The sequence below is a fragment of the Micromys minutus genome (genome assembly GCF_963924665.1).
Source record: "Micromys minutus genome assembly, chromosome: 6".
Classification (NCBI taxonomy): domain Eukaryota; kingdom Metazoa; phylum Chordata; class Mammalia; order Rodentia; family Muridae; genus Micromys; species Micromys minutus.
In genome coordinates this window covers 58,523,271-58,595,359 of record NC_137975.1, presented here as the reverse complement: position 1 = coordinate 58,595,359, position 72,089 = coordinate 58,523,271, and the positions used below count along the sequence as shown (strand labels likewise).

Genomic DNA, 72,089 nt, shown 5'->3' with positions numbered 1-72,089 from the left:
ATGAATAGAATAGGACACAAACAACCTAAGGATCCAGGTGGTAAGCAGATAAACCAAATGAAGCATTAAAACCTTAGAAACCAGACAGTGTGACGAGCTAAGTACAAGTACAAACCAAATGCACAGTGAAGGGTCTGTCACCAAGGCATACTCAGGGATAGATTAGAAGAGACATTAATTTACCTTCAGAGAGTAGGGCCTTGAAAGGATGACTGTGTTCTATCTTGGGGCTAAGTGTCTCTTAAAATAGCCCCACTCAATCATTGGATTTCACTTGCCAAAAACATATATTGTCTACTAATGATATCTACAGTCCTCTTACTTCACAGGCTTGACAAGGGACATATTAATATACCACAGATTCCATAGTTTAGAAGCCATGTAAAAACTGACTTTCATATTGTAGGTACTGTGGAAAAAAATTCTATCCTGAATTAGTCTGTTAATTGATCCAATTTTCCAGTTCATTTCAAGAGCAGCCAGCAGGCCCCTTTGCAAATTCTTTGAATTGGGTTTGAAAAAGTTTCCTCAAACACTCTGGAATTTAAAATCAGTAACCATCATGAGTTATGAAATTATAACAGCTGCAGCTGCAGCTTCACAGAATTCTGAGATTTCATCAACTCATAACTTAATAGTTAATATAGAAATATGAAAATTCTATACAAGATCAGTCCTGGGATACAGCATTCTAATTTTTGGAGGGAGTTGTAACTTTTTCTAACTACCTCATTTTGTCCTTTTAGGTTATAGGATAATTATATGTGCATATTCAGAACTTGAGCTATTGCAGTCAATAATACAATAATGAATGAATAATTTATGTCAGGAATATAGTAAAAATAAATATATATAGTAAATGTTAATATCTATGATATGTATGTATGCATATATTAACATGTATACATGTATTAACTATATACATATATGTATCTTACATAATAAATAGGATTAAATACAGAAATTATAGCAATTGATGATCTCTATATAAACCAAAAATAACCACCAAAGTGATAACTAGTTAATAAGTTAGTGATGAAGACAGAATGAGACTGCCATATTCTTTCCTTATCCAATATACTTTGTTCCTGATATTTGTTTACCTAGGGACTATTGTAACCAGTATGATACTGTAGGAGAAAAGGGAAACAAAATGTCGGATTTGAAAAGTATTTAGAAAGGGAAAATATCTCCTTTGACTAAATCATTTACACTATTGGTTTTACCTTGCTTCACTTTTTTAAGTCAGGGTATTATATATACTAAGATAGTGTTGAAGTTACATAGTTGATGACCTCCTCCTAAGACAAATGACCCTCTTCCTATGTTTTATACCCATGCAACACCACCTCTTTTTATGTAGTCTAGACACAGACCCCAGGACTGTGTGCAATATAGACAAACACTCTGAGAACAAAGTTTCATTCTCACCCTTTAGTTATAGGTTTTATTTCTCAGAAAATTTTGGCAGTGATTATTATATAAATGATATGTGTCTGTGGAAACCAGTCATTCATCCAATTCAATGCTATTTTATTATTAAATTCTGAACCAAAATGTGGAGATATTGGAATCTTCTTCTGAGCCTCACTTGAGTATTGTGGTTATTTAGAGACCTCCATGTGCCTAAATGTTTTCTTTTCCCTTTGCCTTGCCTTACAGACTCCACGGGTGACCAGCAGGAAGACCATCTGTGAGCCAGGAAGTTAATGTCAGCTAGATGTCAAGATGACATCCCACATAGATGTAGGAAAGAAATCCAACCTCATACCAAAGCTAATCAAGGCTTTCACTACTTCTTTGGTTAATAGATTATATGCTTTTTATAGGATGATATCAGTAACTGAGCTAGTCGCTGTAAATAGAGAAAGTGTGAAAAATACAATTAGCCATGAACTCAGGAAGCATGTTGCTGACAACAATGACCTTATGGCTTGATATAAGCTTTTAAAATTTCTGCATTTTGTCTAGAAGGAAAGTATTGAAGAATTCTGACTTTCAAATTGATGGAAACTTTATATTCTTTTAAGATGTAATCTGATATCATTATGTTTTCCTCATAGAGAGAATTAATCCATTTAGCTGAACTTCTTCAAAAGTAAAGGCTAAACTCTTTTAAATTGCTGTGTCTGTGAGAAAAATATAACCTAATTATATATTCTAAAATTGCATAATATTTGTATCCAAATACCTATTCAGGTTTTCACAGGGGAAGTTGTGATCAATAGGAAAGTAGAGCAATATCCCATCCTAATTGGACATTTGAATAAGGAAGCACATCACAGATACTGAAACACCTCCCATGGAGGTAACTTGTCCAATGGATCATTCTTAATGATCCCTAGAGTCAACTACATCATGTGTTAATGGGTTTTATATGAATATTTTATTTCTATGTGCAGCTTAAAATGATTGTCCTTGTTGGCCAAATGCCAGTTGAGCACTCTGCTATCTACAAAACAGCTGACACATGAAACTAAGGGTTTGGTGAGTGACAAGAAAGGAAAGTTTACTCATCATATGGTGAATCCAGGCCACCAGTCAAAACAAGCAGACCACCTGGTCTTCTGGCTTATGTAATGACCAAGTTTTAGAAGCAACAGAAGGACATTTTGTGACTGTATCTTGTCTAAGTTTAAAGTTCTTCTTCTCTCTTTTTTTTTTTTTTTTTTTTGTTTCTTTAAATGTTTCCCCTATGGCTTGCCATTATTATTTCCTATTTAAAAATTCCTAGATTTAAACTTACTAATAATTTTCTATGCCTGAATCCCAGAGGTGTTTAGCCTATTGTTTCTGTGGCCCCAGAGGCCATTATAATTCATGAGTCAGGACTTGTTAAAAATTTGTTTTAAGTTTGGTTCCAATTCCAAAATATAGTATTTTGTCTGCAATTAATACTACATCTATCTGGTCACAGAGATGCTACCAACAATCTCAGTTCTCTCTTTCTCCATCCTTTCCACACTTAATCCCTCCTGTGCTTCTCCTTATTCCATCTTCAACACAGTTACTTCCCTCCACCTAAACCCAGTGTATATTTTATCTCTGTTTCTCAATGAGATTCAAGCATCCTCCCTTAGGTCCTTCTGGTTATTTAGCTTCTTTGGGCCAGTGGATTATAGTATGAACTATATGGCTATTATCCACTGATAAGTGACTAAATACCGTGCATATCCTTTGGGTCTGGGTTACCTTACTCAGAATATTTTCTAATTCTATTCATTTGCCACAGATTTCATGATATCCTTGTTTTTAAAACCTGAGTATTATTCTTTTTTGTAATGTATCAAGTTTTTTCATTATCCATTCTTCAGATGAGGAACATCTAAGGATGTTTCCAGTTTCTGACTAGTATTGACTAAAGCTTCTATAAACATAGTTAAGCAAGTATTTTTGTGGAATGGTTGAGCATCTTTTGGGAACATACCGAGGAGTGGTATAGTTGAATCTCAAGATAGAACTATTCCCAATTTTATGAAAAACACTTTTGAGTGTGATCTCAAAAGTGGCTGTAAAAGTTTTCATTCCCACCAACAATGTCAGAGTGTTCCTCTTGCTCCACATCCTCACTAGCATGGGCTGCCATTTGTATTTTTTAACTTAGTCATTTTGTTGGGTATAGGATAGAAACTCAGAAACATCTCTTAAAATTTTTCTCAGCCATTAGAGATGGCATTGTACTCATTTTTAATTGGGTTATTTGAGGTTATTGGTAGGTTGTGGAAATGGGGGCACTGAAGGAGCCAGAGGTGTCAAGGTTACTATAAGAAAGCCTACAAAGTCAACTAATTTGGACCCAAGGGTACATAGAGACTGAACCTACAATGATAAAACATGCAGGCAATAGACCAAGTTCCCCTACCCATGTGTACAGTTTCGTCTCTATTTGGGACCCATAACAACTGGAAGAGTCTCTGACTCTGTTGCCTGCCTTTGCATCCCTTTCCCCTTGACTGGCCTGCCTTGTCTAGGCTCAATAGGAGAGGTGTCTAGTCCTTCTGCAACTTTCTATGCCTCAATAAGAGTATTCTCCTTCTCTGAGGAGAAAAGAAGGAGAGAATGAGGGGAGAAGAGGTGAATGGCAGGTACTAGGAGGAGGGCAAGCTTTAATTGAGGATATAAAAGACAAAAATTATTTAATTAAAAATCTACATGCATATTTAGTGAAACCAGTTCTCTTCCTTTTACAAAATTATGGAAAACTCTCGAAAAACAGAAACAAACAAAAAAGTCACTGCAAAGTTTCTCTTTATTATTATTATTTATCCATTTTAGGTTGTAATTTTAGTAAGGGTCATCTCACTGTTCCTGTTATCTTCTTGTTCCTGTTGAATATCTTATGATTCATGATTAGACCATTTGCACAGCTCTTGAGCCACTGAAATAGCTATGATGCTTGTGTCAGGAGCCATCTAAAACTATACAAACCTTTGGATATTTATAACATTGAGGCATGCATGCAAATGTTTCCAGGCAGCCTGCAGAGTAGATTAAGGGTGGTTATTTTGAGGATGTTAATATCTTCAAAATGTAATTGGCAAACAACACAGTGGCCTGTAAAGATGTGGGATTTATGCACAACTGCACACATTGATTCATGAACAAAGTGAGGCTTAAGTTGGCACGGGATTCAGAAGAAGCTTACCTGTGGCAAAGTGGTCAGATCTGGAATAGTATCCTCATGCAATTTTTCTGTGATTTTTGCCAATTGACCATAGATGAAGACTGTTAAGTAGCAAAGACCTTGGAATGCTTGCTCTGGTATCTCAAGAAAAATATAACAAAGGGATGTAAGTGGCTAAATAGCAATATTAAAGCAGCCAATGGATAATTGAACTCATCCTTTTTATTAAAAAATAAAATGATAAAATACATTTTGAAACAATTAGAGAACTTTATTTATTGGATATAATATACAGGCAGGATCATTCAATTTTGAGTGTGACTATATGTTTTTGTCTAATATTTGAGGGTTGGGATATGAAGTTTTCTTCCCTTATTAAACTAAAATTAGTTGTAAATGTTAAGATAAATATATATTATCTTTATGATAGGCAGAAATTTTAGGTGCTAGATCCCATAATTTTTTTTTAATTTACCGAAGTGATTTCCAAAATAAGTAAGGGGATTTGACAATGTATGCTTGACCTGAAACTGACAATATTTAAATTATTTTACAGAGTATTAATTATCTTATTCTTTCAAAAACCTTTACAATTCCTTCCAATAGGTTAATTAAACATTATTTGGAGAGAAGTGTAGTGCTCAGATGATAAGTCTTATATACTTAAAACCCATGAGAAATGACAAAACTGGCCCATAATATCCAGAGATTCCATCACACTTAATGAGGTTTGTTGTTTGTTTGACGGGTCTGAGAACAATAAGTATACTTACTTAAAATTTGCATTGTTCTGAAATTTTCTAAAATAGTTTTTCTTTTCACATCCTCCTATTTTCTGATGGCATGTTGACTTTTTTACCTTTGTTCTGTTCTCAAATTGTATTTAGAATATTCAGAATTGTTAATTTTTTTCTTTACTAAGGTCATCCCATGGGACCATTCCATCATACAACTGGAAAAAGAATCCCTCATCTGCCATCCTTTAAAATTCTCTTATGTGATAATGCCACCAGGCTAGAAAAATGTCCCAGTGACATGTTGAAGGGAAACACAATTCAAATTTTCTCATTGTTTCTTACTACGTTACAGAAAACAAAATTTTCCAGTAGAAAAGTAGTCAAAGAGGGTGTCATTGTAGTGTCATTGCAACAAATATGGAAATCAGGTGACTTTGACTTAAGTCAAACCCTATGGCTGTCATTCCTGGATGTATGAACTTGACTCTGTAGTTCAAAATCTCTGAACACTATTTCTTTAAAAGGAAATTGGAAAAATGTATTCCTCATTTGTAAATTGGCTTAAGGACTAAATTGAATGTGAAAATGTAAGTAACAGATCTAGCATTGTGCCTGATTGTTAAATATTAATTTATCATTAAATATTAACTCATCTCCATCTTTAAACCATTCCTAATTATATCTAATATAGAACAAGATAGTTCTTTAAATATTAATGGTGTTAAATGCTGAATTTTCTGTATTCTGGAAGACACGCTGAATGTCTAGCACCTTCCCTTTTCTTCTTCCCTGGAGAACATCTAGAGGATGCTACTCTCCTTCTAAGGAATATAACAAGGAGGTCTGAAGCCGGAACCCACAGTTTCCTCAAACTGTCTAACTGGTGAGAATTGTATAAACCAATGACATGACCAGGTGATAAAGGAAAAGCTTCTATTGCAGACGTGAGAAATCTATCAGCTGGCGCTTCTGAGAGACTCCAAGAAGAGAGAAAAAGTAGATTAAACATTGCCAGCAGAAAGGAACCTGTTCATGAGAGAATGAGGAGCAGAGAGAGAAAGGGGGGGTTGCAGAAGGAGAGCAAACACAACTGCAAGTGCAGGGTGGTAAGGAGAATTAGTAGCTGTGGGAAGCGAGGCTCCTGAACTGGAGGCAGGTCACAGTAGGAGAGGAGTTGAGAAGAGCGAGGATGGTAGCATGCACTTGAAATGTGCCACAGGTATTTGTGATACCAAGGGAGTCTAGAGGTCAGCACACACTTTGGCATGCTAAAAGGTACCATATAAAGACACTTGTCCTGTCTGCCTTTTAGAATTTGAGGAATTGAAATTTTCTTTGGACCTAACAGTAGAAATATGCATAAAGAGAAATTGCTGACTCCGAATCCCCCATAGTGTTTGCTTCAACATCATGTATAGTAAAAACTAGAAAAAATACGAGGAAGACTCACAGGGCCAGAGCATACAAATGCCATGCATATTGAGAATCACTCATAAGTTTAGCACTTTAGTTAGAATCTTCCCTAGTTCATATATGAAGTAGGTCTAGTAATATCTACCCTGGTTACATGGAAGGGCTGGTGGGGAAGCATTTTTTTTTTCAAAGTGACTTCAGCTTGAAGTAAATTATTACATAGACACATCATACAACCTTAACACATTGTAGCTATATCCTTATGATACACGTATGCTTCTTAAGAAAAAGCTATAAATACAAACATAAAAAGACACAAAAAAAGAAAAGAATTAAACACACCAATTGGTGTCTTAATGGATCCCAGAGTTGGAACGGGGGACATTTCTGCTGAGTGTATTACAATAGGATGCTGTGATCATCTATTTTTGAGTACCATTCCATCACTAATGCAGTTAGGTATGAACAGAAAGAGTTATCTCCTTGAGTTGTAGATTTTGTAAACACTCTTTGAGCAATGCCCAATAGGAACAGGATGAGGAATGAGATTAATTAGTAAGAGAAAAAGAGTGATCTGACTCAAAACTGATGCTTACTACAACTTAAAGAGTGAGGTAAGATCTTCAACTCGGAAAGTATGACCTTTGAACCTTAGAAATTGTTTGGTAAGTGTCATATGAGTGAATGTTTTGCTCCCACAATCGTCCATTGAAGGTACAATTTTTCTCAATATGGTATGGCATCATGATTAAATGAAGCGTTTTATTTGTTTATTTGTCAATATAAATTAACAGAATTTGTTCTTTCTTTAGGAAAATAGGAACAATGAAACTTGTCCCCCTTTAAATGAATACAGAATGTTTTCAAAACTTTGAATACCTTTGGTTTCATTATGTTGATTTTAATGTTTCCAAGTAACCAGCAAGTTTATTTAGAATATTTCTTAAACATAACTTTTAAAATGTTTTGCCATATATCAGCCATGGTTGCCTTGCCTCTGCAAGCTCAGAGCCCGCATTTGTCTCTCACATTTGAGCAGAACTGGAAGGCTTGTAAGTGCTCACATCTGCATCAGGTCTGTAGTCTATTGTCCTACCATGCTTTCAGCCTCAGTGACCTTGGATGGCTGTACAATGTCTCAGCCTTCAAGTCACCAAACAGAAAAGCTGGAACTGAGTAGCTCAATTTTTTTTTCTCCATAGTGCTTTTTTCTCACATGGGGATGGAATCTTACCTAGAATATAAGCCTGTTTAGAAACATGACAGGTATTCTGCCTCAGGATTCTCTGATTAAGTTCCTCTGCTTGCCACTGAATGCTAATTATGTTATCATTCATACTCTATGTCTATTGTCAAGACATGTCAAACCAAAGCATATTAACAGAGCCCCGGAGATTGGCAGACAATTTCATGGGGGTAAATGAGAAGATGATACCGTTTTAGGCCTTGGGTTAATGTAGAAGGGAGCTGAATGATATACTTAGTGCCTGGGTATACTGAGGCATTAAGAAACAGTAAAGGGGAAGTTAGAAACAGTGGGTGAGGGGAAGTGAGAATCAGTGGGTGATGAGATTCAGAGAAGGGTAGGAGGAGAACAAAGGTCAGCTTCAGTCTTGAAGGAGATTACCACAGAGACATTTCAGACATGTGCATAAAAGATGATAAAAGTGCTAAATGTAAAACTCAATAAACTGAAGACTTAAAAATGATTTCGTGTGTGCATGCTGAAATAATAAAAGAAATATGTCGGGATTTCTGCTGAAAGTGCTTTGTCCCCAAGGATGTGATGTAGAATGAACAGAAAAGGCTAATCACACTTCAGCCAAGTCATGGTAGTTTCAGTTTAGTGGCCAAGGAATTCTACTTATTATAATTACAGGGAGTATGATCTGGAGAAGATGGTTCCATTTCTGCATACAAATGTGGCAAACAGATCTCAGGCCTCCCAGAGCATCTCAGATCCCATAATAATAGAACACAGAAGGACACATCTTTGTCTGAACAGAACACCTACATCTACCTAGCTAGCAGAAGGACACACAGGCAATGTCCTCCTCACTCACAGATCCTACTGCTTAACGAAATTCTCTTCACCAGCAGCACTAAGCACTCAGCTCCCTTTATACCACCTTGGAAAACAGAAAATAATGGCATTGCATCAAGTCGGCCTCTGAGAATCTTATCTTCTACTGAAGCTGCTCTAGATATGGTGATAAAGGTAGTCCCCAAACTTTAAACTCAATTGGATTACCAGTCAACTCTTATTTTCTAGGACTTGAACATTCAAATTTAAAAATTGTGCTGACCATGGGTGTAACCCAGGATGTATTCACATGGATGGAAACCCTGATACCAGGAGCAGGAAAAATGCCAAGTCAAACTTACAAGTAAACAATCTGTGCTCAGGATGGGTGGTGCGTGTCTGTTATTTCAGTATTCTGGAAACAGCACAGGGATCTTAGCTTGTTTTCAGCCTGGATTGTGCAATGAGATTCTGTATCACAAGGTGCAAAAGAAAATAATAAGAAGGGGATGGAGGAAGTAGGGAATGGAGGGAGAGTGGGAGGGAGAGATGGAAAAATAAAGGGAAAGAGAGAGAGAAATGGAAGGAAAAGAAAAGTCTGTCTCAAGGTGAGACAAATCTTATCAAGACTTCTGCCATTTTCCTGGAGTGTTTGTGCTGCTTGGATATTGCTATTTAATATTTACATTATCTCTGAGTATAGGATTTTATTTTGAGAATTGATGATAAGAAAAACTTTGAACAGTCGAAAGTCAAATTCACACTGATAACAGTAAACCAAATTACCATTTGGTAGACAGATAAGCAATACAATGATGATTTAAATATGGTTTGCTGAAATGAAAAATCATATCGTTTTTAAGGCTGTCAGCATATTACAAGAAGATAGGATAAAGTAAATATTACTTTTCATGGCCTAGTTGAGTAATTTGGAAACAAGAGATGTGAATAAAATATGACTACAATTTTCAATTCCACTTTACTTGATGTGAGAGACAGAAATACGAAGACATCAAATAAAAAGACTATTTCTTGAAAACTTCACCACTAATAGGATCATCAGATTCTTAGAAAAAATGTACTTAAATTTCAATTCAGCAGCACTCAGTTATGAACCTTTTAAGTCAAGGATCTCTTAGCACAAATGGCATTACTGATTTGACACATCAAGTGACTGGAACATCTACAGACATTCTAAAGTCAGAGAAGGTGAATGGATTGCGTACCCTTTGAAGCTGACTGACTAGATCCAGGGAAGAATTTACAGGGACCAGTAGAATAGCATAGACCTGTTTAAAAGCAATTTGGTAGATAGAAAAATGGTTTATTGGCTATAAATACTTGCCTTGAGCATAATAACCTGAATTTAATCCCCAAGATACATGAGGTAGAAAGAGAAAACTAATTACCAAAAGATGTCCACACATGCACATGGCAAGTGAACACACACACATAATATACAAACTCATTCACTCACACACACACACACACACACACACACACACACACACACACACACATGCACAAACACACACATACAGAGAGTTGGGGAGAGGAGAGGGGAAAAAGAATAAAAATAATAAAATCTATGGCTTCTGTTAAAATCTGGACAATCTTGTCCTATAAAAAGAATTTCTCAGTATACAATAGCCACTTTAAATAAATTTTTGTGGCTCTTCTTTATGTCTTTTAGAAGAATTATGATGTAAATCATGCAGTTGTTCTGTCTTCAGCCATAAAATATATAGCTTCTGTTAGGCTCTGGACAATCTTGTCCTATAAAAATGATTTTTAAGCATACAATGGGTACTTTAAAGAAATTTCTGTGGGTCTTATTTCTGGTCTTTTAGAAGAATTATGATGGAAATCATGCAGTTGTTCTGTCTTGAGCACTCTTTGTTGGTATATGATGATCTGTGTGGATCTTTTTGTTTGCTTGGTTGGTTGGATTCATTTGGTTATGGTTTTGTTTTGTTTTGTTTTGTTTTCGTTTTTAAAGAAGTTTGGTATGATTCTTGCTTTAACAAAGTCTCACCTAGTTAGAAAGATAGACAAATAAATAGAATAAAAACTGTAACCCACTATCCCAGCTGCTGATGACAATGCAATCCAGGAGACAAAGAGACTCTGAGAATAAAAAGGCAGCTTCCTGGGAGTGTAGCTGAAGAGTACAGATAGAAGCTGGTCAAGTAGTGAAGGTGTGGCGAATAACTTAAGGCAATTCCAAATGAGAAGCAAGGGTCACATTGTGGGTATGCCAGGCTAACCAGTGCAATCATAACAGTAAGCTCAGACTGAGTCTCTTGGTAAAAAGCACATGCTAAATGAGCTATAGTAATCACAGTCTGAATACGTCTTGGGTTTTATTGATTCTGCAGCTCATCCATTATTGAGAGCCAGTAAAAGTGAACATGCTTTACAAAGGATGAACTTGTGATTTCCTTTTTCTTCAGAGAGACCATTTGAGAGCATATACATCATGCCCTAAGGGAAGAATTAGAGGATTCTGATCAACTCTGTAGATGACAGATTCATGCTCATATCTACAGAGTAACATGTTGAGGACAGGTCCAGTGAAACTGGACAAAGAAGATACAGAGCAAAGGACATATTATTTAACTCCTTTAATATACATCAGTCTTACCTACAACCAGGGAATGCTGACATCTAACTTACACATGATTTTACTCAGAGGATGTGGAATGCAATTCAAGTGGACAGTCACAGAACGTGACACACTCTTAACTTCCTGATGATGGTAGGCTCTCGACGGAGTAGTTACTAGAGTGTTGGACTAATCTTTACCATCTTAGTGAAGTTAATTTGGGTGTCATCTCTTGAGGTCTCTAGTGAATTATACCTAGTATTGAGATCACCATCAGAATTATCAACTTTATAAAAAAAGTGAACCATGAATGATAGCAACCTACTGAGAATATAATGAGATAATACTGTCATTAATGCACCTGCCATGCAACTGTGAAAACTCCAGTTCAGAACTTTAGCTCCCACATACAAAACAAACACTAGAATAACTATAACCCCAGAGAAGGAGGGTGGAGGTGACAAGGTAATCCCTCAAGCTCTCTGGCCAGCAAGTGCAGCCAATTGGTAACTGCTACATTCAGTGAGTTGCTATATCTCAACAGACAAGGTGGATAATAAGGAAACTCCTGATGTTGATTTATAGCCTAAATACACAGAAACATACATGCTCTCTCTATCCCCACCTCCCCCAATACAATACACACAAACACAGGCACTTAAATATAGACTCTCCATACATGTATACAAACACACATAAAATAAGAAAGATTCACCATATGATTAGCCACCATAAAAATCTTAAATGTGTGTGTGTGTGTGTGTGTGTGTGTGTGTGTGTGAGAGAGAGAGAGAGAGAGAGAGAGAGAGAGAGAGAGAGAGAGAGAGAGAGAGAGAGAGAGATGCATAAAAAGAATATCTTATTAGTTTTGATATATGGACATATTGATGTGAATTCATGAACATGCACTTCCTAGATCCCTAGAAAGTTGTTTATGGGTCACTCAGTATTTTTGGTTTTCTTTTTCAATTTATGTGTCTGAGCATGGAATAGGTTTGGGGATGTCCAGCTCACCCTTTCTCTGTCCATTATGGACTGATTTTTTCTATTTTTTCCCCATTATGGGATAAAATGACTACTGCTGAGCTTGCTCCCCACAGCAGGCTTATTTCTGATGTCTATGAATTCAATATTAGTTCCATGCTGTGGCAAGAGCTCTTGAAGATGTGAGACCTGGATCCCATTTTGGATCGCCAGATCTAAGACCGTACAGATATTTTTATTAAATTATATAAGAAAATAGAAATGGTAAGTTTAGTAAATACAAGTTTTTTTATTAATAAAAAAATATTTTTTTCTTTTTCTAGAATGAAGTATAGTAATTCATAGTATTCGTTAGGGGAAATAAAACCTAACCTAGAATCTTTTGAACAGACTCCTTTTCTCATCTCTCCTCTTCTCTCCTCTTCTCATTCTTTTTGTGTGAACATATGTGTGAATGTATGCCTATATACATGTGAATGGGTGTGCAGGCAGTTATATTCATAGATTTGTGTGAAAGTCAGAGGTCAACGTCAAGTATTTTTTGTAGTTGTACTCTATATATTATTTTCCTGAGGCAGGGTCATCCACAGAGACCCAAGTTTGCTAATTGGCTAAACTGGTTATATGGTAAGCCCCAAGAATGGATGCTCCCATCTCTGCCTATGTAGTGCTGGGATTGCAGGCACATGCCATTTCACTTTGCTATTTAGATCAATGTCAGAGATCAGAACTGAGGCTTTTGTGCTTGAGAACAAAGTGCATTATTGACAGAATCTTCTCTCCAGCTCTCTAGTGGTGTGTGTTGTGAACTGTGCATGGATAGTTTACTCAAATAACAAGATTGGCTAGCCCAAACTCACTTATTTATCTGGAAATATAAAGGTCAGGGTAGGTCCAGAAATCAATAGCTCAGTGGTCAAATACCTGCCAACTACAGATGAACCCCTAAACTCAATCCTTAGCGAGGAAGACTTACACAAAACTCCAAGAGACCCCAAAACAGATAAAAATCCTTAATTTATTGAGACAACAGAAAAGATTTTCTGGTGGGTTTCTATATTACGTTGTTGTTATTGTTGCTCTTTTATGTATTAGACATTTATTAGAGATAGAACCTCACATATTTCAGATCATACTCAACTTTGATGTTTATCCAAGAATTATTTTACATTTCTGATCCTCCTGTCTTCCTCTCCCAGAAAATGGGATTGCAAGCATGTGCTAACATGCCCTGCCCTGTGTATGTAATCCTGTACTTTGTGTATACCAGGCAAGCATTTGACTAACTGACCTACATCTCCCCAGCCTTGTGTTTCCTTTGTTTTAGGCCTTTCTTTACTGGGACTCATAATTCCTATTAGAATATCATCAAATCATTAATAATCCAAGAGCTAAGATTATAGCCTTGAGGGAATTTTTGGTATTCACAGATCACTATGCTTTAATCTATACCCAACAAGAAATCTGATTCCATGTTACGTTCTGTCCTACATGTACTTCATGCTTCTGGTAACTAGTGGTATTTCTATGCATGCTATCAGACCTCTAAAAGAATTAAGTACTGACAAAATTATTCATATAATGTTATGCCAAAATGCCTAATGCTTTTAAAAATCTGTAAATGTACTTCAATTTAAAAAAAAAATAAAGTGGTAAAGAATATTAAAACAAGAATATCATTTTGTAAAGTTGTTTTAAACACAATTTGTGGGTGATTCTGTGTCAGGCACAGTGATACATTCAGGTACCAAAACTATTAATAAACACGAGTGCTCTCCCTTTAGAGCTCATAGTCTGGGCTGTAGAAAAATAAGACTTGTGCTGTATGTGGGGTGCATAACATTCTTGTATTTGAGAATCTGTCAGTTCATTTGACTTTAAGACTATTGTAAAGAAACCACAGGCACTTGACCGTTCCTATGAAATACTGTGGACAGATAGTAGTAGGTGACAAGTAGTAGGTGACATTTCTTACTCCCGATGGGAGCTAGAAAAAGCTAAGGCAATCTCCATAACAGGTGACAACTGGCACAGCCAGCTCAGCATAAACTTCAAGGTAACTCAAATCAGATCTGTGCTTCCTTTGAAGCTTAGAAACTAAAAGACATGAATGAAAAAGACAACGGCTTTGTTAAAAAGATTTTGCGTAAACACATTTTGTGAAAATTTAAATTAAAAGAGAGGCAACAGATTCCAGTTTAGGATATTGTGGCTTCCTCAGTACTCTCAAATGGATGAGTTGAAATCTGAAACAGCAAATCAGAAAGCAAATTTAGCTTTTCTAATATTTGGTCAAATAGGTCTACTCAATTTGTAGCATATAGGATGTTAATTCGCAGATTACCTGTGATTCTTTTCCTATTACTGATAAAATTCAAGACTTTCTATATACCAGGTAGGTGACCAAACTGCATGTCTTGTCCCGATTTGTTTATCCGTTTTCTTAGAAGGCAATGATTATACATAATGGGTTCTATTGTAACATTTCCACATAGCCACAATGGAATTGATAACCCGAACTCTCATTACTGTCTTTTTTACCACCTCACTCCTAACGGTCCTCTCCTGCTATATGGGCAGTTTCCTTTCTGTTGGGGACACAAAGGTTCTTGTACCCACAGAGCACTGTCAGTGGGACCAGGAATGTTAATCACACAGAGTTTTCTCCTCAAAGAAGGGAACACCTGCCCCCCACCAGAAGGTTGGAAGGTATACTGTTAACAACCATTTGGCCTTTTTGTTATTCTGCAGGCTGACCTCATCTACCATGTGCTACAGAGACAGACCTCATTTAAATCTCTCAGAATGTTTAATCTCAGACTCTTTCCCTAGACCTTTATCTTTAGCTCCCGGTTGATAGAACCCACCCTTAAGGGAGATTTCATGTGCATGTTTAACCAGCTAAAGTCTATGTTTTCAGTAAGAGATGATAATGGGTTCTAGGTCTTTTAGCTATAGGAAACTACCCTCATGATCACACATACTTTGTAAAGGAGTTTCGAGATAGTCACACCTTTACCTTTATTGTGTACCTGGAATTGGAATGATTGTTGCCTGGAAACGTTCCCAGATTGCACTGTGTTTTAAATATGTTGACAATTAACCACCTGACATTAGGATCCCCAACTCTGATCCAGGTTGAAAAGTCAACCCCAGCATTTTCACCTGCAGGGTCAGCTCCCCTTTCGATTTTTAGATCTCATTTTACTGTGTGTGTGTGTGCATGCACCTGTGCATGTGTGTGAGCAAAAGGGTTTGTGTGTGTGTGTGTATGTGTGTGTGTGTGTGTGTGCGTGTGTCCTTTTCATTGAGTTTAATTATGGTTATTTACTCTTAATATTGCACTGCTGTTAGAATTCATAGAAAATTAATGACATTCCATACAAGAACCACCTAAAAGACAGAAATAGAAGTTTAGTGGATAAAGATGAAGAATGATTTCTATGTCAGCTTTATGACTGCTAGTAGCATCGTAGGTTTCTACGTACAACCTAAAAGATGAAAGATTTAATCTTCCAACCTCAGGAAACCTGAACAATACTGAGTCTCCCCTCATAAATGACAACCTGGGTAACTCTCACAGAGGACAACTTGAGTCTCCCATCACAGAGGACACGCCTGGTCTGCCCTCACAGAGGACAACCTGGGTTGGTCCTCACAGTGTAGCCTGTGTCTCCTATGGAGGTTATATCTAGTTGCTTTCTTGGTCTTTAAACGATAAAAGCTTTCTGATGTGCTCCTTTCTAACTGTAGTGTTTATACATACATAAATATATTACTAATAGGTTTGGAATGATATACTTATATATGGCCTATTAGATTCCATCATATTGTGCATGTAAAAAAAATACAACACTTAATATAAAGTGATTTTAAAGAAAGAAAGCAGAGAAAGAAAAAAGAAAGAAGTAAAGAAGGAGGGAAGGAATGAATGAAAGAAGGAAGGAAGGGATGGAGGAAGGAAGGAAGGAAGAAAGAAAGTTAAACATTTAAGGTATCTATCTAGCTCTCAGCCCCAGATATTGTCTGAGCATCACTAAGATTCAGTGGGGTTCTAAGGATGAGGGTGAGGGTTGATATAACGGCAATATTTTCAGGAGAACATAAGTTACGAGAACCATGACTGATTGTATGTGACAGAGTTTAGAGTTTCATCTGGGAGAAAAAACAAACAGCCTTAATAGCTACTGAAGAAAGAAAAAAATCTCAGACACAACTTCCACTGTGTATGACAAAAAAACTCCAAGAGATTCAAGTGAAATATCTGAAGGCTATAAAAGTAAATATATCTGAGGGGAAATCTATGTGATTTTATCCCTGTTATAACAAAAACAAAGACTAGCATATTTGAAATTATAAATAAATTACAAAGCCAAAACCAAATTTTAATGAAAACAAGCTAACAAGTTTTGATAAACCAACTTATAGAATTAAAACCTAAAAATATAAGTGATAACAAGTTTAAATATTGTGGGAATACAGAGGGGTGAGGAGATTGGTATATAAAGGAGGGTCAACCCAAACTAAATGTATATTAAATAGCCATATATTATATATATATATATACACACACACACACCTCTCTCTCTATATATATATATATATATATGTGTGTGTGTGTGTGTGTGTGTGTGTGTGTGTGTGTGTGTGTGTGCATATTTTACACTTAAGAACATTTACTTGATTGACGGGATCAAATACATGGCCCAACAAAGTTGCTATACTTTTTTAAAACAAGTGTCTTGAAGGTGGGAAGAAAAATAGACAGAAAAAGTTGACATGTGAATCAAAGGGCAAAATTCTGTGAATGACACAACCTAAGTGAGGAGCTAGGATAATGGCTGTGTAGTCAAGAACTTGATGGGCAAGAATGAGGTCTCCAATTCAAATCCCAGGAACTCACATTTAAAGTACTGAGCATTGTCTTGTAAAGCTATAACTCCAGGCCATTAACATGGGAAAGATGTAGCTCTGTACATGTACCTGCATATACATGTATACATGAATACACACACTTAAGAAGAGCTGAAGGGATAAGACCCTTCTAGAAGATGATGTCCCAGGCTAAGTGCATACTGATTAAAAAAAGACAAAAAACATAGGAAGGACAAAAAGTGAGAACAAAGTTTATGAAAAAACTTTAATTGTACTAAAATAGCTTATTCTAAAATCATTTCTTGTGTGTGCCATATATTAAATACAGTAATTATAGTTACTCCTCATTAAATTTGGTACTGAGAACAAAATAGAGAAACATCAAACTTCAACTTCTAGAAAAGAAAATTATAACTGTAAACTGAAATTTTCCTGAACCTCATCCCATTCAATCAATAGAAGACTTAGGTGTATCTGGTAATTATAATAAGAGAAGCCAAAAAACTTTGCAAAGACAGAAGGCTATAAGGCTATTATGCAAATGAGACACTTGTTATCCTCTGCCAAAAATTATAATAGCCAGTGTTTTACATCAACAAGAAGTACCAAAGAAGTAGAAGTTATAAATATGCTTATTTAGTAAGTGATAATTAAGATATTAATATTGTTCACATACTTAGAGAGTTTAATTTTTCATATTTTAATATGAAGTTATCTACAGAGAAATACAAGGGAGTACACACAAGAAACAAAGGGCCAAGCTACATAGAAGTACTCTCTAAACCAGCATTTTAATATATTTTCTTGTGAAATATTAACTCAAAATTTTTATGTCAATAAATAAATTGAAAAACTGGATCAAACAAATAGGATCAGGTTTCTTTTCCTTTATTAATTCTTTGAGGATTTCATATAATATATTTTGATCACACTCACTACCACCATAACTTCAACCATAATCATCCCAACATCTTTCCATCTTTTCTTTTCCAACCTACTCTTTTCCCTCTCCATCAAGTACAATCTATGTTGCCCAGCTGGTCTTGGAAGTGGGGCTTGTTCTGGCATGTGGTCAGCCTACCAATATATCACATTATTAATGACCCTCTCCCCGAAGCTATCGAATAATAAATACATTGGAAAAATATTGCATCAAGATAACCCACCAGGCACACGTGTTACAATGAGCGGATACACTGAATGATAGCGTAAAAGAACCTCACGTTTAATTCCCAGCACCACATACATGGGGATTGGTGATGTACTGAAGAAGCAGAAAGAGGAGTTGAAGGCCATCCTCAACTACATATGAGACCCTATATTAAAATATCAGGAAAAAAAATTGAAAAGAAACTAAAGTGTGCAATCCTTGGTGAAAATGATAAAAATGTTTGGCTTCATTCGCAAAATAATATTAATTTTTTTCTCCAATGCTATGTAGTAGACTATTCACTCAATGTGTCTTTGGACAGTAGTCAACCCTACAAAGCCAGGGAATCCATCTGAGGTTAATGTCTTGAGGAAAAAAGGCTGTATCTTACATTGTGCTTATTCACTCACAAATTCACTGAGTGTTTTAAAGTTAGAAATGAAAAAGATTAAGTTAGAATTACATACATAAACTCTACATTCAGTTTTTTACAGTGAGCATGATTTGAAGAAAGGGTAAGAAACTCACAGCTATATATTGGTATATAGACAAACATCTTAAAATCATATATACATTTTTAGGAAAAAATAGCCTGATTGCTTACAAGAAATTCAAAAATAACAAAATAAACAAAAAAAAACGGGAAACCTGCCTTCATGCTATGTGCTCAAGTTCAGTTCATAGATATATTGAGTCCAAGGGACAAACAGAATGTAAGCTCACTCTCCAAACAAGGGTTGAAACGCTTAATCTGGAACCTAGGCTCTGTCACTGCTGAGTCATAGACATGCCTACATGTGTGAGCATCTTATGGCATCTGTGTGAAATGTCAATTGTTTCACAACTGTTCCTCAGTAACATCTGTACCATCATCCACTTCCTGTACATGGGAACAAATATCCACTGGAAATATGTTTAAAAAATAGTTTATGAAACTGTTCCTCACTGATCTTGTCTCAAGCATGGGCTACCATGAATTCTAGAAAGGCAATCTTTTACCAAGCTATACCTTCTGGTCAAAAAAAAAAAAAATTCTAAAATAGATATGTCTGCTTTAAAATCTTATCAAAAAAGTTTGTTGAATGTGAGATGAATTTTAAAGACATTCTCTTCTGTTGCCTTCAGTTGTGTGAAATAGAATATATGAGTGTGTCTGGATGATCGGTGTTGAGGCATCATGTTAGCAATTTTGTCAACATGGTTAAAAAAATTGGAGAATAAGACATCAGTGTGAAATAATAGTTGTTTTTCTTCTGAAATATGAAGTTTATGCAGAAAAAGATAATTAATGCATTTTGTTTTACTTTTTGAGTCTTCCCCATTGTATATTCTGAAGTGTTCACCAAGTTAGTAAGTGAATTAATAGATGAATCAGTGATGAAGAAAAAAAGTCTCAGACACCATGGTTGATCTGGTGATGTAAAATATAAATCTCTTTATTGGAAGGCAGTGACTTCCTTAGCCTTCGAACATCCCATTTCCTCCTCAGCATACATGTAGGCTGGGAACAACATTGTCCAAAGGCCTTCCAGAGAAGCTAAACAAGTCTACATTAACCAAATCAAATGCTTCCTGCTTCCTTTACCTGTACCTTAAGTGTGAGAGAGAAACAGCACCAAAGTTAATGGATGTCCACGGAGTTTACCCCTCATCAAATTAGTCCATGTCTTTATTACCTTGCTACATCAAAACACACCTTGGTAAACTGCCATAAATTATGTTGAAGAATGTGTATGCTTTCAGAGGCCCCACACTGACACTGGGACCTTTTTTTGTGGGCATTCACTATCTAATTCATTGGGGCATTGTCTCTCACTGGAACACAAAATTCTGAAATGGATTTTCTAGCTAGCTTGCTGATGTTAGGTCCCCTCTTCTCCACTGTGCACTCACATGGTTTCTGGGGATTAGAACTTCATCCCCCACTCTTTCCCTGAAAGATCTTTACCTGCTGAGCTAACTGTGGAGCCACAGCATTGCCAAATTTCAGCAGAAAATGATTTTGTTTAAAGAAACCTTTGTGCTCTAAATTATTCTGATCAAAGCCTCAACGATCTTCAGGAATGGGAGAGACTTAACCAATAAAAAATAACAGGGATTGTGTGATACATTTTAGATCCCATATTAAAATTAATAATAGCAGAATACACAGAGAATTTTGAAAACACAGCAAAGCCCAAAATAATATATTATCCAAATTGGCAACAACAGTGAACATTTAGACTTCTAGAGAGAAGAATAAAAGTCCTCACAATGCCTGAAAGCTAGACATTTCTTTTAACGAAAAATGGCTTTCTCCATGGTTGTCTTTGCCCCAGAATAATATATAGCAGGTATCCATTTTAAAGTTCAAGTTCTCACTCTTCTGTTCTGTGTCATTACCTCTTTATACCATTGCTTTCTTGTGTCTTTTCAGTGTTTGCTTTGACTAACATAATACAGTTATGACTCATTCTGACATTAGATCAAGCTGCAGGCGTCTATACCTGTGTCATTATAAAGGTGACTCACATATTTAAGCAAGCTGTGTGAACACTGCTCAACATTTCCTAATATGTACATGTCTCAATTCTATGAATACAATAAACCCTAAGAAACTAGCATTTCTGAATGAACAATCTTACTACACCCATATCAACTTTGGACTGAGAATATAACAATTTCAAGTAGTAGCACTTTTTCCTACTGTCTCCCAAGTTCAAAACTCCAATGTTATATTAATTAAAGCTGACTTTTGAAACTCCTTGCATTTATGCATTTTTGTGAGTTTAGCACATTTTAAGATCACTTACAAGAAAGAATTTTCATCTCATAAGTGATAATGGATTTGAATTATTAATTTTTATTTGTTATTGATTTTTTCAGTAAATAAAAAAATTTTAAAAATAAAATTTCAAAATTTATACTTTATTTGTGTAAATATTCTTTGCACTTGTTTTTCCATTTTTCATAATTCTAAGTTTATAACAGTTATTATATATAGTATAAAATAGATATATTTTAAATATTTTCTTTGTATGATTAAATAAAATCCTCAGAAATCAGAGAAAGGGTCAGAGACTCTTACTAACAAGATAGTAATTTAAATAAATTCTATACATTTGGTAGTATTATTTTTAATGTGTTTTCTCACAAAATGTAATCCTTTAAACTTGTGTTTAAATATAGGACATAGTTTGTAAGAACAAAACTAATGATTATATTTATCAGGAAAATTCTTATTGAGCTAGTCGTGGTTTATTATAAAAGTTAGCATCTTTTGTTGATATTTAAACGAATTTAGTATCTTTCATCTAGCAACAACCATAATGTTGTAAATAAAACAGTAAAACTAGAGGTGTCTGCTAGACATGTTACATCGATAATTGGGAAAAATATTCAAATAGTATTTTTTTCTTAATCGTTTAAAAAATATACAAATATTTGCTACAACAAGTGTTAGGAGAGACAGAGGCCTGGTGAGAAGGTGTTCCGAGTAGCCAGGGGGCAGAGAGATTTCTGCCACGCTCAAGGAAAGTGCACCCCTGCAATGCTTGTTCCAGGGAACCAGGAACCCAGAATTAGGTCCTCTGTTACCAGCCAGGGGCTTTTGGGTGCAGAAGAGGCGCTCAGACCATCCACCATCAGGAACAGCAGAGATCCAGGGACACAAGCCTGGCAAGAAAGCAGTCCCAGTAACCAGGGGGCAGAGAGATCTATGCCCAGCACGTGGAAAGTGCGCCCCTGCACTGTTTGATCCAGGGACCAGGAACCTGGCATTGGGCCCTCTGCTCCAAGCCTGTGGCTTCAGGGTGCAGAACAGGGCTGGGACAATCCACCACCAGGAACAGCGGAGATCCAGGGACATAGACCAGGTACAAGGGAAAGGCAAGGACCAATCACTGACAACAAGATAGCAAAAGGAAAGCTAAAGAACGTACCCCAGGGAAACCAAGACAACCTGGCAACACTAGAACCAGCTTTCCTATCACAACAAACAGCAGAAAGTCTAACACTCCAGAAAAAGAAGACTCAGACCCAAAATCTTACCTCAAGATGATGATAAAGATCGTTAAACAAGAATGGGAGAAAAAGCGTACAGAATTAGAAGCTTTTAAAGATAAAACAAGAAAAACACTCAAAGAACTCAAAGAACTAGAGGAAAACAGAACCAACGAGATGAAGGAATGGAAGAAGGAATTTAAAACCGAATGAACACAATAAAGAAAACACAAAAAGAGAGAACCCTAGAGGTAGAAAACCTAAAAAAGAAATCAGGAGTCACAGATGCAAGCATCTCCAACAGACTAGATGAGATGGAAGAGAGAATCTTGGGGGCCGAAGAAAAAATTAAAAACATAGACAAAACAGTCAGAGAAGATGCAAAAACCAAAAAGCTCCTAACACAAAATGTCCAGGAGATCCAGGACACAATGAGAAGAACAAACCTAAGGATAATAGGAATAGAAGAGAAAGAAGAATATCAACTAAGAGGCACAGTAAATATCTTCAACAAAATTGTAGAAGAAAACTTCCCTACCCTTAAGAATGAGATGACCATGAGTATAAAAGACGCATACAGAACTCCAAATAGGTTGGACGAGAAAAGAAATTCTTCCTGACACATAATAGTCAAAACACAAAGTGCCCAAAGCAAAGAAAGAATACTAAAAGCAGTAAGGGAAAAAGGTCATGTAACATATAAAGGGAGACCAATCAGAATCACACCTGATTTCTCAACAGAGACTCTGAAAGCTAGAAGATCCTGGACAGACATCATACAGACACTAAGAGAGCACAAGTGTTAGCCCAAGCTGCTATATCCAGCAACACTCTCAGTCACCATAGATGGAGAGACCAAGATATTCAAGGACAAAACTAAATTTCCACAATATCTGACCACAAACCCAGCACTACAATGAATTGTAAGTGAAAAACTTAATACAATGTAGAGAATTACATCCTAGTAAAAACAAGAAAACTCCAAAGCAAGAAAACCAAAAGAAAAAAGACAAAAAGGCACAATTCAACCTACAAAAGCAATAATAGCAGGAAACAGCAACCACTATTCCTTGATATTTGTTAGTATACGTGGACTCAACTGTTCATTAAAAAGATATAGGCATTTAGACTGGATACATAAACAAAACCCAACATTTTGCTGCATGCAGGAAACTCATCTCAGAGACAAAGACAGACACTATCTCAGAGTAAAAGGGTGGGAAAAAAACTTCCAAGCAAATGGTCCCAAGAAGCAAGCTGGAGTGGCCATTCTATATTGAATAAAGTAAATTTTCAACCAAAAGTTATAAAAAAACATAAGGAAGGACACTTTTTACTCATTACAGGGGAACTCTGTGAGGAGTAACTCTCAATCCTTAACATATATGCTCTAAATACACAAGCACTCATATTCATAAAAGACACCCCACTAAAGCTCAAAAACTACATTTAACCCCACACAATAATAGTGGGAGACCTTAGTACCCCACTCTCACCAATGGACAGATCATGGAAACATAAACTGAACAAAGAAACTGTAAAATTAGCAGAGAGTATGAATCAAATGGAATTAATAGATATCTACAGAACATATCATCCTAAAATAAAAGAATAAACCTTCTTCTCAATACTTCACAGCACCTTCTCAAAATTGACCACAAAATTGGCCACAAAACGAGTTTCAATAGATATAAGAAGATTGAAATACTCCTATGCATCCTTTCTGATCACCATGGTCTAAGGAAGAGATAAAAACATCACTATTTGCAGATGACATATAGTGTACCTTAGCAACCCCACAAATTTCACCAGAGAACTCCTACAGGTGATAAATAAGTTCAGAAAAGTGGCTGGATATAAAATAACTCAAACAAATCAGTAGCCTTCCTATATTCAAAGGGAAAACATGTAGAGAAAGAAATTAGGGAAAAAATACCCTTCGCAATGATCACAAAAACTATGAAATTCCTTGGCGTGACTAACTAGGCAAGTGAAGGACCTGTATGACAAGAAGAAAATTGAGGAAGATTTCAGAAAATGGAAAGATCTTCCATGCTCATGAATTGGAAGGATCAACATTTTAAACGTGGTCATCTTACCAAAAGCAATATACAGATTCAATGCAGTCCCCATCAAAATTCCAACCAAATCCTTCATTGAATTGGAAAGAGCTATGTGCAATTTAATCTGGAATAACAAAAGAACTAGAAAAGCGAAATCCATCCTCAACAACAAAAAAACATCTGTGGGAATCACTATCCCTGACCTCAAGTTATAGTACAAGGCAATTGTGCTAAAAACTGCATGGTACTGGTACAGATATAGGCACGTGGATCAATGGAATGGAATAGAAGATCCAGAAAAGAGCCCTCACATATATGGTCACTTGACTTTTGACAAAGGAGCTGTAAAGAATCAGTGGGAAAATGACAGCCTATTCAACAAATGGTGTTGGTCCAACTGGCACTCAGCATGCAGAAGAATGAAAATAGACACTTTCTTATCTCCTAGTACAAAGCTCAAGTGCAAGTGGATCAAAGATCTCTACATTAAACCAAATACACTGAAACTATTAGATGAGAAATTAGGGAAAATCTTAGATCACATAGGCACAGGAGTAAATTTCCTGAACAGAACATGAATGGCTAGTGCTCTAAGGTCAAAGATTGACAAATGTGACTTAATTAGAATGCAAAGTTTCTGTAAGGCTAAGGACACTGGCAAGAAAACAAAACAGCAACCAACAGAGTGGGAAAAGATCTTTACCAACCCCAGATCACATAGAGGCCCAATATCCATGGTATACAAATAACTCAAAAAGCTAGACACCAGAGAATCAAACAACCCTATTAAAAATGGGGTACAGAGCTAAACAAAAAGTTCTCAATTGAGGAATATGGAATGGCTGAGAAACATCTAAGGAAGTGCTCTACATCCTTAGCCATCAGAGAAATGCAAATGACAAAAAATCCCTGAGATTCCACTTCACACCATTCAGATTGGCCAAGATCCAAAACTCAGATGCCAGCAGATGCTGGTTTGGAGGAGGAGAAAGAGGAACACTTGTCCACTGTTGGTAGGGTTGTAAACTGGTACAAAAACTCTGGAAATCAATCTGGCAATTCCTCAGAAAATTGGACATAGTACTACCTGAAGATCCAGTTATTCCACTTCTGGGCATATACCCCAGAGACACACAAATATACAACAAAGACACATGCACCACAATGTTCATAGAAGCTCTATTTATAATAGTCAGAAGCTAAAAAGAACCCAGATGTCCTTCAGTAGATGAATGGATACAAAAATTGTGGTACATTTGCACAATGGAGTACTACTCAGCTTTCAAAAACAATGACTTAACGTAATTCTTAAGAAAATGGATGCATCTAGAGAATATAATCCTGAGTGAGATAACCCATTTACAAATTAACAGACTTAATATGCTGTCACTGATAATGGGATATTAACCCCAGAAAGATCTGAACACCCCAGAAAGAACTCACAGAATGTGTGAAGTTCAAGAAAAGAAAAAAAAGAAAAGAAAAGAAAAGAAGGGAAAAGAAAAAACGATTATGCTTAATCTTTACACAACAAGAAAACTTTGACTAATTTTGGGGTATATCCTGTTTTACATGTACTTTATGCTCATTGTAACTAGTAAGACCTTAATGCACACTATCAAACCTTTGGAAAAAGAAAGCCAAGCACTGACAAAAATGTATAATTTTATGCAAAATGCTTAAAATTTGTACATTTTTCTTTGTTTTTTAAAATAAAGTTGTTCAAAAAAAAAACCATGGCATTTAAAAAAAGAAAAGAAACATAAAGTTATATATACAAAAAAAAAAAAATAAAACAAAAAAACAAGTGTTAGCTGTCACTTGTCTGCAGAAAGCAGGTGGTGATAAACATGGGTCTATGAGAAGCTTTCAAAGGGAAGCTAAAAAATATGAACCTAACCTAGAAATTTAGTAATAAAGTTTAATGTAAAACTCTTTATAGAAGTTTAAAAGGATAAAATATTCTCAACATATAAAATGCAAAGCAATAAATGTCCTGAACAATACTTGCTTTCAGTTATATTGCTAATATAAAGATATAGAAGTATATAATATAATATACTGTTTTTATAGTCTATATGGTATACTGTATTATAAATACATAATATATATAATATAACTATACAGTAAATTTAGATGTAAAGTTTTCACACACAACTCAAAAATGGTATATAATATTTTCCTATGAACAGTGTTATTATTTACATGTCAATAACCTTAAATTCTGAATGGATCCATTTTATTGCTACATAGAGTACCTAAATTCTGTTCTCTATTTCAAATGAGCCTGCTTTTATTTCATAGTTTTGGAAGTCTGGAGGCATAGCAGCAATGTGGCTCTGAGAAGTGTCCTCTGTGCCCATCACGTGACAAGGGACATCATGATAGTAGCATATGTGAGGAGAAACTGTAAGCTGGGTGGGTCATACTCACATTCTTTAAAACACCATCTATTTTCAGATATAATGCACTCCCAGGAGACCCAACACATTCCATAAGACCATCAATACTCCATTAATGAGTGTTAAGCTCAGTGATTTAACCTTCCTCAGAATACTATCTTCTAAATGTAGTACAAGCTTAACTACATAAGATTAGAAACCAAGACATCAAGCTATGAATTGACTTAATTTTTTCTCTCTCTCTCTTTCTCTCTCTCTCTCTCTCTCTCTCTCTCTCTCTCTCTCTCTCTCTCTCTCTCTCTCTCTCTCTCTCTGTGAAACAGAATCTTCTACATGGCAGGCTGACCTCAAACTAGCTATACAGGTTAATGATAACCTCATGACTTTACTTCCAGTTCATCATCACACCTAGTATGCACAATGCCAAAGCTTGACCAAAGGTCTCTGTTATGTTCTAGGCACTCTAACAACTGACCTACCACTCCAACCCCAAATTTCCATTTTAATTATGATAGTAGAGTTTGTATATGAAAACACAATGGGAGATAGAGATCAGGGTCAGCTAATCTCAGACATTTTCTGGATGTTTTGCACCTCAAAGATTGAGTTGACTTCCCGGTACCTCCTCATAAACATGACAAGTTTTAAGAAAATAAATCCTTACCATATCTAAGGTAACTATAATTCCCCAACAATAATAGCTAATATAGTAAGTTCTTCCAAGAATTTTCTATAATTTGGAGGTAAAATTACTAGACTTAGTCCCTAGACCATAAGTATCGCAATCATCATCAAAACAGCAGAGGGACCTGAATTATGCATTCAAGAAAGTCTAGCTCTGCAGAATGCAGAATGACTAAGACTCAAGATCCAGAAAGTCATCTGCTTCTCTCAATGAGTTTAAGTAGGGGGAACAGGACCCTAAGGGTCAGCAGAAAAAATAAAAACAGAAAACATTAGGAGTGCTTGGCTTTTTTATTTTAAAGGTTTGATACTGTGCATTATGATCTTACTAGTTACAATGAGCATAAAGTACATGTAAAACAGGATGTAAACTGGAATTAGTCAAAGTTTTCTTGGTGTGTAAGGATTAAGCATAATGGTTTTTTCTTTTCTTTCTTTCTTTTTTTTTTTCCTTGAACTTCACACAGTCTTTGACTTGTTTCTGGGGTGTTCAGAGCTTTCTGGGGTTAGTATCCAATTAGCAGTGACTGCATATTATGTCTGTTCTTTTGTGACTGGGCTATCTCACTCAGGATGATATTCTCTAGATGCATCCACTTTCTTAAGAATTTCATAAGGTCATTGTTTCTGAAAGCTGAGTAGTACTCCATTGTGTAAATGTACCACAATTTTTGTATCCATTCATCTACTGAAGGACATCTGGGTTCTTTCCAGCTTCTGGCTATTATAAATAGAGCTGCTATGAACATTGTGGTACATGTATCTTTGTTGTATGCTGGAGCATCTCTGGGGTAAATGCCCAGAAGTGGAATAACTGGGTCTTCAGGTAGTACTATGTCCATTTTTCTGAGGAATCGCCAGACTAATTTCAAGAGTGGTATATATTCCTAAACTTTCATGCAAAGATGCTTAAAATTGTACATTTATCTTTGTTTTTTGTTTTTTAAAATAAAGTTGTTCAATTAAAATAAAAAGAGAACATTGGGAGGTTGGAGGTGGAGGGATCCCTCTAGAATGTACCAGAGACCTAGGAGGTCAAATATTCTTGGCACTCAAAGGAAGGGACATTAGGTGAAATGCCCTACAGTGGGCAGAGAAAACTTGTAGAACTCCCCTCCAGTAGAAAGACAGGGCATCAAGTATAGGGATGGGGTTGCCATCCCACAGTCAGAAACTCTGACCCAGAGTTGTTCCTGTCTGAAAGAACTGCAAGGACAAAATAGAGAAGAGCCTGAAGAAAAGGAGGTCCATTGACAGGCCCAAATTGGGATCCAGATTAAGGGGAGTCTTCAAGGCCTGACACTTGATGATATGGTGTGCTCACAAAAAGGGGCCTATCACAACTATGTGCTGAAAGACCCAACAAGCAGCTGAAAGAGTCAGATGCAGATATTTACACCCAACTAATAGAAGCTGGTGACCCCTGTGGTTGAATTAGAGAAAGGCTAGAAGAAACTGTGGTGGAGGGCAACGCTTTAGGAGGACGAGCAATCCCAAGTAACCTGAATCCCTGAGATCTCTCAGGCATTGAGCTACCAAGAAGGCAGCATATACCAGCTGATATGAGGCCTCCAACACATATATAGCAGAGGACTGCTGGGTCTGAACTCACTCAGAGAAGATGCACCTAGCTCTAAAGAGACATGTGGCCCCAGGGAGTAGAGAGGTCTCCGTGGATAGGGAACATCCTCTTGGAAACAGAGGGAAAGGGTATGGGATGTGAAACAGTCAGAGGGTGGACAAGTCAGTACTATAAAAATGATTAAAGAATAAGTTATTTTTTAAGTTCCCAGGTTAAACATTTCCATGTTACAGTTTGTTTTACAAGTTCTTTATACTCATTGTAACTAGTAAAATTTCAATACATACTATTAAACCTTTAAAAAGATTAAATACTGACAAAAATATATTTATATAGTTTTATGCAAAAATGCTTTTAAAAATCTGTTCATTTATCTCTGTTTTTTAAAATAACTTTGTTTAAATAAAAAATACTCATAGGAGGAAAATATAAATTTTTCATTGTGAAATATAGAGAAAATGTTACTTGATGCTGACTTCAAGGACTGTAAAATATCTAAGAGCTCTAGGATAAACAGGTCTCTATTTGTATTCTGTCATGAGAGACTCCCTATTAGTGACCCCAGCACACCAGCTATGAAGGCCACCGGTATATATACTCGTATAGAACATTCACCTACTATCTTTTGTGATACTTTGACAATTGGTGGAATTTCTCAGCAAGCTGGCATCTCAGCTCCTGCTAGAAGATCAGATTTAGCTGTCCTGAAAATGACTAAGGATTCTCTTGCCCTCACCCCTCTAGAAAAAAAAGTCTGTATATAGTCTTACCTTTGAAACTATATCTTTCCAATTCTGAGACAATTATTTCACAAATTTTGGCCCATAATATGTCACCATAATTTTAGGCTTTCTTCCTTTAATGTTACAAACTTTTAAAAAATGTTTCTTTGGCAAAAACCCCGAGACTCTATAGCAGATCGCCCTGAAGACAATGCACAAGTTTGTAGAGAATATATCGATATTGATGATTTAGTAAAAAAAAAAATTAAGCAAAACTACAAACCTCACTCATTTTATTTAGCTCTGCCATTTGGTAATTACTTGTACTGTATTTAGAAATGTAGAAAGAGTAAAATAGTAAAATTCTGCAGTGATTAGGACCTGTAATCATAGCATTGAGTTAAATACCATGCCATAGACTAGCCTGTGTGAACTTGGCAGCAGATTACTGTCTATTTATATGTGAATGACGTATATTGACTCATAGAGACAAGTATTGATGTAATCAAATTTATTATCATTAGCTATTATTTTCCCATGCATATCTGTAAATGAGTAAAAATATCATAATCCTCTAGGTCACAGAGAAGTCAGTAAAAGGACTGAGAATGAATTCACAACTGTGTAAAGCCCATAAGAGACAAATGGAACAGAGCAAATTTACCATTCCTAACACTTAAGGATCTTAAAAGGTTAATTTTATACAAATAATCTCACTCATACATTTCTTATATTGTTGAATGAATTAGTGAATCTTGAGCAGGATACTAGCAAATTGTAAATATATCACATAAAGGCATAGTGCACAGCATTACATAAGGACAGTCTTTCTCCCTCTCCCTCTCCTTCTCTCCCTCCCTCTCCCTCTCCCTCTCCCTGACCCTCTCCCTCTCTCTCCCTCTCCCTCTCCATGGCCCTCTCCTTCTCCCTCATCCTCTCCCTCCCTTCCCCCATCTCTCTCTCACCCTCTCTCTCTCTCTCTCTCTCTCTCTCTCTCTCTCTCTCTCTCTCTCTCTCTCTCTCTCTCTCTCTCTCTCACACACACACACACACATATGCACACACACAGAAACACACACACACAAACACTCTCAACACAGACCCCACATATACACACACAAACCACCACACTCTCCCCCCCACACACACACATTCATTCTACCAGCTCCATGAAACACTTTGCAGGGGTGGGCCTATATTCTATGTGCTTTCAGGATGGACCGATGTCACAGAAGAGATGGAGATGTAGGACTCCAGGGCAGGTAGAATCATATGAAGTTCCAGTGTGAGAGGTGAGCACAAAGGTTTAAGTTGATACTTGATTTCGAAATTCACACTCCTTCCACTTCAGCAATGATATGCCAGGGTGGTACACTTCAGGCCTGTGTCCCTTTCTTTCTCTTGAATCATTAATAGCCAAAATGGCTCATAGTTCAAGGTACTGGCTCTGGAGAATAAAGAAAGTGTTTAAAGTCATGGCCCAGGTTCAATACTGAAATTTATTATCACTTCAGAAATAAAGTGATTTTTAAGGCACCTTGCATCTTGTTTAGTAGACTTCATGGGTTTTCTTGTTCTATTTAGAATATGAAATAAATATTTATACACATTTCAGACTTTATGTGGAATCAAGCTGTATGGTGAAGTTTCCTGCAGTGACTTTAAGTTATTCAAATGCTTATAAACTTCTTGTTATTTCCAAACAGAACTCTGTTTAAAGGAATGCGACTAATGAGTGGCAAAACAAACAAAACGAAAAAGATGAAATTGTTTCTGGAGCTATTACATTCCCTAGACAACAAATATAGAACTTAATTATATTGCATATTATAAAAACTTGCTTGGTGAGTACACTAATATAAAACTCAATACAACATATATTGTTTAAAAATCTTTTATATAAATATGTAAATTACTAACCGTCAAAGACATTAATAATAACTCCTCTATATGAGTGACAGCCAATTAAACTTATAAATCTTAATAATATATAAAAGCAGTAAACTAAAAGAGAATTATTCTGAGTGGAGTTACATAATGCATTACTTAATTTTGTTATTCAAAACTAGCATTTTAATTTCAGTAAGTATAAAAATTATGGCTGAAGTGTGTTGTGTTATTTGGTTCACACTACCTATGTGAGACCCAGCAGGTATTTTATATTTAAAGCATATCTCAGGATTACCTGGATCTTAGCAACTCGAAGCTGTGGCTTCTCTATAGAATAGCTCAGACCTATTTTATAATTAGGATTCATTTCAGGTTTGGGAGGATTCATCACCTCTATATGCTGTACTTGGACCTCACTCATTGCTTACAAATGTTGACCCAGGTAATATCTCTGTGAATGAAAAAAATAACTGAGTCATTAAGTCAATTAGGCCAGGAAATATTTTCCAAGTGCATCAGTCGTTTAAAGCCACTTTTAATGGTAACACAAAGTGACATTGTCTCTTGATTGTATTAATAATTTAGAGACAATGCAAAGATTTTCCCTCAAGACTAGTTTGAAAACCCTATTTGACACGTGTTTTTTTAAATATGGAAGACATATCTCAGGCATGATAACAAAACAAATTTAGTTTACTTCTGTAGTCATATATCACATAATCATATTTGCACCAATGACAAACTCTTATGTAATAGTGTCTCCACAGAATTATGATGAAGTGAAAAATTCTTCCATCTAATGACATGGTCCCCATGTAACCTCACACTGTGAAGCATTACTGGATTTTTTTGTAATTACACTGGGGTAAAATTACTAGTACACCCTTCTAGTTATACAATAGCATAACACATATAATTATCCGCAGAAAGTAATGCTTGAGAATAATAATCTCTTGTTAGTGTTCTGTGAATTTCCAGTGCTATCATTGAAGTCATTATTATTGAATGTGCTCCTACTTATAAAAATGTTTTGTTATGCTGAAGGGTATTTTAACCCATCTACTGTTTATTGAGTCTCTTTATTGAGTAATTGACCTACAGCATCAGAGCTATGTAAGTACACCTAGTAATGTTTACACAGTGACAGAATCATCTAATGATGCATTTCTTAGAACACATCTCGCTACAAATGATGTATAAGTCTGCTTAGGTAATTGCAGATTTTATTGTGATTTCTATCCTGTGTAATAGAAGGTATATTTTTAAACATATCCCATATAATATATTATATTAATGTAATAACCCATTAATATATTCTGATAATAGTAATACTGTGATCAATATTAATTACAAAGTTAATTTGAAGGTCTATATCACAATGGTATTTTGAAGACAATATAATTACTGGGAAAAGGACTGAAATGAATGCTTCCTTGTGCTCATTAATGAAAATCAATACTGCGTTCTGATAGAACTCCCAAGCAACCTTTAGTTTGGTCTATATGAATTTTTGCTTATGAATGTTTGTAATATCTCCAAGAAGAACATACCCTAGACACATCCATGACTGGGTTTTCATAAAAGAAAAACGTTTTTACTCCTCAGGCATGTTTTCCTTGTAGGCATTTAATGATAGTAAAATAAAGTTAATAGCAGCTCTTAGAAGATATTTCATTAAGTAGATAGAAAGGATAATAACAATTTAAAGGTACCTAGTCTTTTACAACCCTGCAAGTAACAAGACACTGTTTTTTTTTTAGATATAAAAACTTATTTGATGAGGTATTCAAGAAATGTTATTAGGCAGGTGTAGTTCTTATGTTCTCTCCATAGTTTTGGAGAATCAGTTCCTATTGTAAAATTTTATCTTTAGTGAGCAAATTGCATACTCTTTCTGAGATATTTAATATCATTTCATGGACATATTTACAGTTAGGATTTAGCTGGTCTATGTAGCTAAAATGAACAAATATCATCTGAAAGTTTATGTTAAGAGGTGAAGATTTTTTTAAGCATCTTAACTGAAGGTATTTCTCTAGGGAAAAGCCCCAATTATTATTGAAGTGTCTTGCTCCATTTTTTGAAAGATCACAGATCTGTGATCTGAAAAGATAGAGGCAAAAGAAAATTGAAATGCAACCAGTCATTTAAAAATAATGTGCCTTCTAGGGAATCATAAAAGATTGAGGAATGAAAGCAGGCAAACGCCATACCTTGTCAACTAATAGGAATATAGGTTTTTTTTTTTTTTTTTTTTTTTTTTTTTTTTTTTTTTGCCTTTAAGGAAAATCTTAGCACTAGCTCTATATTTGTTGGGTTTAGATCTCAGACAATTAATAATTCCTAGGCACCTAAGACAGGGATGGTCTTAACAGCATGTTACCTTTGAAGTTGAGAATATTAGTTGGAATTTCTTGGTATGAATATACCCTGTTGGTCTGCTGCCAATATTTATGAGTGATGTTTTATATTGCTATATATAAAACCTCATATATTAACACTGAGCCATGTCCTGTGTGACAGATTGAGAGGCTTGGAACATTTGTACCCTAACAATTTTTGAAGGATAAAAATCCACCATCCATTAAATTCCATTCACCCTTGTTGAGAAAAAAACACTGGACGTATTTTACACAATACATGTCAACTTTGAGGGTTGTTTTTATGAAAATGGAGCATAAGTTTTCAGTGGTTGATTATTCACTTCAGGTTCCAAGTTTAAATAGTTAGAAATTAGCACTCAAAATCAACTCACAGCCTGACAAGTCCTATCTCTGTTAAAGCACTAAAACTGAGAAAAATGTAGTCATAATTCATGGATTAGTCTTTAAGTAATAACAATAAATTTATGGTTCACTCATATACATTTCAGTAAGTGACTATATATCCTAGGTTCTGAACAATAAACGGGAAGCATTGTCTTATTTTACACACAAAAACAATCTCTTTTATGTCTGACTTCATAAAATATAGCTGAATTCTCTGAATTCATCTACCTATGCTATGTCTGAAGCCCTTTTGCAGTTCAGTATATTAATAAATTTAACATGTGAGTCACACTTTAAGCGCATATTTATACAGTTTAATACAGCCTGTCTTCCCATATTCTTTATTCTTTCACTTTAGTCATACATACACAAACACACACATACACACACACACACACACACACACACACACACACACACACACACAAGAGTGTATGCATGCAAACCTCTGTATATTATAGAATCCTCTAATACAGATTAAAGAGACTCACAGGATCATTGTTCTCCCCCCACCCCTCTCTCCATAAACACAAACATAGGATGTAGTAACATTCAAAAGAGTAGGGGCTGTGATCAGGCTGTTAAGAAAAAAGAACGAAGATATAGTAACATTCTTATTCTGTCCCAAACCACAGAATTAAAGGAAGTTATTGCTATAGGTATGCAAATTTGCTTTAAAACCTGTTACTTTATACTTAATACAACTTAAGCACAATTTTTACTTTGTAGCATTACTTTTTCTTTTTTAGATATTTTCTTTTTTTACATTTTACAGTTATCTCCTTTCCCAGGTTCCTCTCCACAAACACCCTATCCTATCCCCCCTCCCCCTGCATCTGTGAAAATGTTCCCTCAGCAGAGCATTCTTGCCTCCCTGCCCTTGCATTGCCCTACAATGGGGCATCAAGCCTTCACAGGACCAAGGGCCTCCCCTCTTTTTGCAGCCATCCTTTGCTCCATGTGCAGCTGGAACCATGGGTCTTTCTATGTGTACTCTTTGAATGGTGGTTTAGTCCCTGGGAGCTCTGGGCACCTGGATGGTTGATATTTTTGTTCTTCCTATGGGGTTGCAAACCCCTTCAGCTCCTGCAGTCCTTACTCTTTTTTTTTTTTTTTTTTGTTTTGTAAATATATATATTTTTTTGTTTTCTTTATTTCTTGGACTTCATACAGTCTGTGAGTTGTTTCTGGGGGAGTGCAAGCCTCTGGGGTTAGCATCCCACTATCAGTGACTGCATATTATGTCTGTTTTTTGTGACTGGGTTATCTCACTCAGATTGATATTCTCTAGATGCAGCCATTTTCTTAAGAATTTGGTTAAGTCACTGTTTCTGGTAGCTCAGTAGTATTCCATTGTATAAATGTACCACAATTTTTGTATCCATTCATTTTCTGAAGGACATTTGGATTCTTTCCAGCTTCTGGCTATTATAAATAGAGCCGCTATGAACATTGTGGTGCATATATCTTTGCTGTGTATTAAAGTGTCTCTGGGGTATATGCCCAGAAGTGGAATAGCTGGGTCTTCAGGTAGTACTATATCCAATTGTCTGAGGTATCGCCAGACTGATTTCCAGAGTGGTTGTATTAGTTTGCAACTCCAACAACAGTGGAGAAGTGTTCCTCTTTCTCCGCAGCCTCGCCAGCATCTGCTGTCATCTGAGTTTTGGATCTTGGCCAATCTGACTGGTGTGAGGTGGAATCTCAGGGTTGTTTTGATTTGCATTTCCCTGATGGCTAAGGATGTGGAGCACTTCCTCAGATGTTTCTCGGCCATTCGGTGTTCCTCAACTGAGAATGTTTTGTTTAGCTCGGTACTCCATTTTTAATAGTGTTATTTGATTCTCTGGTGTCTAGCTTTTTGAGTTCCTTGTATACCTTGGATATTGGGCCTCTATCTGATGTGGTGTTGGTAAATATCTTTTCCCATTCTGTTGGTTGCCGTTTTGTTTTCTTGTGCCTATGTGTTCTAAGGTTTTCCCTACTGTCTCATCTAATAGTTTCAGTGTATCTGGTTTAATGTGGAGATCTTTGATCCACTTACACTTGAGCTTTGTACAAGGAGATAAGAAAGGGTCTATTTTCATTCTTTTGCATGCTGAGTGCCAGTTGGACCAGCACCATTTGTTGAATAGGCTGTCCTTTTTCCATTAAATGTTTACTGCTCCTTTGTCAAAAATCAGGTGACCATATACATGAGGTCTCATTTCTGGATCTTCTATTCTATTCCATTGATACACATGCCTATTTCTGTACCAGTACCATGCAGTTTTCAGCACAATTGCCTTGTAATATAGCATATAGCTTGAGGAAAGGGACAGTGATTCCCGCAGATGTTTTTTTTTTTTTTTTTTTTTTTTTTTTTTGTTGTTGTTGTTGAGGATAGATTTAGCTATTCTAGGTCTTTTGTTATTCCATATGAAATTGCACATTGATCTTTCCAATTCCATGAAGAACTGGGTTGGAATTTTGATGGGGATTGCATTGAATCTGTAGATTGCTTTTGGTAGGATGGCCATTTTTAAGATGTTGACCTTTCCAATCAATGAGCATGGGAGATCTTTCAATTTTCTGAGATCCTCCTAAATTTCTTTCTTTAGAGGTTTGAAGTTCTTATCCTACAGGTCCTTCACTTGCTTAGTTAGAGTCACACCAAGGTATTTCAAAGTTTTTGTGACGATTGTGAAGGGTACCTTTTCCCTAATTTCTTTCTCCACGTTTTTCCTTTGAGTATAGGAAGGCTACTGATTTGTTCCAGTTAATTTTGTATCCAGCCACTTTGCTGAACTTGTTTATCAGCTGTAGAAGTTCTCTGGTGGAATTTTTGGGGTCACTCAAGTACACTATCATGTCATCGGCAAAGAGTGATATTTTTATCTCTTTCTTTCCGATTTGTATCCCCTTGATCTCCTTTTGCTGTCTAATAGCTCCAGCCAGGACTTCAAGTACTATGTTGAATAGGTAGGGAGAGGGGGCAGCCTTGTCGAGTCCCTGATTTTAGTGGGATTGCTTCAAGTTTCCCACCATTAAGTTTGATGTTGGCTGTTGGTTTGCTGTATATTGCTTTTATTATGTTTAGGTAAGGACTTTGGATTCCTGTTATTTCAAGGATTTTTAACATGAAGGGGTGTTGGATTTTGTCAAATGCTTTCTCAGCATCTAGTGAGATGACCATGTGATTTTTATCTTTTAGTTTGTTTATATGGTGGATTACATTGATGGATTTCCTTATATTAAACCATCCCTGCATCCCAGGGATGAAGCCTACTTGGTCATGATGAATGATCGTTTTAATGTGTTCTGGGATTCGGTTTGCAAGGATTTTGTTGAGTATTTTTGCATTATGTTCATAAGTGAGATTGGTCTGAAGTTCTCTTTCCTTGGAGGGTCTTTCTGTGGTTTAGGTACGAGGGTTATTGTAGCCTCAAAAAATGAGTTAGGTAGTATTCCATCTGATTCTATCTTTTGGAATAGTTTGGAGAGTATTGGTGTTATATCCCCAATAAACTTGTGATAATATTCTGCATTGAACCTGTCTGGACCTGAGCTTTTTTTGGTTGGGAGACTTTTGATGACTTCTTCTATTTCTTTAGGTGTTATAGGGTTATTTAGATGGTTTACTTGGTCCTGGTTTAACTTTGGGATCTTGTATCTGCCTAGGAATTTATTCATTTCCTCCAGATTTTCCAATTGTGGTGTATAAGTTTTTGTAGTAGGATCTGATGATTTCTTGAATTTCCTCAGTTTCAGTTGTTATGTCCCCACTTTCCTTTCTGATGTTGCTAATTTGTATACTCTCTCTTTGCCCTCTAGTTAGTCTTGCTAGGGGGGTTTATCAATCTTGTTGATTTTCTCAAAGAACCAACTTTTGGTTTTGTTGATTTTTTCAATGGTTCTTTTTGATTCTATTTGGTCGATTTCTGCCCTAATTTTGATTAATTCTTGCCGTCTACTCTTTTTGGGTATATCTGCTTCCTTCTGTTCTAGGGCTTTTAGGTGTGCTGTAAGGTTTCTGATGTAAGCTCTCTCCGGTTTCTTTTTGGGAGCACTTAGGGCTATGAGTTTTCCTCTCAGTACTGCTTTCATTGAATCCCATAGGTTTGGGTATGTTGTGTTTTCGTTTTCGTTGAATTCTAGAAAATCCTTAATTTCTTTTTTTATTTCTTCTTTTACCCTGCTATCATTTAATAGAGCATTGTTTAGTTTCTATGTGTATGTGGGCTTTTTGTTGTCATTGTTGTTGTTAAAGACCAGCCGTAGACCATGGTGATCTGAGAGGATGCATGGGAGCATTTCAATCTTCTTTTATTGATTGAGGCTCGCTTTTTGTCCAATTTTGTGGTCAATTTTCAAGAAGGTGCCATGGGGTGGTAAGAAGAAGGTGTATTCTTTTACTTTAGGATACTATGTTTTGTATATATCTATTAATTCTAGTTGGTTCAAAGTCTCTACTAGTTTTGCAGTGCCTTTGTTCAGTTTCTGTTTCCATGATCTGTCCATTGTTGAGAGTGGGGTATTAAAGTCTCCCACTATTATTGTGTGGGGTGAAATGTATTTTTTGAGCTTTAGTAGGATTTCTTTTATGAATGGGGGTGCTTTTTTATTTGGAGCATATAGGTTAAGGATTGAGAGCTTCTCCTGACAGGTTTCCCCGGTAATGAGTAAAAAGTGTCCTTCCTTATCTTTTTTGATAACTTTTGGTTGGAAATTTACTTTATTCGATATTAGAATAGCCACTCCAGCTTCCTTCTTGGAGCTGTTTGCTTGGAAGTTTTTTTCCCACACTTTAACTCTGAAATAGTGTCTGTCTTTGTCTCTGAGATGAGTTTCCTGTATACAGCAAAAGGCTGGATTTTGTTTATGTATCCAGTCTGATAGCCTATGTCTCTTTATTGGGGAGTTGAGTCCATTTATGTTAATAGATATCAAGGAACAGTTGGTTCTGTTTCCTGCCATTATTGCTTCTGTGGGTTGAGTTGTGTCTGTGTCTTTTTCTTTTTTTAGTTTTCTTGTTTAGGAGTTTTCTTGTTTTGACTAGGCTGTATTTTCCCTCATAGTATTGGGTTTTCCACCTATAATTCGTTGTAGTGCTGGGTTTGTGGTCAGATATTGTGTAAATTTTGATTTGTCTTGAAATATCTTCATCTCTCCATCGATGGTGATTGATAGTTTTGCTAGGTATAGCAGCTTGGGCTGGCACTTTTGTTCTCTTAGGGTGTGCATGATGTCTGTCCAGGCTCTTCTAGCTCTCATAGTCTCTGTTGAGAAATCGGGTGTGAGTCTGATTGGCCTGCGATTATATGTTACCTGACCTTTTTCCCTTACTGCTTTTAGTATTCTTTCTTTGCTTTGGGCACTTGGTGTTTTGACTATTATGTGTCGGGAGGTATTTCTTTTCTGGTCCAACCTATTTGGAGTTCTGAAGGCTTCTTTTATGCTCGTGGTCATCTCATTCTTGAGGGTAGAGAAGTTTTCTTCTACGATTTTGTGGAAGATATTTACTGTGCCTCTTAGTTGATACTCTTCTCCCTCTTCTATTCCTATTATCCTTAGGTTCGGTCTTCTCATTGTGTCCTGGATTTCCTGGATATTTTGGGTTAGGAGCTTTTTGTTTTTTGCATCTTCTCTGGCTGTTTTGTCTATGTTTACTATGTTGTCTTCTGCCCCTGAGATTCTCTCTTTGATCTCTTGTAATCTATTGGAAATGCTTGCTTCTGTGATTCCTGATTTCTTTTTTAGGTGTTCTACCTCTAGGGTTATCTCTTTTTCTGTTTTCTTTATTGTATCAATTTCTGTTTTAAATTCCCTCTTCCATTCCTTCATCTCTTTGATTCTGTTTTCCTCTAGTTCTTTGAGTTCTTTGAGTGTTTTTCTTGTTTCCTCTTTAAAAGCTTCTGAATCTTTTTGCTTTTCCTCCCGTTCTTGTTTAAGTATCTCTATCAGCATCTTGAGGTATGATTTCAGGTCTGTGTCTTCCTTTTCTGTAGTGTTTGTAATTCCGATGTTTGCTGTTATGGGAGATCTGGGTTCTGGTGTTGCCAGGTTGTCTTGGTTTCCTTGGGATATACTCTTTCGCTTTCCTCTTGCCATTTTGTTGTCAGTGATATGTTCTTGCCTTTCCCTTATATCTGGTCTGTGTCCCTGGATCTCCACTGGTCCAGGTGGCAGATGGGTGGAGCCCTGTTCTATGCCTCAGAGTTGCCGGGTGGGAACAGAAGTTCCAAAGTTCTATTCCTGGTCGCTGGATCAAACAAGGCGGGGCAGGGCAAGGCAGGGGGTGCACTTTCCGTGTGCACTCCGCAGAGATCTTTCTCCTCTCTGGCAGCCCAGGACTCCCACCCACCAGTTGCTCAGCCTCTACTAGCCGCCGTTCTGGGTGGCAGATGGGCCAGGCTCCGCTCTGTGTCCTGAAGTCGCCTCCAGGTGGAAACAGAAGTTCCTAAGTTCTGTTCCAGGTCACTGGATCGGGCAGGACAGGGCAGGTCAAGGCAGGAGGTGCACTTTCTGTGTGCACTCCGCAGAGATCCCTCCACTCCCCAGCAGCCTAGGTCCCCCACTTACCAGTTGTTCAGCCTTTACGAGTTGCCGTTCCGGGTGGCAGATGGGCCAGGCTCCGTTCTGTGTCCTGAAGTCCTGCAGTCCTTACTCTTATAGTGCCTTGCAGTGATGGACTTTTCCCCACCCCTGGAATTGAAATTTTTCTTTGCTTATATTTTAGGGCCCTTTGCTCACATCTCAGCCTTTAATGCCAACTTCTCTTTTATGACACTTCCTTATAGAACACCCTCGGTTTTATTTTTTTAATCTTGTTACTAGAGAAAAAGTCTTCTGTTTTGTTCTGTAAAACAATAGAAGTGATCACATTTTTTAAAAAATCCAAATTCAAAACTTAGAAGCAAAATCACTTTTCTCGATGCAGTCATGGATTTTTTTTATTTCTTGGAAATAATCCCAGTAAGGTTGAGTTTAAACAAGTGTTGTTAAGCTGCAGTTAAAGTGGGCAGTGTTGAGTACATTTGCATGTGGCAGCGTCAAGTTCATACACTTTCTAAATTACCTCCATTTGGTCTCATAGTGCAATCACATAGGCATGGCAAAGTGTATTTAAGACATAGCTCAGGTGTCATAGCTACAGCAGTGGCGACTTCAAATCCAGAAATGTCTATGCAGGTGCATTGCATGTACAAATGGTATAGACAATGTACTCATGAATTCACTGCAGCTGGAGTTATCTATACAAAACTTGCACAACATTGGGCCCATCAACATTTCATTATGCACTGGGAGGGGCCGGGAATCCACACCTTTAAAACAAATTACAGTTTTATGGATTCTCTCAGGATTTCACATCACAGGTTCCAATTCTATTCACTTCTCAGTTCTTCCATGTCTGCCCACCCTGTGATTCTGCCCTCAACACACACACACACACACACACACACACACACACACACACACACACTCACTCACTCACTCACACACACAAATGGATATAAAAGCTTAAAAAGTTCAATTTGTGTTATCCATATACTCAGTGATGCACAGGTAAACTCTCAGTAGATAGCCCCTTAAATAGAGCTGTCTTATACCTCCTGCGTACCACCAGAGGCCATCCACTGTGGAGACCTACACTTCAGCATCCAATAACACTTAAGTGTTCTCTTTGAGATAAGGATGATTCAGCTCAAGACAGATGCTCAGAAACCCAGTCTGAGGCTGTGAAATCCGGTCTCAAGAACTTCCAAGTGCCTACATTCAAATCAAAATATGAAAACCACGTTTGGGAATGGAGAGAGGGCTCAGCTGTTAAGAGTACTTGAGGCTGCAGTTAAGGAGCTGGGTTTGACTCCCAGCACCCACATTAAGTAGCTCACAGTCACCTGCAACTTCCTCTCTAGGAGACATAACACCATTGGTATTCTGGGCAGGGGTACAATCATGGGCTCTAATTAAACTTAAGTAGGCACATGCAAAACACATGAATAAATATAAGTAAATACATATTTTTAAAATAAGAGTTCTCCAGTGGCTTCCTGTCCAGCCTATTAATTTGGCAAGATGGGGTAGTAGGATGGGGGCAAATGTCACAAAGGTCTTTCATGGTGCCTCACTCTCAATCATGTATCTGCAGTCACAGTTTTGACAGCAAAAGTAGCTCTTCTCAGTCAGAGGCAAACCTTCTCCTGAGAGGTACTTGGGAAGTAGATATTGGGGAGGATAGCTGGTGTTATCCACAGACAGGTAGCCCTTGCTTCTGTAAACCCAGAATGAAAATGACTAAAAACTGTAAGTGTATGAAACTGTCGAACAACTAAAAATAAAAGAAAGGTGAAACTCACAAATGGTAGAACGTTGTAAACAGGGGTATTTCAAAACTTTAGTGATAACAATTGATACATGCTCTCCAGAATAAAAGCTGTCCTATCAAAGATGTTTGCTAGCATTCCTTGGGTCAGGGTCTGTAAGTGAGATAGCCACTTCCACGGTATGTAGCTGGACACAGGACTCCATCTTTGACTCAAAATCCTTGCATGTTATAAGTTTCTGTTCCAAATTTCCTCATTTCTCAGCCAACTCCTCTTCCAAAGACATCTAATTATTACTATGTGTTTTTGCCAAGACTAAATTCCTCTGCATCCTACTCTCACAAACAGCACAGAAATATAAATCTGCATTTTTCTATTTGGTAGATGTCAATTTGGGTGATTTCCCTGAGAAAGGAAGCACCTGTGTCAGAGAGTTCTTTTTCATTTCTCTCATACTGTTGCTGCCTTTTTTTTCTGTCAGCCATGTCTCTCGACGTATCTTTTAAATGTGGTGTCCACAAATAGTTACTGACTTGTCCCCTCTTTTAAAATCTGATTTACCTCGAACTTTCCATTCATTAAGTACTTATTCCTATTATCACTTCATACTTTTAATTTTAATAAAATTTATGACACAGATACTTTTTGTCTACAAAAAAAAAAAAAAAATACTGTGGGCTACAGTGCATTCAAGAAGGGTTCTATCCACCCCTAACCGGTTAGATAACTCGAAAACATACATAAAAACAAATGCACATGAGTATTCGCATATCTTCCATTTTTTAGCTCTGAAATCTTTATAATGGATCACCTGAGGCTGCTTAGTGGATAACAACCTACCACAAAGACCTGAGTTCAGTCCACAAAGAAGGGGAAAGCTGCCTCTGACCTGCTTACAAGTACCTTGCTGTGTACCCCTAACAAAAGCAAACACAAAATTAAATTAAATGTAATAATTAAAAACAACTCTTAGTCTTGATCCTATTACTTCATAAATTAATAGGCAGTACAAGTCACATATTTATGACTGTTATTGAGAATTATGCTAGGGAATGTGCTTCCTCCTGGAAACTGACAATAAATTACTACTAGAGATTTTTATTTAGTTCATGAAAACACTTCTTTTCTTTTTCATAAATTGCAGTGAAACCACATAATTATAAACTAGAAGAATATCTATGTGAATATCAGTTATCATGCACACTAATATAAATACATGAGTAGCATTAATAAAATTCCTTTATACAATAAATATTCTTATTGTCATTCTTAAGGTTATAATAATGATATAACAGTAATTGCAATATATTGATTATGATGGGTAGAGAAAAAGGACATAAACAGAATAGAAAGTACCAACAAATTTCATTTGTGTCACATAATTTTTTTTATTGCTTCTTTTTTTCATGTTTAGTTGTCTAAAAAACTATTGGTACAGCCCCCAGGCATGTACTTACAGCGAAAAGAGATCAAAAAGCATCCTCTTTTTTTAATGAAGGCTTTCTGATTCAGTTCTGAAACTGCAGTTAACTATAAGAGACTAAATTCTACCAATCGAGTTGATAATTTAAAATATGTGTTTGTTAGAATGTGTAAGAACATGGAACTCTAGATATTGCTTTAGTCTGTGAGGTGTTTCTCAGGAACAAATAGATAAATACATGTGTGTTTTATTTTATAGACTTGAGGGGCTGAGAGAGCTTTCTAATGCAATTTCCTCAACATAAAATCAATTTCTTTTCACAAGAACCCTAAGTCTGTACAAATCAAAACTACTGACAGGCAGGCTTTTAGAGATTCATGTGTTCGTGCTGTTCATCTCTATGCTCTACTTGTCATAAGACTAGTGAACCTCTAAACTTATTATGTGAAGTTGTCGTTCACATCAGATATCCCAGATATACATGTTTGAGCTCTCCAAGCTATGTATAGAATTTCATTCCTTTATTTTGAAATAAAAGCTATAGTGTTATAAGAAACCCGAGACTCATGGCATGTTCTAACCTTCTTCCCCTCTGGAATAGTAAAGTCTACTCATGACTCTAGCTCTACAAAAAGCTGAGACTCAATTTCACACATTGAAATATTACTTTAATTCTACTCACCTCGTACAAAGCCAAGTTTCCACATCTCGCTCACTCTTCTACACTTTCCACTCTTTCCTCTTTTATCTTTCCTTGTTCCCTCCCCATTGTTCTTCCCCCATTATCCTCTTTCTCTTTTTTGACAAACTTCAAACCCTATGTATCTTGTTTTTTTTTTTAAAACTGTGTTATAAACATTCTGTTATGTGATAGATGTGGTCTATAGTATAATTTGATGCATGTATCACATTCTTCCCTGCATTTTATTGCAGTTAACATTCTTTGATATTAAGCCTACCTTTGAATTTTGAAAGGCAAAGATTTTGAAAATATTTACATAAATGAATAGAACTGATAATAAAGATTATTTTTATTCATAGTCCTTGCTACATCATACTTAAATGTTCTAATTTTGGCATATCTACGTTTCCTTTTATCAAGCAGAACATTTAGAAAATCCTTGAATGTAAAACAATGACATGTTTCAGCTAATGTGTTAAAACTCTCTTGTTTCATCATTATTTCATGACTTTGCTTTGTGGCTATGCAGACATACTTAGGAAACAAAATGGAGTATTATTGATAATATTTTCATTATGACCTGCTCATGAATATGCAAATGATGAACAATGATTTCTGGATTTTTCCAGGCAATTCTTGTTATTATTTATCTCCAAATTTTATAGAATAAATAGTTTATCCCCAATCTGTCAAAACACAGAATACAAAAGATGATATTAATGTCCTTGAAATAGAGAATTAAATAAAAATAACAACAAAGTAATAGCTATGATAACAAGCTAACATTGAGTTTTTCCCATAATCCTCAAACTCTTAAGCTACATGCCAAAAGTACAGCCATTAAAACCCTGAAACACCAAAGGCCCTAAAGTCTAAAATCCTAGAATACTGAAAATAAAACACCAAAACCAACAAACATTTTTTTTTTAATTTTATAGCTAAAGGAAACCTAAAGTCATGGAGCAACTCCTTGTTCCAGCTGTACATGTAGCAGAGGACAACCTTATCTGGCATCAATGAATGGGGAGGCCCTTGGACCTGTGAAGGCTTAATGAATTCCCAAGTGTAAGGGAATGCCAGGGAGGTGAAGTAGGAGTGGTAGAGTGGGTGGGGAATACCCTCATAGAAGCAGGGGAGGAGGATGAAATAGGGGATTTGCGAAGGGAAAAATGAAAAATGGAATAACATTCAAAATGCAAATATATAAAATAGCCAATAAAAAGATGAAAATATGTTAGTATGATATTTTAAGTTTTTATTAGATACTCTCTGTATTTACATTTGAAATGGTATCCCCTTTGCCCACCCTGCTCCCATCTCCCCTCCCCCTCTACTTGTCTTTACAAAGGTGCACTAACTCTCAATAACCCTGTCCAACTCAGTGCCTGGGCATTCCCCTATACTGGGAAAAACGTTCCCTCACTGGACCAAAGGCCTCTTCTCACACTGATGGCAGACACTGCTATTCTCCACTGCATATGCACCTGGAGCCATGGGCCTCTCAATGTGTGCTCAATGGTTGGTGTTCTAGTGCATGGGAGCTGCGGAGGATTTGGTTGGTTCACAGTGTTGTTCTTTCCATGAAGCCACAACCCTCTTCAGCTCCTTTATCCCCCACACACCAGCAGCCTCCCCGGGATCCCTGTCCTCAATATGATGGTTAGTTGCAAACATGCTCAGTTGCATGACTCTGGCAGAGTCCCTGAAACAACATCCCTATCTGGTTCCTGTCAGCAAAATCCTTCCAGAATCAGCTACAGTGCTTGCGCCAGGTAGCTGCACATGGGTCGGATCCCCAGGTGAGGCATCCCCTGAGAGATTCCCCTCTTCAGTCTCTGCTCTTCCACTTGATCCTATACCTCCTCCCATGAGCAGTAGCCAACATCAAACTAAACAGTGAGAAACTTGAAGCAATCCCACTAAAATCAGGGACTAGACAAGGCTGCCCACTCTCCCCCTACCTATTCAATATAGTACTAGAAGTCCTGGCCAGAGCAATTAAACAACAAGAGGAAGTCAAAGGGATACAATTCAGAGAGGAAGAAGTCAAAATATTACTATTTGCTGATGACATAATAATATACTTAAGTGACCCCAAAAATTCCACCAGAGACCTTTTAGAATTTTCTGTAACAATATGAAATGTGTGACCCTAACTAAGCAAGTGAAAGATCTGTATGACAAGAACTTCAAATCTCTGAAGAGAGAAATTGAAGAAAATCTCAGAACTTAATGTGATTTTTTAAAAGGATATTCATTGCAAAAGCACATAAAAACACATAAAATACTTACTAGGCAATTTTGCAGAATAAAAATAATATTTTTCGGCGAGAAAGCACTGCGCCGAGGCTCGAGCGGCCGTCGCCATTTTGTAGGGTTTTCTCTGATGCGGGACCCGCCGCCACCGCTGGCACCACCCGGAGGCTTTTATCAGGATGGTGAAGCTGTTCATCAGAAATCTGCCCCAGGAGGCCACAGAGCAGGAGATCCGCTCACTCTTCCAGCAGTACGGGAAGGTGCTGGAATGTGACATCATTAAGAACTGTGGCTTTGTGCACATAGAGGACAAGATGGCCGCTGAGGATGCCATACGCAACCTGCGCCACTACAAGCTGCACGGAGTGAACATGAATGTGGAAGCCAGCAAGAATAAGAGCAAAGCTTCAACCAAGTTACATGTGGGCAACATCAGCCCCACTTGTACCAACCAAGAGCTTCGGGCCAAGTTTGAGGAGTATGGCCCTGTCATCGAATGTGACATCGTGAAAGATTATGCCTTTGTACACGTGGAGCAGGCAGAGGATGCGGTGAAGGCCATCAGGGGCCTTGACAACACAGAGTTTCAAGGTGAACTGTTCTGGGGCTTGGGTGGCAGCTCAAGGCAGAGGCAAGAACACAAGACCATGAGGCTGTGCAAGTGGCTTCTACCATTCTTTTAATTGAAAAGAATAGATAATGTTTACTACTCGAGCATAATTTATTCTTAGGGAAATAAACATTTTCTATTGTGTTTGCCAAGATGTTTCTCCACAACTGTGTGAGTTCCTTTCTTTGGTCTTCATTAACTTGAGCGCTGTCAGAAGTCTGAGTTGCCTAGGCAGATAAGTAGCTAGTGTGAGAAAGGATAGAGGTTACGACTTCGGTTCTGTTTTGTTGTGTTTTACACCCTGCTGCTTTCAACGGTGGATGATGGTAGTAAAGAGGAAAAAGGGTATCTAGAGGGAGCACTGTAAGAGAACCTATGGTGAGTCTAGTTGGGTCAATGTGTACCTTTGGGATGTTCAAAATTGTTCAGTATGTGGACTAGAAGCAAAGCCAGGAAACATGTTATTGGTTCTTCTGCTCCATCTAATTTTTTTTTCTTTAGAAATTGGATAGGAATGATGGTCTTGCTTCTGGAGAAATTCCAGCGAGGACATTATAGAGCTTACTGTATTGTTTCTATTGACCATTAAGTGTGTATGTATTATCACCAATACCATAGGAGCTTGTCTGAAAATACTTGAATCATGTTACTGTAGTAATCACTAGTTATATATGACTACTAAATTTAAATTTATTGAATTAAATTCTCAAATTAGATTTTCCCAGTGTGGGCACATCTCAAGAATGCAAGAGTCATATGAGGGAATGCCTACTGTGTTAGGAAACAGGTCTAACCCACACTGCAGCAAGTTCATTGGCTAACATGGTTCTGTGTGGTACTGGCATTCAAGGCTACTCTCTAGTTCCTAAGTCAACATCTTTTTGTGCCCTAAAAGTTAAATATACAAAGGTCCTCTGCTAAACCTAGAAAATGATGAAATGGTGGGAAAAGGGAAACTTAATGAGAAAAGTGTAACTATGCAAATGGTGAAGCTAACTGGAGGCTCACTGTCATGTACTTACTTCACTAATACCCAGGCCTCTAGTTATCGAAAACTTAGGGTAAAAGTTGTAGCTAATTCCTGTCCTTAACCAGCAAGTTGACAATTGTACTCACTATGCTTTTCCTCTTACAAACTAATGATCTTTCATGTGCCTCATGAAAGGATGATAGTAAGGTATTAAGTGCCTTTCGACAATAAAAGCAATGTTTAATGACAGTTGAGTGCTATTTGCAACCATGATTGTTTCTACTCTGGTTAGGAAAGTACTTAAAATATGACAGGGCTGGAGAGATGGCTCAGTTGTTAAGAGCTGGCTGCTCTTCCAGAGGTCCTGAGTTCAATTCCCAGCATCCACATGGTGGCTCACAACCATCTGTAATGAGATCCAGTGTCCTCTTCTATCTAAAGAGTAACAGTGTACTCACATTCATAAACAAATCTTTAACAAAAAAAAAAAAAAGCAAAAATGTGACAGTTAAACTTTGTTTTTCATTTATATTTTTCTTTTATTTTGGAACAACACTAGCACACTTCAACTCTCAAAACAATTATTTTCACTTGATGTGGAAGGAGGTCATGAATGGACAGGGGAGAATAAGGAAGGAGTTCCTCTCCCAACCCCCTCAGTTTTGGGGTCATCCAAGGGCTCCACACATACTAGGCAAGTGCTCTACCATGAGTTCTGTGTGTTCCCATCCCTGAAGAGGGTAGCAAAATTTTAAAAAGTACTAAATCTGCAGATAAATTCTCAATGTATACTATTATATGCCCTTATTTTTAAGGGAAATGGGGGTTAAGAGGATGAGTACATGGGATTTTGTTTGCTTGTATTTTGGTGCTGACTATTGGACCCAGGATCTTGAACATGGCTGTGTACACAGTACGAGTTATGCTTCTTTTCCCTTGTATTTGCTTAATAGATATAATTACATAACAAACAGGGAACTGAATAACGCAACGGACATATTTTTATTATATAAAATCACTTCGATAGAAAGTACAGACAATAAACTGAGTTGAAAAAGAAGAAAAAATAATAATATTTTTCCAATCCTAACTATTTAATATTCACAAATAATAGCTTCATGACTGTCAGTTCTAAGAATGGCTTAATACTTCATAAACAAGGATACAAGAGTGCATTACTCAGAGTATTATTCCTAACTTCAGATACAAAAAATATGATAAACAAATTATATCTTTTGATATAGCTGATCATAAACTTAATGGTTCTATACCATGTATGCAAACTTAAAACTTGGAGATATGCTCTCTAAGGTATCAGGAGATTAGGCATATCCTAGAGTTTAGACTAAATCCAGTTTCTCTTCTGCTATATACGTTGTCTCTGAGATTTGTTCAACAGAATGATATGTTTGTCCATGTAAAGCATTCCCCTTTGCCTCTCAAACTTGACTTTCTGTTTTATATAGCCTTCTTATTCAAAAAAATATATTGCGCATGGTTTGTAAGATGTGAACACTGAAATTTCATAACTGTGATTTGGGGAATTTTAAACCTTAAGAATTGTTATTGTCTACAATTTCAAGGATCTGGATGATGATATTCATAAGCCTGTTCGTGGATTTGGATAAAATTATGGTATATTTACACAATAAAATACTACTCAGCTACTAGAAACAATGACTTTATGAAATTCCTAGGAAAATGGATGCATCTAGAGAATATCATCCTGAGTGAGTGTAGGGAGCCGTTTGTGCTGCACCCAAACATGGGGCCGGCTTCCCGCCGAGAACTCCGCAAACAGAGCTGTTGCCCAGCCAAGAGACTTAATGCGCATGCACCACATAAGTCACAGCCCACTCTTGGGGCACGTGATTGAGCTACAGGAGGATGCACCAATCAGGTAGCAACACGAGTCTCCTAGGCATATATAGCAGTGCATTTTCTCCCCTACGTGAGGAGAAGAGGAAGACAGTGGAGAGATTGCGGGAGACCCCACGTGGAGGGATGGCGGAGAGGTACCACGTGGAGAGAGACTCGGTAAAAGAGATTGCGTGGACAGAGACTGGACAGAGAGATTGCTCGTGGGGGACTGCGCGTGAGAGGTCGTCTAGACGGTAGAACTCGCTAGGGAGTCCCCGGCTCAGAGAGAAGTTTCCTGCTCAAGAAGCCCCTGCTCAAAGTGCTGTTCAATAAAGGTTATCCGCAGAAGAATCTGTTTGTTGCACGCCTGTTCCTAGTGGCGGGAAGCGTGGGCACGCGACGAGTGAGGTAACCCAGTCACAAAAGAATAGACATAATATGCAGTCGTGGATAATTGGATACTAACCCCAGAAAGCTCTGAATACCCCAGAAACAACTCACAGGCCATATGAAACTCAAGAAAAACAAAGGCCAAAAATTGAAAGCCTCAGTCCTTCTTAGGAAAACAATAAATTTATAGTATCCTCTCAGAGTGTGATACACCTGGAACTTAAATCATTAATAATCCAAGTGCTAAGAATATAGCCTTGTGGCAATTTTTGGAATTCAAAAATTATTATGTTTAATCTATACACATCAAGAAAACAGTTTCCATGTTACAGTCTGTTTTACATGTTCTTTAAGCTTATGGTAACTAGTAAGATTTCAATACATACTATCAAACTTCTAAAAGAATTAAGTAATGACAAAATATATTCATATAATGTTATGCCAAAATGCTTTTAAAAATCTGTACATCTCTCTTTTTAAATAAGGTTGTAAGAAAATAAATAAATGAATGAATGAATAAAAGGAAAAAAAAGAACTAAATAATGTCATGCTTGTCACTTAGCTTTGTTGGTTCTGTAAATTGTAGCACACTTACCCTTTACAGCTAATATGTACTTAAAAGTAAATGGATATTATGCTTCTCATTCTGTTTCAGGAATGCCCTATTCAGGATGTCTTTTTCAACAGTTCCATCCATCTGCATGGATTTTCATGATTTCATTGTTTTTAAAAACAGTAACACTCCATTGCATAAATGTAACACATTTTCTTTATCCACTCTTCTCTTGAGGGACATAGAGGTTGTTTCTAGTTCCTGGATATTAGAAATAAAGCCATTATGAACATATTTTTGATTTCAGGAACCAAGCATGACTTCCCTTCTACTAGTAGGTCTTAAATACAATTAGGCAGGTACCTGTTATCTACAAGATAAACTACATTTCACTCAGCATTTATTGTTCCTATCCTAACTAAAGAAATCTGAGGCATAAAACATGGTGTATCAACAACTTTTCTCATTACTGTGCTGAAATACCTGATTCAAAAAGAAACAAAAACTTAAAGGAGAAAGTACTTGCTTTGGATGACAGTTTGATGCTACAGCCTATGTATTGTTGGTACAGACCAGACAGCATTGTTGCAGAACTTTGGGGCTACAACTTAAGATATTCATCCCCATTATTATAATCTACAAAACAGTGTTGCTTTACTATGGCTCTTGTTTTGATTATTTTGATTTTACTAGCACTTTTCTCCTGGTCAAATTTCTCTCTTATAGTGACATGTACTTGTACTAAGTGGTAGTTTATTTATTTATTTTTAATCCATTTTGATAGGATTCCCCCTCTGGTTTCCCTTGCGAAAAATGATATCTGGCTTTCTGAGTTTGATAGCAAGTCTCCAATGTTGGCATATCCTATCTCATTTTCCACATTTGCATGCAAGCATATATTGGATAGTTCTTAGTTTAGGTGCTTCATTATGATAATGAGGAATGAATCACTGATTTGTCCATTGTGATACATATAATTCTTTCCCTCCTAACAAGATATGGCTGATGATGTAAGTTTTAGCAGAATGTAAAAGTATGGTAATTATTCTAGCTGAAAGAAGATTTTTTAAAAAAAAAATGTCTATTTGGCCTTAATTTTTGGTTAAATGTAATCACAATGTTGAGCATACATGAAATGTGGTAGTTTGAAGGCTTGGATGGTTTTAAGGACTCTAGTGATGATGTTTTAAGTGGTTTTGCCTCAAATACAAATGGATCAATAGGCTTGAAGAGTCTGTCAATTGACCAATAAAATGCACTGCCCTTCTCTTGATACCACGAGTCCTCCCTAAAATGTGTACTATGAATGAGTCTACTTTTATTTAGTGAACAATGACGCTACTTGCCAGGGAAAGATATAGGTACTTCAGCTGAAATATATAGTTATTAGCTATCCAGTTAGCTATTGGCTGGATTATAGGACTTTAAGCATAGAGCCTTCCTCCATAATCAACAGCTCATAAAACCCAAGGCTTGAACAGCAAGAATTTAATTACTGATTAGAATAATGGATATGAGTCCAACATATAGTCTCAGAAGTCCTGTACATAGCCTTGGAAAGAAATGTGACATCTTAAAATGCCAAGATGTCAGTTATTTGGTAACTGTCCAAAACTCCATTCCTCTATACCTGAACCTTGGACATACTGTCTAGCATAGCAACAAGCGTTGTCATAAAAAAAAAAAAAAAAAAAAAAAAATCACTCTGTTGCCCCTCCTGTGATGGGCAAACCAAATGAGATTGACAATCACCTGAACAGAGAATTGTGCCTCAGGAAAAGGTATCTTTTAGAGACTTTACAAACAATATAAAGCCAATCTAAGGTAAACATGTAACCCTCTGGACACTACTTTCTTCCCTTGAGAGTTTGCAAGCATCTACTCTCTAATGAGTTTTATCTTCTACCATACTCTCACTATCTAGTCTCAACTCTTCCATTTTACTGTGGTAGTGGTGGTGAATATGTGTGTATGTTCTTGTGAATGACTGTAAGTTCCACATGAGTGCCACAGCATATGTATAGATATAAAAGGACACCCTCAAGTGTCAACTCTCCTCATCACTATTTGGAGCAGGGTTGCTGTTGTTTTTCTCATTGTATACAACAAGCCAATTTTCCCTCATGCTTTGGGGATTACCTGTTTCATGGTAAGAGCAGGGAAGCTACAGATGTGGTTTCAGAGGAGCTGGATTCAAATCTTCATATGTATGGAGATAGTGCTTTTACTACTAAGGCATGGTTCAGCCCTTTAATTATGTTAATAATGATTATAAGGACTGAGAAGCCAAATGAATTCTAGAGAAACATCCCAGTGACATAAATAATGTTTACATAAAAACATACCATGAACAATCATGACAAAGTTTAAAATTACTTGCTTATTTTTCTTTTACTCTCTGCATTCATTAGGACTCATTACAATTCCACATACTCATAATGAGAATGATGCCCATATTTAAGAAAGAAATTTAGACACATAGCTACCCTGAGTGGCATGCTGTCTCCCTGGAACCCCATTGTCTGGCCACCTCTCTACCTGCGATCACCAACCCTGCAGCACCAGGTACACCGAGATTATATTCTCCCAATACTACTGTCCTGTGTGTCCCCTGTGATTTGCCTGACTTATTTGAGACTGCCACTGACCCCTGAGTTTCATTGATTACCGCAGGCTGTTTATCAGAGACCGGCTGCATCAGGAACATCTAGGGACAATCAGAAGGCTAAAAACCCCCATAAGATCCCACAATCAACTAAAGCCAGGGCAATACAGCACCTTTGGAGGACACCTGTCCTATTCCAGCAAGCCCTGGATACCCTACACAACAAAACCACAAGAAAATTACACTACAGTCAATTCTATAAAGATGATAGGGACCTTTGGGGAGAAAAGAAATACACTCCTTAAAGAAATATAGGAAAATCTAGGTAAAGGGTGAAAAAAAATTAAACTGTTCAAGAACTAAAAATGGAAATATAGAAGCAATAAAGAAAACAAAATCGGAGAGAATCCTGGAGATGGAAAACCCAGGGAATAGAGCAGGAACACCAAATTAAAACATCACCAACAGAATGCAAGAAATGGAAAAGAGAATCTCAGGCACAGAAGATACAATAGAAGAAACTGATACATCAGCCAAAGAAAAAGTTAAATCAAAAATAGAAAACATCTAAGAAATCTAGGATACTGTGAAAAAAAAAAACTCAACCTAAGAATAATAGGAAAGGAAGTAGATGAAGAGTCTCATCTTCAAAAACAAGAAAATATTTTCAACAAAATCAAAGAAGAAAATAGTTACAACCTAAATATGATATGCCTATAAACACACAAGAACCTTACTGTGATGATTTGTATTTTCTCAGCAGAGGGAGTGACACTATTGGAAGGTATGGCCCTGTTGGAGTAAGTGGAGTAGGTGTATCACAGTGGGTGTGGAGCTTTTAGCCCCTCATCCTAGATGCCTGGAAGCCAGTATTCTAATAGGAGCCTCCAGATGAAGATGTAAAACTCTCAGGTGTGACTGCACTATGCACGTCTAGATGCTGCCATGCTCACCTTGATAATAACGGACTGAACCTCTGAAGCTATAATTCAGCCCTAATTAAATGGTGTACTTTATAAGACTTGCCTTGGTCATGATGTCTGTTCACAGCAGTAAAAATTTTTACATTTTTAAGTAAGATATTTACAAAGAACCAGTTATTTTGGACCACAAAATAAAATTCTTTGTAGTACTTAATAACCAAACACAAAAATTACAGAAGAAAGACTGTTAAGAGCTACAATAAAAAAGGAACAAGTAATATCCAAAGGCAGATCTATCAGAATTATACCCAATTTCTAAACAGAGACTCTAGAAGATAGAAGAGCCTGGACAGATAGATGTCTTGCAGCCTCAACGAAACCACAGATGCCAACCTAAACTGCTATTCTCAGCAAAACTTAAAAGCACCATTGTTGGGAAAATAAGAAATACCAAGAGAAACATTAAATAATGTCTATCCACAAATTCAACACTACAGAAAATGATAAAAGAAAAACTTCAACTCAGGGAGTTTAACTACACCCAAGAATACACAGAACAAAAATAATCCCACAACATCTACAACAAAATAATAGAAACACACACACAGTGAGTGTATGAGAGAGAACAGCACCACCAACATCAAAACAACAGAAATTAACAATTATTGGTCATAAATATCTCTCAAGATCAATGGACATACACACACACACACACACACACACACACACACACACACACACACACAAAGGAAAAGAATAACAAAACTATGTAAACCAAGATCCATCATCCTGCTGCATAAAAGAAATGCACCTCAACAAAAAGATGGATATTGACTCAAAGTAAAGAGCTACAAAACAGTTTTCCAAGTAAAGAAACCCAAGAAGCAAGCTGGAGTAGCCATTCTAATATCTAATAGAATAGAATTTCAATGAAAAGTAATCAAAAGAAAGAGGGAAGGGCATTTCATTCTAATGAAAAAAAAATCTACCAGGATAACAGCTGAATTCTGAACATCTATGTGCCAAATAAAATGTATCTATATTCATAAAAGAAACATTACTAAAGCTTAATTCAGACATTGAACCAAACACATTAAATGTGGGAGATTTCAAAAACAGACTCTGACCAATGGACAGGTCATTGAAACAAAAACAAACATAGACATAGTGAAACTAACTTACATCATGAATCAAATTAACCTAACATAAATCTACAGATCATTTCACCCAAACACAAAATAAGATACCTTCTTCTCAGCACCAAATGAAAACTTCTCCAAAATTTACTATATACTTGGTCACAAATCAAGCCTCAACATACACAGCAACATAGAATAAAATCTTTGTATGCTATTAGCCCACCATGGATTAAACCTGGACTTCAGTGACAACATAAACAACTGAAAGCCTACAATCTCAAGGCAATTGAACAACTCTCTACTCAATGATCAAAAGGTCAGTAAATACAAAAAGACTCTTTAGAATTCAATGAAAGTGGAAGCACAACATACCCAAACTTATGGGACACAAAAAAGCTATGCCAATAGGAAAGTTCATAGCATTAAGTGCATTCATAAAGAAACTAGAGATTTATCATACAATCAATCTAAAAACACTCACCCCCACACACAAAGCAAATACATCTAAGATAAGTAGCCAGTAGAAAATAATTAAACTCACAGCTAAAATCAATCAATTAGAAACAAAAATAATAATACAATAAAGCCAAGAGCTGGTTCATTAAGAAGATCATTAGGATGGAAAAAATTTTGCCAAACTAGGTCATGGAGACAGCACCCAAATTATCAAAATCAAAAATGAAAAAAGAAACATACCAACAAACACTAAGGAAACTCAAATAACATTAGGTCTTACTTCAAATGTGGTACTCCACAAAATTGGAAAATCTAAATTCTATGGATGATTTTATGGACAGATACTACTTATCAAAATTAAATCAAGAACAAGCTAACTATTTACATAGTTCTATAGCCCTTAAGGAAACAGAAGCAGTTCGTAAATCTCTCTCAACCAAAATAAAAGCCCAAGTTCAGATGATTTGAGCAAAGATTTCTACCAGACTTTCAAAAAAGAGTTAATACCAATACTCCTTAAACGATGCTACAGAATACAAATACAAGGAACGTTGCCAAGCACATCCTGTGAGGTCACAGTCACCCTGCTACCCAAATAAAACAAAGACTCAATAAAGAAAAATATTTTTTATTTACATTGATGCAAAAACACTTGATAAAATACTGGCAAACCAAATTTAAGAACACATCAAAAACATCATCCACCATAATCAATTAGGCTTCTTCCCTTGGATGCAAGAATGGTTTGTATAATATAAGAAAATCCATAACATGATCTACCATATAAACAAACTGAAAAAAATCACATGATCATCTCATTACTTGCTGAAAAACATTTAAGAGATATCCAACACCCTGTCAAATTAAAAATTTTGTAGATATTAGGAATACAATGTGCATACCTAAAGACAAGTCAATTTTCAGCAAGCCAATAGCCATCAATTAAATGGAGAAAAATCTGAAACACTTCCTCTATGATCAGAGTCAAGATAAAGCTGCCAACTCTTTCTGTACTCAATATAGTACTTGGAATTTTAGCTAGAGCAATAAGATAACTAAAAGACATTAAGGGAATACAATTAGAAAGAAATCAAAGTATCACTATTCGAAATTGATATGATAGTATATATAAGTGACCCCCAAAATTCTCCTAAAGAACTTCTAGGACTGATAAATAATTTCAGCAAAGTACCTTGATACAAAATTAACGTAGAAAATAAGTAGGTCTCCTTTATGCAAATGATAAATGAGCTGAGAAAGAAATTAGAGAAACAAGAACCTGTATAAGATCCACAAATATTATAAATTATCTTGGTGTAATTCTAACCAAGAAAGTGAAAGGGATGTATGTGAAAAACTTCAAATCCCTGAAGAACTAAATTGAGGAAGTTATCAGAAGATGGAAAGATCTCCCATACTCATGGATCAGTAGGACTGACACAGTGAAAACGGCCATCTTACCAAAAGCAGTCTACAGAGTCAGTCCAATTCTTGTCCAAATTCCAAACAATTCTTTACAGATCTTGAAAGAACAATGCTAAAATTCAAATGGAAAACAAAAAAAAACAAACAACAAGAAAAAGAACAACAGCCACAACAAAATAGGAAATCTAAAACAATCCTGTACAATAAAAGAACTTCTGAAGGTATCAACCATCTCTGATTTCTAGCTGTACTACAGAGCAATAGTAATAAAAACCACATAGTATTGGCAGAAATGAGTTGATTGGAGCAGTGGAATAAAATCAGATACCCCAAAATAAATCCATACACCTATGGAGAGTTGCTATGTGACAAAAAATCCAAAACCATACAATGGAAAAAGGAGAGTATCTTCAATAAATGGTGCTGGTCTAACTGAATGTCTGCATACAGAGGAATGCAAATAGAACTATAACTATCACAAAACTCATGTCCACATGAGTGGGTCAGTGGGTTGACCATGCCGGGAAACTTGATAAGTGGGTCAGAGACTCTGGAACCCATACACTCACCTAAGGATGGTAGGAGTTTCCTTGCTCCCTACCTTGGAACATGTGACCACATTCCTCACATACAAATGTGACAAATGGTCACATAGTCTAGTACAGAGTTCTCCATGCTAATGACATACTTAGATGGGCCCTGAGGGTTTAGCCAGTAAGCTTCCCTTCCCAGACATTCTTTCCTGCAAAAGGTATTTAATCTCTGGTCCACCCTGAGGAGGTGGTATGCACCCATTTTTCATGATTAACAATCAATAAACAGTATGGACAAGTATAGACTGCCTCTCTCATTATGAACTGGCCTTCCTCTATAAAGCCATGCCATCTAAGTCTTCTGCAGAAGGCCCTGCTGTGCTCCTGGGAAATAGCTGCTAAGCTAAGCCAAGCCTGACTTACTGCGCCCTGTGTGCCCCCCCTATTCCAGACTTCCTCTCTATTTCCAGCAGCATCTGGATATCTGGGAGTCAGAGAACTCCAGCTTCAACCTCAGCCTGGGTCGTTCCTACCAGGGTTTGAGCCCATCACCCAAGGCTGCATTCTCCCACCACCCTGAGTGCTGTAGAAGAGTTTCCCACCAGCCCATTACCCAATTCCCACAAGCCCATCAACTGGTGGCAACATAGGGTAAATGCCTTTCACATTTCATCTGTTCCACACTGAATCACACATGTGGATCAAAGACCTCAACATAAAACTTTACGTAAGAAATCTAATAGAAGAGAAAGTGAGCAACTGCCTTGAACACATTGGCACAGGAGACAAATTCCTGAACAATGGCTCAGGCATTGAGATCAACATTTAATAAATGGAGCTTCATGAAAGTGAAAAGCTTTGGAAAGCTAAGGGCATCATCAATAGGACAAAAGGTCAGCCAACACATTGGGAAAACATTTTTAGCAGTTCTATCTCTAACAAAGGGATGAAATACAAAATATATACTTTAAAAAACTCAAGTTCTACTGGCTGGTTTTATGTGTCAATTTGACATAAGCTGAAGTTATCACAGAAAAAGGTGCCTCCCTTGAGGCTCATGCATTCTCTCTCTGTGTGTCTCTGTCTCTCTCTGTCTCTCTCTGTCTATCTCTGTCTCTCTCTCTCTCTCTCTCTCTCTCTCTCTCTCTCTCTCTCTCTCTCTCTCTCATATACCTCACACACACGCACACATGCACACACAAACAATTTTTGAATAAATCAGTATTTTAAAATCTCAAATAATATGCCTTTGATGGTTAGCTTTGTTTTGGAGGACCTAAATTATATTCTTTTAAAAGCCACTTATATATTTCATACTGATAGAGGATATATAATTTAGCCACTGTTCTTAATTGGATAATACACAAGCAACACATTGTAAATGTTCAGACACTAAAAAGAGAAGAAGATTCATGAAATGACCTGACCAATTTTGCCTTTAGCGGTGAAGCATATTTTGTTGTTCAGGGTCAGTTGCGAGGACAAGGAAAGCCAGATTGTCTGTTTTAATTGAGCATTCCATGCCTTAATACCTGCAGGGTAGACTTGCATAGACCTTATGGGTCAATCCATAAGACAGAGCTCTCTTCACATGGAAGACCTATCTCTGTCACTAAAGGCAAAGTCATGAGGGGGCTTTTGAGGAAAATCTCACAACATGTTCTCATCTCCAGTCCTTAAGTGAGACCAAAACCAAGGAGATGCCACTGTAAAGACTATGATGTCAGTGTCGCTAATACTCATGGGGACATGAGAAAGGACAAAGAGCAGCAGAGATACAGGGACTGTAAGCAGAGGACCCTCCATGTGAATTAATAAAATATAACCATAGTTTAGACATTTTAAAATACTGAAATGATTTATTTATTTGTGGGAGAGAGAACATGCCATACTGTGTGTGTGGAAGTTAGAAGACAACATGCGGGGTCAGCTCTTTCAACAGTGAATCCCGGGTCTTGAACTTGGTAGCATCCTAAAAGCTTGTTGGCCAGCTAGCATAATGAAAACGGTGAGTTCTCAGTTAAAGACCTTCTCCCAAGGCAACAATACAGAGATAGTAGTTAAAAGTTATTAGACAAATGTTTAAACATATCTAACTTTAAAATAATAACAACAACAACAGCAGCAACAACAACAACAATAACAATAGTGGGACAGACACTAAGTGTCTTCCTTTGGTCTCCAGAGTCACATGTAAGGTTGCAGTTACCCACATATTTATGTGTATATAGTTTACACTAGAACACACGCAAGGCTTCTAGAATACTTTCATTAGAACTGTTGGCTGATACAGAAATCAATGCCAAACTACATTAATATAATTACTAAAATACATCAATGTATATTTATAAATAATTAAAACAAGTAAATATAAATGAAATATGTATAAGATAATGAAATAAACAATAGATATTTCATGGGGATCTTCTGAAGCTGAACTGGCTGAGACACTTCAGAGACTGTCGCATCGTGGTCAATTTCCAAAAAAAAAAAAAAAAAAAAAAGATTAATCTGCAGTGATTCAGTATTCATAGTCCTCATAGTTTTCTGGATAAGCCTGGCAATGTGACACACTATCATGAGACACAACCTCATAAACTGATACGAAAAGGATGTGTTGCATAATACATTTGATAAATTAAGGATGACTGACATTAGCGTTTAGAAATTGAATGCCAGTTCCCTCTCAGGGAAATCTGATTGTCAGGAGGCTGCCATGTGGACTGAGGCTTCAGGTGGCAGAATACCCCAGACAAAAAGAATCAAGTCTTAAAATCAGAACTAGCAATCCAGAAAATGCCCCGCGTCTGTTACCAGATATTTAAACTTGACATCCTGACGGGAAGTATCTTAGATACTTTGTATCATCTTCAGCAAGTTAACATATTGCAATTATCTTGCCAGGTATAGCAATATTCTAAAAAAAAAAAAAAAAAAAAAAAAAAAAAAAAAAAAAAAAAAAAACACTCATGTCCTTCTGCTCAGTTAGGAGACTATTGGAACAAAACACCCCAAGGAATTGGACCACCCTTCCCAGGAATCTCACACTGAGAAAGGAAAGAGGCAAATGGCCTGTGCCATTCAGAAAGACAATATGCCTCTCAGAGAGAAATTTTATATATTGCTGACAACCTATAGATCTCCATGAGGAAAGAACTGCATTTCTGGCCTGGACCTGTTCAGCTATGCATCTATCTTGCCCTCTATTTAAACCCAAACCTTATGTTGGGACCCGAAAGATGGATCTGGAGTGGGTTTTGTGAGGTGAAAGATCTTATTGTTCTTTTTTCTCAATGGGACCACAATGGATAAATCTCCATTTCTCTGCTAGTCACTAATGATTGGTTATTTAATTGAATGTTTAAGGTTGAATGCACAAAGCTAACATATTAGGGATGTTGGGACAGGGGCTCTGATCCTCTTAACTTTGGTTCTAAAATAGTTTCCATTTCCTCACTGAATAGAATTTGCCACTAAATTACAAAATAATACATTAGTAAGTCTCCCCCACCTGGGCCCAGACCTAAATAACGGACTATCTAATGGGATATAAGTAAATAAATAGACAGAAATTTAAAAACAAAAAAAAAAATATCGTATGTGCTTTTATGCTAAAAATATGAGCATTCACAATAATTCTTAACATTTTTGTTAAACAGTTGAGAAGTCACACATTTCCATATTAGAAACACTGGAGTGCTCAAAATATGCCATACAGGTGTGCTTATAGGAGGCTCTTCTTGCATCCCATCCCTCAACATGTTCCCCTCCAAACCTCATGTGCTCCTTTTAAAAAGTAAGGATGGTTTGTTTTCACATTCACAATACAGCCAATGGCACATTTCTTACGTGTGAATCCTTGGCTCTTGCACAGTGCCCCCACCCCGAGCTGTGCGTCCACCTCTTCTGTTCATCCATCCCCACTGCTACAAGCACTATCTGTTTGGTTGGTTGGTTTTACTTGAAGCCAAGTGATGAGCAGCAGTGGAAATGAAAGTGGAAACTCCCTGAAGATTCAGTGTTTATGCAAAAGAGACATGGAAATGTTGAGCCCTGGAGGGCTTGCAAAGTTAAAAAAGCCATTTAATGGGAGACATTGCTTTGAATTATATGAAATCTCTGTATAGAACGTGTTAAATTGAAACCTCCTATTGTTTAAGTGTGTTTGTGTAAATCTCCCTCTTATTCACAGTAACTCTGAGAAGATAGAGGAATCAAGTTCTAAACGCCTTGCTTACATTCATTAAATAGCAAGAAAAATAAGCATATTTGCAGAATAATACCTCATACTATTAAACTATTGAGTGTGTGTGTGTGTGTGTGTGTGTATGTGTGTGTGTGTGTGTGTGTGTGTGTGTGTGTGATATGAGTATAGCTACTACTATCAGAAGCCAGAAGAGATCACTGGATTCCTTGGAACTATAGTTACTGACTAGTGACTATATGGATGCTGGGAACTAAACATGTGCCTTCTAGAAAAGCAACAAGAACTCTGAACCACTGAGCCATCTTTCCATCCCTTGTTCCTTCATCTTAAGACAGAACCTGTGCTTTATTATATAAAAATACACCAAGCTCCTTCTGCTGTTCTGATTTTAAAACAAAATTTAAAATATGGTTATCACATTTAAAATAAAAACTCAATAATTTTTAATTTGTTATTTTTGTTGTGCATTTGATATATGAGGTATATGTACTGGATGGGAGGGGTAGTGATCATTAGAAAGATCAGAGTCAATATTAAACATATGATACAGATGGCTCATTTTTGTAAGATGAGGTCTCTCATAAATTGACTAGGTTGACTGGCCAGTAAGCCTCTCCCCAAGATACTTTTGATTTAGGTTCTCAGGACTGAGAATTCAGATGAATGCTGCCACCTCTGGCTTTCTCCAGAGTGCTGGCACACGCTGAGATTCCCATACTGTGCAGCAAGCACTTTATCTGCTGAGTCATCTCTTTATCTAAACTAGTATAAGGTCTTTAAACTTTAGAAATTAAAACGAGTACAGGCTATCATAATTTTGTATACAATCTAATTCTAACAATAGATCTACAAACAAGGGGAGGCATATTTATTTTAATACTTCAGTATATTTATATGTTTATATATGTAGATATAACAAACATATTTTCTCATCACCTTTTAGATACAAGTGACCCCGGGATACATGTACTGATGGCAACTAACATTTTTGTTAGTAAAAAAATAATAAAATATCCTTTAGTTAGTTGCTTAAATGGTGGCTACTGCTTCTCACCTCTAACTTCTTAAATCCAATTTACAAGACATTAAGTGTGATATCCTTCCTCATGTAGTTAAAAATAGTTTGAGTGCCATATGAAGGTAGTGATACATATTGTAAGAACAGATCTGACAACTTCTTTTCTCTTCATTTTTTTTTCTGCAGGACTGGGGATTAAATCTATGGGTTCGTTGGTTCACACGTGCTATGGAAAATTCAACTCTGACCTACGGGCCCAGCTTTTTTTTATTTTGAGACAATTCTGATGGCTGGGGCTGACCATCAAGTTGGACTTCTTCCCTCTCAGCTTCCAAAACAGTTAGGATAACATGCTCGGTCCTCCAGATCTAGACATCTTTATTTTTCAGTAAGGAATGTGAAACTGCATTAGGAAACTTTACCGTGGTCAGTATTTATAGAAACAGAGGGAAGGAAGGCTGAAGAGCCACCCTAAGGACACCAACATCAGGTGGTTTATAGGCAGAAATCCTATTCAGTCAAGCTCTCTTATCTCAAGACCATGGTGACCAGAGAAACTTCAGTTGTAACCCTCCCCCTGTATAAAATAGAAGCCATGGGAAAGACCAATGTATGCCTAATTTCACCTGAGTGGGCAGAGGACAAGGTGGTGTATTTAAGGACACATTTACAGTCCATATGTTTACACTAGGTGGAAACTCACTCCTCTTCTGTATGACCTTACACACATCGAAACATAAAAGGCAATTACACGGCAAAAATAGCTTCCCTAGGCAGGTGCATAAGTTTTTTTTTTTTTTTTTTTTTTTTTTTTTTTTTTTCATTCCTTGCTGAAATCAAGAGCAGTAAAAAAGAGTAGAATGTAGCTAAGAGGCCCAACACTATTGGACATGAAAAGCTGCACATATTTTGCAGAGTGGATAAACTGTTAGTGGTTCAACGATTTTTGAAAACGATTTGCAAAACTGCTGTAGGGGACAGATAAGTAAATGTTGATTGATTCATTGAAGGATGCTGGCTTCAGCCGAACTAAATGACTGGAAAGGTGTACTCCGGAGTTCTATTTCTTGTTCCACACCTAATTTGCTGCTCCTGAGGCAAGCGATTTCAATTCAGCATGCCTCCGATGCCTGCTTATATGGATTTCACCTCATTTGTTAGCGAGGCATTAAGCCGGCTGGAGAACAGGCTACAGAACAAGGTGATGCTGGCTAGCAGATGGGGAAAAATGATGAAGAGGTCAAGTGAACAATGACAAGAAAAGCTGTATGTGTTTGACTGAAACTTTATGAGTTGCAGATTTACAGTTGCTATTTCTTGGGGTGATACACAGCAACCTTGGAGGGCATAAAATCCAACTATCACTGTGGGAAGTTTCCTCTAGGATCAAGTTCTTCTTCACCTTGGTGATCTAGAAATAAACATTTTAGAAACGAGAACTCAATCTTCATTTTATTATGGTACAATCACAATGTTAAAATTCTAATATGGTGGTCAAGGGTTAACAGAATCAATTTGGTTCTCATAATACCCTTATCTATAGATTACAGATGCCAAATCCTTATCAATAGTATAGCAGATACCATGTTGTTACCTATAGTATAATAGATACTATATCATTACCTATAATAGATACCATATTCTTACCTATAGTATAACATATACCACATACTCATCTATAGTATAATAGATACAATATCCTTACCTACCATAGATACCACATTTTTACCTATAGCTAAGACTTTATTCATATCTCATTCATGTACTCTAGTTCCTAAGTTGTTGAAGAAACACATCAGTTCAAAACTATCCAGGCAATTAGAATCTGATAGGTTCAAGTTGATGTAAAAATAGTAGAAAAAAGTTATGATTTTGCATTACTATATCATGGTTGAACCTTGAAGATGTTATTTTAAGTGAGTAAGCCACTCAGAAAAAGAAAATAATTTATGGTACTCTAAAATGGGGGCTCATAGTCAAATGATAGATACAGAGAAGATTAGGAGGTGGCAGTTTCATGGAGTAAATAGGGAGTCGATGTGTCATAGCTACAATGTCAGTTTGCAATAATAAAAAAGTAGATATTACTGAAGATATCAAAGTTTGAAGATACTTAATAAACCAGAACTATACTCATAAAATAGAAAACTAGTATCATGTTATGTGGTTCTGTGATGGTGAATCTTGTCTGCCCACTTTGAATCACCATTAAACAAGTCTCTGGGAAAGACTGTGTTCTATACGATGTCACTTGATGTGGGAGGGCCCACCTTGAATATGAGCTGTAGTGCTCCACAGGCTGGGGTTCTGGACAGTACAGATGAGAAAATGAGTTGGTCATTATAGTTCATCCTCTCCATCTCCAGTGTGCGGATGCAATGTGACCAAAAACTTCACACTTCTGCCATCGTGACTACTCCATCATGAGCCTTTTCCTTCAAATAAAACCCTTCGTTGAGCTGATTTTGTGCTTTTATCTTAACAAAAATAAAATGTGTTTACAAGAGGGACCCCACACCTAAAACAGTCCGAATGACCAGAACCTAGAGGCTGGATAACCTAGAGACCTAGGACAGAACCAAACATGACTGGCAAAAGAAATGAAAAACAACAATGAAATACTTCCTAATGCTATTCAGCTTACACTTGTACACTGGAGTCTAGCATAATCATCATCAGTGAGGCTTTGTTTTGCATCTGAGAGCTAAGATGCAGAGATCTCTATGCAAACATTATATGGAACTCAGGGAATCCCATGCTGGAGGAGAAGGAAAGATTGTATGAGCCAGAGGCATTAAAAGACACAGCCCACAGAATCAACTAAGTAAGGCCCCCAAGGAATCACAGACAATGAAGTGACAAGCAGGTGCCTATATGGGTCTAACTTAGATCTTCTGCATATATGTTGTGGTTATTTAGCTTGGTGTTCTTGTAGGACTGGAGTGGGTATTATTATCACTCTGTCTCTGCCTGCTTTATTCTCATGTTAGGTCTCATAATCCAGCCTTGATACAGGGTAGGTGCTTAGTCTTATTGTAATTTGCTAATCCATGTTCAGGTACTATGTCAGGGTGTATGGGGGTATCTATTCTTTTATGAATGGAGATGAAGGAGTGGATCTGGAGAAGTGGGGAGGTGAGGGTGGAACTAGGATGAGAACAGGGAGAGGAAGCTGTGGTGGGGGTATAATGTATGTAAGAAGAATAAATAAAAAATAAAACATTAAACATTGTTTTTCCTAAAACACATGAGGATCTGCTGGGAGTTTTCCCTCATTCCATTCACATGTCTGTCTCAAGGTTATGTGCTGGACAAATGAATATTACCTGTTTAGTAACAACTTGGAGCGTCTTTTAGAAATGATGAGGTGACTAAGAACTGTACTAAAAGGTCACCTGGATTGGACTGTCAGCTTATTTCCTCAAATAATAAAGACTTTAGTGATCATCCTAAATATAAACAATTCTTTTGTTCTTGTGTTGTATAAGTAACCCAATACTGTATGGAATTCAGACAATCATCTGGCTGTCTCCTATAAACAGGGTGACTTTCTTAGGGGTTATCATATAAAACTTCAAGCTCTGAAGGAAGCTACAACTAGCCATTGGATGAACGTGAAAATTACTCAAACGTTCCCTAGATTACTGAAATGATCTTCTCAGAAAAAACTATTTCTACACATGTTGAAAGCCAACATGTCAAGAGAAGAAATTATCATCAGACGAGATGCAATGAATGTATTAATCTTCAACAGATGTGATCAATGACACCAACCTTCCAGAAAGCTGTAATGGACATAGTAAAATCACTGGCCAAAATTGTTGCAGATGGTAGAACTATTGAAGATGTCTTCCTTCTGGGCCAGCATAAAGTCAGTGGAATGACCAATACATCCTGTGCTTTTAACATCAGTGCTTTAAAGCATGTTATAAAATGCCTATCTAGAAATCTAAAAAAAAAACTACCTCAAATTTTATGGCAGAACAGGATGGATTATATATGAATTATAAATACTTTAAATAAACAGTCAGTTCATAATGGTTCAGTGTGGTCCATAAAAACTCTGTCATATCTGTCAATTACAAGAACATTGATAGAAACACGTATGTAAAGGCATGACATAGAGGAACCCTATGCTGTGTTCCATCCATGTAATACACTCATCTACTTAATTCTAAGACTTGGGGTAAACGTAGGACACATGTTTTATTCACCAATGCAGATTGACATCCTCCTGATGCATCTAATCCTATTACAACAGCCTAAGCAGATGCTGTCAAATGCAAGTTGATCTGACTTGTCTTCATGTTTGTTAGGCCAGATATTTATAGTGCCCCAATAGGAAAAGTTATCATCATTTGAGAAAGACAATTACCCATACATATCTCCAATTTTGGTACATCTTATGATAAGGGACATGGATTGGCCTGAGAATCTATATTTTCAAGGATGCTAGGATAAAAACTAGCTTAGATGATGGCTCCAATGATACTCCTATGGAAAACACTCATTATTACTAAAACAATACCCTGAATTTGTATTTTGTAAATCAGAGCTTCTTTTCCGCAATACTCCTTTCCCATGGATACATTCATACCTCCATCCAAGCCTCATTGCATGAATCCATGGACTTAGGAGACAAGAGTCACTAACCCAGTGCACAAAATGTTCAAGGTGGCTGCTATACCAAGAGTAATAGCAATCTCTCTGTAGCTCTGCATGAAACTGGAGCCCAAACATGTTTGTTATGAATACAATAAAATCTTACACATGTCACAGCTCTTGACAGTCATCATGGGAGACTATGCAATCTCCCCTTAGAGTATCCACATACACAGGTGGATATGAGTGAGCTTAGATGAACACTGGGGTTTGAAATCTTCAGATGAATGTCTTTATAAAAATGAAAGTTATACCAGTGTACTCATAATGAACGTCAGTATCTCCACACAGTAAATGAAATAAAAATCACTCTAATTACTCAAAAGACACTTTAGGGAGTGTTGAATGTATGGGGTAATTTTCACATCATAATAATTTTGTTTTATTTTGATGTGTGAAATAATCCAGTCATGACATACATATTCATATTCAAAGGAAAGGTTTTACACACACACACACACACACACACACACATATATATATATATTATATATGTATATATTATATATATATATCACATACATATACATATATGGTAAGGTAGTATTAATTCCAGTCACTAAAGAAATTTTTGTTCAATACCCACAAATGCATTTATTCTGACATCAAATACTATTGATTTTATTCTGAACAGATTATTTATCCTTTTAATCAATGGTCTGTAAATCCTCATACTCTTTGCTTTTCTGGCTACAGTTCTCTTTACCACTTTTCTGGATTTTTTAGCCTTATTTCCATTCATCATTTTCTTAATAACTTCCTTGAGGCATACAGAGTAAGTTTTTACCAACATACTTCAGATGAACAGAGCTGTGTATCATTGCTGTGCACAGAGCATTAGGTTCTTTTTTCTTTTGTTTCTATTTTTCTTAATTAGTAATTACCTTGGCTTTAGAAATTTGTTAATTTTATCCATAATTATGAAATTCAACGTGTAAGAAAAATAAGGATTTTTTTCATAAATCAGTTATGCATTGCTATTGACGAGAACTAATGAGAAGTTATTACACTCCAGATTACTAGTGCCTAATGTCAGACACAGGCTGCAAAAATCTTTAATGTGTTTTCTTGTTGGCAGCTCTCTCATGTCTTGCTCAGTGCCATGTAATATATTCATGATATATTACCTTTTTAAAACAAGTTTTTATATCTTAATTTTAATGCACATTTGGACCTAGTTTGGTGTGGGTTTTTGATATGAACTTGAATGATCAGGTGATGGAGTTCCTAATATAGAAACAGACATAACACTCTTATGTACCTCAGTAGAATTTTCCATTCTGAATGGAAATTGAGACCTAAAATGACTTACATATTACACTTTGCTTATATTTATGGGTTGTAATATATAGATAGAAAAAAGTCAGTTTTTCAACATGGGGAGAAACAATATAATGAATAAAATATTTTACTGACTCCAAATGTGTTTTTTATGTGCCTAAGTTTTAGTTCATTAAAAACATAAAACGTTATCCCTAAGAAAACATGATATGCAAAATTGTATAAATACAGGTCAGATTGCAAATTGTTATAAAATTAATCCTAATTGTTTAAACAGTTATGATTGTTCCCCAGAAGATACGCTTTGATAACATTTCAGTCCTAAATATTTTCTAACAAAAAGGGCATGAGTTAAACGATTCCTGGCAGACCATTTTCGATGTTAAATAGGTACTGAAATAATCTTTTATCATAGTTTCCTATAAAGTAATCAAACATTTTTACAGTTATTCTTTCGGGGCTGAAAATAAAATCTGAGATGTTTTAGTGCTCCCTTTATTTGGGATAATATGATAAAGTCACTTAATGTTTCAAGCCCAGAGGTTCTGAAAGAACATCTGATTTGGTCATTCACTTTGATGAGTTAACCAGGGCCTGTACATTCAGTTCCTTGTTAACAATCTATCTGCTCAAAAGACCATGTGTTAAAAGTTGCACAGCCTTTTTGGAACATTCTGGGGAAACAACAACAAGAACAGCAACCACAAGAACAACAACAAATAATAGTAACAGTAGTAGTAGTAGTAATAATAATAATAATAATAATTAATAATAATAATAACAATAATTGGTTATTTTAGCTAAACACAAATATGATACTTTATCTGCAGTTACTCATTTGATCTTGCTTCTAAAGAATATAGAGCCCAATGAACTGCGTTTTTGAACTGAAACTTAAATGGTTGCTGTTATGCTGGCATTTTTATCTCAAAACATTTTCAAAAGAAAACAGCATTAAAACATTTATACAGTTCATACAATTATTCATTTTTATAATCAAGACCTTTTAGTGTGGTATTTAAAATATTAAATTTGAGATTGCATATTTAAGTACTGTTTTCATATCATTTCTACGTCCATAGTTCCTTCCTTGTCAACCCTCTTAAATAGATGATCTATTCTTCTGTAATTAATGAACACACACACACACACACACACACACACATACACACACACACACACATACATACACACGCATGCATACATGCACACACAGCATTATGACTGGACTGCTGAGTCCAATCATTGTTGCTTGCATGTACATACATTAAGGGCTGACCACTTTCATCTTTGATGAAAGCTGGTTTTCTCTCCCTTAGCAGCCGTCAGCTGCATTCATTCGGGGCCGGGGCCTTGTGAAGCCTTTCTCCATCCATGTTGGCATGCCAACTGACATGATGTTTGCAGGTATTGTTCAGGACACCTTATCGTTGAGAGGTGACAGCTGCAGACTGAGTATCAGGTCACAGCAGTAAGACACTGCTCCACGGACATGACAGGAGTGTGGTTTTGTTGTTTTATATTGTATTTCCTGATTATGACACATTGCAACTCCGTTTATTGTTAAAATGCCACTCCTTCTTTTTTTTTTTTTTTTTTTTTTTTGGATGATAGAAACCATTACCCATTGTGTGGTTTGGGTTGAAATCCTGGATCCTTAGTACATAGAACATAAAGAATAAAAGGATAAATGTGCCCCCATAGTGAAATCTAGTGAGTATGGGGGCCACCCTGGGAAAAATAAGATGTCTTAAAAAAAAGAAAAGTGGAATTAAAAGCAACAAAAACTTATATTTTGCGGGATTAAAACAACAACCAAAAAAAGCAAATAAAGAGAAAAGAAAAGGTAGATAAAATGTTTTCTTCAAGAAATTTTGATTTTCCCAGAAATTACTTTTTCTTACCTGTCTTTGTTAACTTTAATAGTCAATTTTAGAGTCATTTGAGAGAAAGGGTCTCAAAGGAGGAATTCCCCTGATAAGATTAAGGTATGCGGGAATGTTCTATAGGGGTTGCCTTGATAGTCAATCGATACTGGAGAACCCAGACTACTGTGAGTGGCCTAATTCCCTAGGCCAGTGGCCCTGAGACGTGTAAGACATGTGTGAGCCTGTGAGTGAGGCGGCAAACAACACCTTTCCATGACTTTGCTTCAGTCTCCTACTTCAGTTTCTGCCTTGAATTCCTTAGTGATGGATTGTGAAGTATGAGTTGAAATAAACCCTTTCCTTCTCTGTTACTTTCGACAGATGTTTTATCACGGCAGCAGAAAGGAAACTAGAACATC

At 36.6% G+C, this 72,089-nt stretch overlaps 1 protein-coding gene across 1 annotated transcript; it reads left to right on the top strand.

Moving 5' to 3' along the window:
- Positions 1-47,349: 47,349 nt before the first annotated feature.
- LOC308422019 (RNA-binding protein 4B-like) lies at positions 47,350-47,853 on the top strand (the record flags this gene model as incomplete). Its single annotated transcript, XM_080918507.1, has 1 exon — positions 47,350-47,853. One exon carries the CDS (start codon positions 47,350-47,352, stop codon positions 47,851-47,853), a length of 504 nt encoding a protein of 167 aa, XP_080774633.1.
- Between the last annotated feature and the right edge of the window lie 24,236 nt (positions 47,854-72,089).